Source organism: Pongo pygmaeus, chromosome X (assembly GCF_028885625.2).
Source record: "Pongo pygmaeus isolate AG05252 chromosome X, NHGRI_mPonPyg2-v2.0_pri, whole genome shotgun sequence".
Classification (NCBI taxonomy): Eukaryota; Metazoa; Chordata; class Mammalia; order Primates; family Hominidae; genus Pongo; species Pongo pygmaeus.
The window spans coordinates 55688714-55760802 of NC_072396.2; the positions used below are offsets into that span (position 1 = coordinate 55688714).

The 72089-nt window shown below is 40.0% G+C and overlaps 1 protein-coding gene across 4 annotated transcripts; it reads left to right on the forward strand.

Moving 5' to 3' along the window:
• The first annotated feature begins 17017 nt into the window (after positions 1-17017).
• Positions 17018-20869, forward strand: LOC129025039 (putative G antigen family E member 3). 4 transcript variants are annotated; one of them, XM_054472490.1, is made up of 5 exons: positions 17018-17126; positions 18046-18137; positions 18536-18644; positions 19378-19503; positions 20747-20869. In XM_054472490.1, exons 2-5 carry the CDS (start codon positions 18054-18056, stop codon positions 20761-20763), a joined length of 336 nt encoding a protein of 111 aa, XP_054328465.1. In that variant the 5' UTR covers positions 17018-17126; positions 18046-18053; the 3' UTR covers positions 20764-20869. The 4 variants fall into 4 exon arrangements, with proteins under 4 accessions (XP_054328465.1, XP_054328467.1, XP_054328466.1 ...); XM_054472492.1 differs by having other exon boundaries at positions 17022-17126; positions 18536-18593; XM_054472491.1 differs by lacking the exon at positions 17018-17126 and adding an exon at positions 17157-17331.
• Positions 20870-72089: the final 51220 nt, after the last annotated feature.

The window sequence follows — 72089 nt, forward strand, 5'->3', positions numbered from 1 at the left end:
CCTGTTTCTCTTTTCTTATTCTTTGCAACTTCTATTTCAGGTTCAAGGGATACATTTGTAGGTTTGTTACATGGGTAAGTTATGTGTCGTAGGGGTTGGCGTACAGATAATTTTGTCACCCAGGTAATCAGCATAGTACCTGATAGGTAGTTTTTCAGTCCTCACCCTCCTCCTGCTCTCCACTCTCAAATAGACCCCAGTGTCCATTGTTCTCTTCTTTTTAAATATTTTTTATTTTTAATTTTGTGAGTATATAGTAGGTATATGTATTTGTGGGTTACATGAGATATTTCGTTACAGGCATGCAATGTGTAATAATCACATCGGGGTAAATGGGGTATCCATCACTTCAATCATTTATCCTTTGTGTTACAAACTATCTAATTATACTCTTTTAGTTATTTTAAAATGTATGATTAAATTATTATTGACTATAGTCACCCTGTGGTGCTAGCAAATACTAGGTCTTATTCATTCTTTCTAACTATATTTTTGTGCCCATTAACCATCCCCAGTTCCCTGCCACTTCACCACTACACTTCTCAGCCTCTGGTTACCACCCTTCTACTCTGTCTCCATGAGTTCAATTATTTTAATTTTTAGCTGTCACAAATAAGTGACAACATGTGAAGTTTGTCTTTCTGTAACTGGCTTATTTCACTTAACATAATGACCTCCAGTTCCATCCATGTTGCTGCAAATGACTGGATCTCATTCGTTTTATGGCTGAATAGTACTCCATTGTGTATAAGTACCACGTTTTCCTTATCCATTCATATGTTTATGGACACTTAGGTTGCTTTCAAATCTTGGATATTGAGAATAGTGCTGCTGTAAACATGGGAATGCACATGTCTCTTAGTTATCCTGATTTTCTTTCTTTTGGGTATATGCCTGAGAATAGGATTGTTGGATCGTATGGTAGCTCTATTTTTAGTTTTCTTGAGGAACCTCCAAACTGTTCTCCATAATGGTTGTACTAATTTACATAGCCACCAACAGTGCAGGGGAGTTCCCTTTTCTCCACATCCTCACTAGCATTTATCATTGCCTGACTTTCAGATAAAAGCCATTTTAACTGGGTTGAGAAGATATCTCATTGTAGCTTTAATATGCATTTCTCTGATGATCAATTATATTGAGCATCTTTTCATATACCTGTTTGCTATTTGTGTGTCTTCTTTTGAGAAATGTCCATTCAGGTCTTTTGCCCATTTTTAAATGAGACGATTAGATTTTTTTCCTATAGAGTTCTTTGAGCTCCTTATGTATTCTGATTATTAATTCCTTGTCAGATGGGTAATTTGCAAATGTTTGTCCCATTATGTGGGTTGCCGCTTCACTTTGTTGATTGTTTCCTTTGCTGTGCAGAAGCTTTTAAACTTGATGTAATTCAATTTGTCCATTTTTGCTTTGGTTGCCTGTGCTTGTGGGGTATTGCTCATGAAATCTTTGTGCAGTCCAGTGTCCTAGAGAGTTTCCCCAATGTTTTCCTTTGGTGGTTTCATAGTCTGAGGTCTTATAATTTTTTTGATTTGATTTTTGTATATGGTGAGAGAGAGGGGTGTAGTTTCATTCTTTTGCATGTGGATATCCAGTTTTCACAGCACTATATATTAAAGAGGCTGTCCTGCATAAATGTCTTCTTTTGAGAAGTGTCTGTTCATATCCTTCGCCCACTTTTTGATGGGGTTGTTTGTTTTTTTCTTGTAAATTTGTTTGAGTTTATTGTAGATTCTGGATATTAGCCCTTTGTGAGTAGGTTGTGAAAATTTTCTCCCATTTTGTAGGTTGCCTGTTCACTCTGATGGTAGTTTCTTTTGCTGTGCAGAAGCTCTTTAGTTTAATTAGATCCCATTTGTCAATTTTGGCTTTTGTTGCCATTGCTTTTGGTGTTTTAGATATGAAGTCCTTGCCCATGCCTATGTCCTGAATGGTAATGCCTAGGTTTTCTTCTAGGGTTTTTATGGTTTTCAGTCTAATGTTTAAGTCTTTAATCCATCTTGAATTAATTTTTGTATAAGGTGTAAGGAAGGGATCCAGTTTCAGCTTTCTACATATGGCTAGCCAGTTTTCCCAGCACCATTTATTAAATAGGGAATCCTTTCCCCATTGCTTGTTTTTCTCAGGTTTGTCAAAGATCAGATAGTTGTAGATATGCCCCATTATTTCTGAGGGCTCTGTTCTGTTCCATTGATCTATATCTCTGTTTTGGTACCAGTACCACGCTGTTTTGGTTACTGTAGCCTTGTAATATAGTTTGAAGTCAGGTAGCGTGATGCCTCTGGCTTTGTTCTTTTGGCTTAGGATTGACTTGGCAATGCAGGCTCTTTTTTATTTCCATATGAACTTTAAAGTAGTTTTTTCCAATTCTGTGGAGAAAGTGATTGGTAGCTTGATGGGGATGGTATTGAATCTATAAATTTCCTTGGATAGTATGGCCATTTTCACAATATTGATTCTTCCTACCCATGAGCATGGAATGTTCTTCCATTTGTTTGTATCCTCTTTTATTTCATTGAGCAGTGGTTTATAGTTCTCCTTGAAGAGGTCTTTCACGTCCCTTGTAAGTTGGATTCCTGAGTATTTTATTCTCTTTGAAGCAATTGTGAATGGGAGTTCACTCATGATTTGGCTTTCTGTTTGTCTGTTATTGGTGTATAAAAATCCTTGTGATTTTTGCACATTGATTTTGTATCCTGAGACTTTGCTGAAGTTGCTTATCAGCTTAAGGAGATTTTGGGCTGAGACAATGGGGTTTTCTAGATATACAATCATGTCGTCTGCAAACAGGGACAATTTGATTTCCTCTTTTCCTAATTGAATACACTTTATTTCCTTCTCCTGCCTAATTGCCCTGGCCAGAACTTCCCACACTATGTTGAATAGGAGTGGTGAGAGAGGGCATTCCTGTCTTGTGCCAGTTTTCAAAGGGAATGCTTCCAGTTTTTGCCCATTCAGTATGATATTGGCTGTTGGTTTGTCATAGATAGCTCTTATTATTTTGAGATACGTCCCATCAATACCTAATTTATTGAGAGTTTTTAGCATGAAGTGCTGTTGAATTTTGTCAAAGGCCTTTTCTGCATCTATTGAGATAATTATGTGGTTTTTGTCTTTGGTTCTGTTTATATGCTGGATTACATTTATTGATTCATGTATGTTGAACAAGCCTTGCATCCCAGGGATGAAGCCCACTTGATCATGTTGGATAAGCTTTTTGATGTGCTGCTGGATTCGGTTTTCCAGTATTTTATTGAGGATTTTTGCATCAATGTTCATCAGGGATATTGGTTTCAAATTCTCTTTTTTTGTTGTGTCTCTGCCAGGCTTTGGTATCAGGATGATGCTGGCCTCATAGAATGAGTTAGGGAGGATTCCCTCTTTTTCTATTGATTGGAATGGTTTCAGAAGGAATGGTACCAGCTCCTCCTCGTACCTCTGGTAGAATTCAGCTGTGAATCCATCTGGTCCTGGACTTTTTTTGGTTGTTAAGCTATTAATTATTGCCTCAATTTCAGAGCCTGTTTTTGGTCTATTCAGATTCAACTTCTTCCTGGTTTAGTCTTGGGAGGGTGTATGTGTCAAGGAATTTATCCATTTCTTCTAGATTTTCTAGTTTATTTGCGTAGAGGTGTTTATAGTATTCTCTGATGGTAGTTTGTATTTCTGTGGGATCGGTGGTGATATCCCCTTTATCATTTTTTATTGCATCTATTTGATTCTTCTCTCTTTTCTTCTTTATTAGTCTTGCTAGTGGTCTATCAATATTGTTGATCTTTTCAAAAAACCAGCTCCTGGATTCATTGATTTTTATGAAGGGAGGATTCCCTCTTTTTCTATTGATTGGAATAGTTTCAGAAGGAATGGTACCAGTTCCTCCTTGTACCTCTGGTAGAATTTGGCTGTGAATCCACCTGGTCCTGGACTCTTTTTGGTTGGTAAGCTATTGATTATTGCCAGAATTTCAGATCCTGTTATTGGTCTATTCAGAAAAGACACATGAAAAAATGCTCATCATCACTGGCCATCAGAGAAATGCAAATTAAAACCACAATGAGATACCATCTCACACCAGTTAGAATGGCAATCATTAAAAAGTCAGGAAACAACAGGTGCTGGAGAGGATGTGGAGAAATAGGAACACTTTTACACTGTTGGTGGGACTGGAAACTAGTTCAACCATTGTGGAAGTCAGTGTGGCGATTCCTCAGGGATCTAGAACTAGAAATACCATTTGACCCAGCCATCCCATTACTGGGTATATACCCAAAGGATTATAAATCATGCTGCTATAAAGACAAATGCACACGTATGTTTATTGCGGCACTATTCACAATAGCAAAGATTTGGAACCAAGCCAAATGTCCAAGAATGATAGACTGGATTAAGAAAATGTGGCACATATACACCATGGAATATTATGCAGCCATAAAAAATGATGAGTTCATGTCCTTTGTAGGGACATAGATGAAATTGGTAATCATCATTCTCAGTAAACTATCGCAAGGACAAAAAAGCAAACACCGTGTGTTCTCACTCATAGGTGAGAATTGAACAATGAGAACACATGGACACAGGAAGGGGAACATCACACTCTGGGGACTGTTGTGGGGTGGGGGGAGGGTGTAGGTATAGCATTAGGAGATATACCTAATGCTAAATGGCAAGTTAATGGGTGCAGCACACCAGCATGGCACATGTATATATATGTAACTAACCTGCACGTTGTGCACATGTACCCTAAAACTTAAAGTATAATAATAAAAAAAAATAAAGAGACTGTCCTTTCCCTAGTGTATGTTCTTGAGAACTTAGTCAAAAGTGAGTTTGCTGTAGATGTGTGAATTTATCTCTGGGTTCTCTATACTGTTCCATTGGTCTGTGTGTCTGTTTTTATGCCAGTACTGTGCTGTTTTGGTTACTATAGATCTGTAGTATAATTTAAAGTCAGGTAATATGATTCTTCCATGGTTGTTCTTTTTGCTCATTATAGCTTTGGCTATTCTGTGTCTTTTGTGGTTCCATATAAATTTTAGAGTTTTTTTCTATTTATGTGAAGAATATCATTTGTATTTTGATAGGGATTGCATCAAATCTGTAGATTGGTTTGGGTAGTATGGACATTTAAAAATATTGATTTTCCCAGCCCATTAACATTTAATTTCTTGCATCAATGTTTTATAGTTTTTATTGTAGAGATCTTTTACTTCTTTGGTTAAGCAAATTCCTAGTATTGTATTTTATTTGTGTCTATTGTAAATGTGATTACTTTTTAAAATTTCTTTTTCTGATTGTTTGCTGTTAGCATATAGAAATGCTACTGATTTTTGTATGTTGATTTTGTATCCTGAAACTTTCCTGAATTTGTTTATCAGTTTATTAGTTTTCTTTTGGAGTCTTTAGGTTTTTCCAAACATAAAATCACATCTCTGCAAACAAGGATGATTCGACTCCTTCCTTCCCCTTTTAGATGTCCTTTATTTCTCTCTTGTCTGATTGCTCTAGCTAGGACTTCCAGTACTATGTTGAATAACAGTGGTGAAAATGAGAATCCTTGTTCCAGTTCTTAGAGGAAAGGATTTCAGTTTTTCCCCATTCAATATGATACTAGCTATGGACCTGTTGTATATAGTTTTATTATCTTGTGATATGTTCCTTCTATATCCAGTTTTTTGAGGGTTTTTATCATGAAGCGATGTTGAATTTTACCAAATGCTTTTTCAGCATCAATTGAAATGATCATATGGTTTTTGGCCTTCATTCTGTTGATATGATTTATCACATTAATTGATTTGTATATGTTGAACTATCCTTGCATCCCTGGATTAAATCCCACTTGGTCATGATGAATGACTTTTTTTTAATGTGTTGTTGAATTAGGTTTGCTAGTATTTTGTTGAGGATTTTTATATCAATATTCATCAGTGATACTGGCCTATAGTTTCCTTTTTGTGATGTGTCTTTGTCTGGTTTTGGTATCAGGGTAATATTTTCCTTGTAGAATGAGTTTAGAAGTATTCTCTCCTCCTCTATTTTTTGGAATAATTTGAGTAGGATTAGTGTTAGTTCTTCTTTAACGGCTTGGTAGAATTCAGCAGTGTAGCCATTGGATCCTGGGTTTCCTTTGCTGGGATACTTTTTATTATGGATCTCCTTCCTTGTTATTGGTTTGTTCAGGTTTTGGATTTCTTCATGGTTCAGTCTTGGCAGAATGAATGTGTCTAGGAATTTGTCTATTTCTTCTAGATTTTCCAAAATATTGGCATATAGTTGCTCATAGTATTCACTAATGATCCATTGAATTTCTGTAGTATCAGTTGTAATGTCTCCCTTTCCATCTCCGATTTTACTTATTTGGGTCTTGTCTCTTTTTTTGTTAGTCTGGCTAAAGGTTTGTCAATTTTGTTTATCTCTTCAAAAACCAACTTTTTGTTTCATTGATCTTTTGTATATTTTCTTCATTTTAAATTCATTTATTTCTACTCTGATCTTTATTATTTCTTTTCTTCTAATTTTTGGTTAGGTTTACTCTTGCTTTTCTAGTACTTTTGGATGCAATGTTGGTTTTTTTTTATTCGATGTATTTGTTGTTTTTTGATATAGGCACTTATAGTTATAAACTTCCCTCTTGGTACTTCTTTTGCTGTATGCCATAGGTTTTGGTGTGTTGTGTTTACATTATCATTTGTTTCAAGACATTTATCAATTTTCTTCTTAATTTCTTCATTGACCCACTGGTCATTCAGAAGCATATCGTTTGATTTCCATGTACTTCTATAGTTTCCAAAGTTTCTCTTGCTGTTGATTTCTAGTTTTATTCCGTTTTGATCAGAGAAGACGCTTGATATTATTTCAATTTTTTGCATGTTTGAAGACTTCTTTTGTGGCCTAACATATGGTCTATCCTTGAGAATGATCCATGCGCTAAGGAAAAAAAAAATGTGTATTCTGCAGCTGTTTGATAAAATGTTCTGTAAATATCTGTTAGGTCCACTTGGTCTGTAGTGCAGATTAAAGCTGATGTATCTTTGCTGATTTTCTGTCCAGGAGATCTGTCCAATGCTGAAAATAGGGTGTTGAAGTTTCCAGCTATTATTGTATTGTGGTCTATCTCTTTCTTTAGCTCCAACAATATTTGCTTTATATATCTGGGTGCTCCTATGTTGGGTGCATATATATTTGCAATTGCTATATCCCATTGCTTAATTGACTCCTTTAGCATTATATAGTGACCTTCTTTGTCTCTTCTCATAGTCTTTGTCTTGAAATGTATTTTGTATGATATTAGGATAGCTACTCCTGCTCTTTTTTGGTTTCCATTGGCATAGAATATCTTTTCCCATCCCATTATTTTCATTTTACATGTGTCTTTATAGGTGAAGTGGGCACCAGATCATTGGGTCTTGTTTTTTCATTCTTTCAACCACTCTGGGCCTTTTGATTAGAAAGTTTGGTTCATTTACATTCAATGTTATTATTGATAAGTAAGGTCTTACTCCTGCCATTTTGTTTTGGTTTTCTGGTTGTTTTGTGTGTCTTCTCTTTCTTCTTTTGTACCTTCTTATTTTCCTCTTACCGAAGGTGATTTTCTGTGGTGGTATGCTTTAATTTTTTGCTTTTTATTTTTTATGTATCCATTATATGTTTTTCAATTTGAGGCTATCATGAGGTTTGCAAATACTATCTTATAACAATTATTTTAAACTGTTGACAACTTACTACTGATTGCATAAAAAAACCCAACAAACAAACATGTACAAGGAAAACTAATAAATAATGTACACTTTAACTTCATCCCATCACTTTGTAACTCTTTGTAGTTTATGTTTTGTTTTACTGTTTCTGTCTTGAAAAGTTGGTACAGTTATTATTTTTGATTGGTTTCTCATTTAGTCTTTCTACTGAAGATAAGAGTAGTTTACACACCACAACTACAGTACTACAGTCTTACATTTTGTGTTTTTCTGTATGCTTATTACCAGTGAGTTTTGTACCTTCAGATGATTTCTTTTTTCTTTTCTTCTTTTTTTTTTTTTTTTTTTGAGACAGAGTTTCACTCTTGTTGTCCAGGCTGGAGTGCAATGGCATGATCTCGGCTCACTGCAACCTCCACCTCCCAGGTTCAAGCAATTGTCCTGCCTCAGCCTCCCAAGTGTCTGGGATTACTGGCATGTGCCACCACGTGCAGCTAATTTTTGTATTTTTAGTAGAGACAGAGTTCCACCTTGTTGGTCAGGCTGGTCTCAAACTCCTGACCTCAGGTGATCCACCCACCTCGGCCTCCCAAAGTGCTGGGATTACAGTTGTGAGCCACCATGCCCGGCCTCAGATGATTTCTTATTGCTCATTAACATCCTTTTCTTTCATATTGAAGAATGCCCTTTAGGATTTCTCGTAGGACATGTCTGGAGTTGATGAAATCCCTCAGAGTTTGTTTGTCTGGGAAGGTCTTTCTCATTCATGCTTGAATAATATTTTCACCAGATATACTCTTCTACGGTAAAAAAATTTTTTCCTTCAGCACTTTAAATATATCATGCCATTCTATCCTGGCCTGTAAGGTTTCCTCTGAAAAGTCTGCTGCCAGATGTATTGGAGCTCCATTGTGTGTTATTTGTTTCTTTTCTCTTGCTGCTTTTAAGACCTGTTATTTTTCCTTGACCTTTGGAAGTTTGATTATTAAATGCCTTGAGGTACTCTTCTTTGGGTTAAATCTGCTTGGTGTTCTATAACCTTCTTGTACTTGAATGTTGATATCTTTCTCTAGGTTTGGGAAGTTCTTTGATATTATCCCTTTTAATATGCTTTTTATATTTATCACTTTCTTTACCTCCTCTTTAAGGTCAATAACTCTTAGATTTGCTCTTTTGAGACTATTTTCTAAATCCTTTAGGCATGCTTAAAAATTTTTTTTGCCTCCTCTGATGGTGTATTTTCAAGTAACCTATTTTCGAGCTGACTAATTCTTTCTTTTTTTTTAGGTTCTATTATGCTTTATTTTTATTATACTTTAAGTTCTGGGGTATGTGTGCAGAATGTGTATGTTTGTTACATAGGTATACACATGCCATGGTGGTTTGCTGCACCCATCAACCTGTCATCTACATTAGGTATTTCTCCTAATGCTATCCCTCCCCTAGCCCCCCAACCCTGACAGGCCCCGGTGTGTGATGTTCCCCTCCCTGTGTCCATGTGTTCTCATTGTTCAACTCCCACTTATAAGTGAGAACATGCAGTGTTTGGTTTTCTGTCCTTGTGTTAGTTTGCTGAGAATGATGGTTTTCAGCATCATCAATGTCCCTGGAAAGGACATGAACTCATCCTTTTTTATGGCAGCATAGTATTCCATGGTGTATATGTGCCACATTTTCTTTATCCAGTCTATCACTGATGGGAATTTGGGCTAGTTCCAAGTCTTTGCTATCGTGAACAGTGCTGCAATAAACATATGTGTGCATGTGTCTTTATAGTAGAATGATTTATAATCCTTTGGGTATATACCCAGTAATGAGATTGCTGGGTCAAATGGTACTTCTAGTTCTAGAACCTTGAGGAATCGCCATACTGTCTTCCACAGTGGTTGAACTAATTTACATTCCCACCAACAGTGTAAAAGCATTCCTATTTCTCCACATCCTCTCCAGCATCTGTTGTTTCTTGACTTTTTAATGATCACCATTCTAACTGGCATGAAATGGTATCTCATTGTGGTTTTGATTTGCATTTCTCTAATGACCAGTGATGATGAGCTTTTTTTCATATGTTTGTTGGCTGCATAAATGTCTTCTTTTGAGAAGTGTCTGATCATATCCTTCGCTCGCTTTTGGATGGGTTTGTTTGTTTGTTTGTTTTCTTATAAATCTGTTTAAGTTCTCTGTAGATGCTGGATATTAGCCCTTTGTCAGATGGATAGATTGCAAAATTTTTCTCCCATTCTGTAGGTTGCCTGTTCACTCTGATGACAGTTTCTTTTGCTGTGCAGAAGCTCTTTAGTTTAATCAGATTCCATTTGTCTATTTTGGCTTTTGTTGCCATTGCTTTTGATGTTTTAGTCATGAAGTCTTTGCCCATGCCAATGTCCTGAATGGTATTGCCTAGGCTTTTTTCTAGGGTTTTTATGGTTTTAGGTCTTACGTTTAAGTCTTTAATACACCTTGAGTTGTATAAGGTGTAAGGAAGGGATCCGAGCGGCTAGCCAGTTTTCCAAACACCATTTATGAAATAGGGAATCCTTTCCCCATTGCTTGTTTTTGTCAGGTTTGTCAAAGATCAGATGGTTGTAGATATGTGGCATTATTTCTGAGGCCTCTGTTCTGTTCCATTGGTCTATATATCTGTTTTGGTACCAGTACCATGCTGTTTTTGTTACTGTACCTTGTAGTACAATTTGAAGTCATGTAGCATGATGTCTCCAGCTTTGTTCTTTCTGCTTAGGATTGTCTTGGCTGTGAGGGCTCTTTTTTGGTTCCATATGAAATTTAAAGTAGTTTTTTCCAATTCTGTGAAGAAAGTCAATGGTAGCTTGATCAGGATAGCATTAAATCTATAAATTACTTTGGGCAGTATGGCCATTTTGACAATATTGATTCTTCCTATCCATGAGCATGGAATGTTTTTCCATTTGTTTGTGTCCTCTCTTATTTCATTGAGCAGTGGTTTGTAGTTCTCCTTGAAGAGGTCCTTCACATCCCTGGTAAGTTGTATTCCTAGGTATTTTATTCTCTTAATAGCAATTGTGAGTGGGAGTTTACTCATGATTTGGCTCTGTGTTTGTCTGTTATTGGTGCATAAGAATGCTTGTGATTTTTACACATTGATTTTATATCTTGAGACTTTGCTGAAGTTGCTTATCATCTTAAGGAGATTTTGGACTGAGATGATGGGGTTTTCTAAATATCCAATCATGTCATCTGCAAAGAGAGATAATTTGACTTCCTCTTTTCCTACCTGAATACCCTTTATTTCTCTCTCTTACCTGATTGCCCTGGCCAGAACTTCCAATACTATGTTGAATAGGAGTAATGAGAGAGGGCATCCTTGTCTTGTGCCAGTTTTCAAAGGGAATGCTTCCAGTTTTTGCCCATTCAGTATGATATTGGCTGTGGGTTTGTCATGAACAGCTCTTATTATTTTGAGAAACCTTCCTTCTATGCCTAGTTTATTGAGAGTTTTTAGCATGCAGGGCTGTTGAATTTTGTCAAAGGCCTTTTCTGCATCTATTGAGGTAATCATGTGGTTTTTGTCATTGGTTCTGTTTATGTGATGGATTACGTTTATTGATTTGCATATGTTGAACTAGCCTTGCGTCACAGGGATGAAGCCGACTTGATTGTTCTGGGTAAACTTTTTGATGTGCTGCTGGATTCGGTTTGCCAGCAATTTATTGTGGATTTTTGGATCAATGTTCATCAGGGATATTGGTCTAAAATTCTCTCTCTTTTTTTTTTTTTTTTTTTGTTTCTCTGCCAGGCTTTGGTATCAGGATGATGCTGGCCTCATAAAATGAGTTAGGGAGGATTTCCTCTTTTACTATTTTTTGGAGTAGTTTCAGAAGGAATAGTACCAGCTCCTCTTTGTACCTCTGGTAGAATTTGGCTGTGAATTCATCTGATCCCGGACTTTTTTGGTTGGTAGGCTATTAATTGCTGCCTCAATTTCAGAGCCTGTTATTGGTCTATTCAGGGATTCTACCTCTTCCTGGTTTATTCTTGGGAGGGTGTATGTGTCCAGGAATTTATCCCTTTCTTCTAGATTTTCTAGTTTATTTGCATAGAGGTGTTTATAGTATTCACAGTATATAGAATCAATACCATCAGTATTCACTGATGGTAGTTTGTATTTCTGTGGGATCAGTGGTGATATCCCCTTTGTCATTTTTTATTGCATCTATTTGATTCTTCTCTCTTTTCTTCTTTATCAGTCTGGCTACTGGTCTATATATTTTATTGATTTTTTTCAAAAAGCCAGCTCCTGGATTCATTTTTTTAAGGGTTTTTCGTGTTTGTATCTCATTCAGTTCTGCTCTGATCTTAGTTATTTCTGTCTTCTGATAGCTTTTGAATGTGTTTGCTCTTGCTTCTCTAGTTCTTATAATTGTGATGTTAGGATATTGATTTTAGATCTTTCCTGCTTTCTATTGTGGGCAATTACTGCTATAAATTTCCCTCTACACACTGCTTTAAATGTGTCCCAGTAATCTGGTATGTTGTGTCTTTGTTCTCATTGGTTTCAAAGAACATTTTTGTTTCTGCCTTAATTTCATTATTTACCCAGTAGTCATTCAGGAGCAGGTTGTTCAGTTTCCATGTAGTTGTGGGGTTTTGAGTGAGTTTCTTAATCCTGAGTTCTAATTTGATTGCACTGTGGTCTGAGATACTGTTTGTTATATCCGTTCTTTTGCATTTGCTGAGGAGTGTTTTACTTCCAATTATGTGGTCAATTTTAGAATAAGTGTGATGTGGTGCTGAGACGAATGTATATTCTGTTGATTTTGGGTGGAGAGTTCTGTAGATGTCTATTAGGTCTGCTTGGTCCAGAGCTGAGTTAAAGTCCTGGATATCCTTGTTAATTTTCTGTCTCATTGATCTGTCTAATATTGACTGTGGGGTGTTAAAGTCTCCCACTATTATTGTGTGGGAGTCTAAGTCTCTTTGTAGGTCTCTAAGAACTTGCTCTATGGATCTGGGTGCTTCTGTATTGGGTGCATGTGTATTTAGGATAGTTAGTTCTTCTTGTTGCATTGATCCCTTTACCATTATGTAATGCCCTTCTTTGTCTCTTTTGATCTTTGTTGGTTTGAAGTCTTTTATCAGAGACTAGGATTGCAACCCCTGCCTTTTTTTTGCTTTCCATCTGCTTGGTAAATATTCCTCCATCCCTTTATTTTGAGCCTATGTGTGTCTTTGCACATGAGATGGGTCTCCTGAACACAGCACACTGACGGGTCTTGACTCTTTATCCAATTTGCCAGTCTGTGTCTTTTAATTGGGGCATTTAGCCCATTTACATTTAAGGTCAATATTGTTATATGTGCATTTGATCCTTCCATTATTATGCTAGCTAGTTATTTTGCCCATTAGTTTATGCAGTTTCTTCATAGCATTGTTCGTCTTTACAATTAGTTTTTTTTTTTTTTTTTTTTTTTTTTTTTTTTTTGCAGTAGCTGGTACCGGTTGTTCCTTTCCATGTTTAGTGTTTCCTTCAGGAGCTCTTTTAGGGCAGGCCTGGTGGTGACAAAATCTCTCAGCATTTGCTTGTCTGTAAGGGATTTTGTTTCTCCTTCTCTTATGAAGCTTCGTTTGGCTGGGTATGAAATTCTGGCTTGAAAATTCTTCTCTTTAAGAATGTTGAATATTGGCCCCCAATCTCTTCTGGCTTGTAGGGTTTCTGCTGAGAGATCCGCTGTTAGTCTGATGGGCTTCCCTTTGTGGGTAACCTGACCTTTCTCTCTGGCTGCCCTTAACATTTTTTCCTTCATTTCAACCTTGGTGAATCTGACAATTATGTGTCTTGGGGTTGCTCTTCTCGAGAAGTATCTTTGTGGTGTCCTCTGTATTTCCTGAATTTGAATGTTGGCCTGCCTTGCTAGGTTGGGGAAGTTCTCCTGAATATTATCCTGAAGAGTGTTTTCCAACATGGTTCCATTCTCCCTGTTACTTTCAGGTACACTGATCAAACATAGATTTGGTCTTTTCACATAGTCTAATACTTCTTGGAGGCTTTGTTCATTTCTTTTCTCTCTTTTTTCTCTAACCTTGTTTTTTCGCTCTATTTCATTGAGTTGATCTTCAATCTCTGATTCAATCACTTCAATCACTTCATTGATTCAGCTATTAATTCTTGTGTATGCTTCATGAAGATGTAGTCCTCTGTTTTTCCGCTCCCTCAGGTCATTTATGTTCTTCCCTAAAATGGGTTCTTCTAGTTAGCAGTTCCTGTAACCTTTTGTCAAGGTTCTTAGCTTCCTTGCATTGGGTTAGAAGATGCTCCTTAGCTCAGAAGAGTTTGCTATTACCCACATTCTGAAGCCTCCTTCTGTCAGTTTGTCAAACTCATTCTCTGTCCAGTTTTGTGCCCTTGCTGGAGAGGAGTTGCAATCATTTGGAGGAGAAGAGGCATCATTTGGAGGAGAAGTTGCGATCATTTGGAATTTTCAGGATTTTTGCACTGGTTTTTCCTCATCGTCATGGATTTATCTACCTTTGATCCTTGAGGCTGATGACCTTTGGATGTGGTTTCCATCTGGGGGTCCTTTTTGTTAATGTTGATGTTATTGCTTTCTGTTTGTTAGTTTTTCTTCTAACAGCCGGGTCCATCTTCTGCAGGTCTGCTGCAGTTTGCTGGAGGTCCACTCCATACCGTTTGCCTGGGCATCGCCAGTGGATGCTGCAGAACAGCAAAGATTGCTTCCTGCTTCTTCCTCTGGAAGCTTTGTCCCAGAGGGGCGCTGACCTGATGCCAGCCAGAGCTGTCCTGTATGAGGTGTCTGTGGACCCCTGCTGGGAGGTCTCTCCCAGTCAGGAGGCACGGGGGTCAGGGACCCACTTGAGGAGGCAGTCTGTCCCTTACCAGAGCTCAAGCACTGTGCTGGGAGAAACCTCCTTGTCAGGAACTATCCTCTCTTCAGAGACGGCGGGCAGGAACATTTAAGTCCACTGCAGCTGCACCCACAGCCACCTCTTCCCCCATTTGCTCTATCCCAGGGAGATGGCAGTTTTATCTATACGCCCCTGACTGGGCCTCTGCCTTTCCTTCAGAGATGCCCTGCCCAGTGAGGAGGAATCTAGAGAAGCAATCTGGCCACAGCCACTTTGCCACACTGTGATGAATTTCACCCATTCCGAGCTTCCACGCCTCCTTAACACTGTCAGGGGAAAACCACCTACTCAAGCCTCAGTAATAGTGGATGCCCCTCCTCCCACCAAGCTCAATAGTCCCAGGTAGACATCAGACTGCTGGGCGGGCAATGAGAATTTCAAGCCAGTGATTCTTAGCTTGCTGGGCTCCATAGGACTGGGACCTGTTGAGCAAGACCACCTGGTTCACTGGATTCAGCCCCCTTTCCAGGAGAGTGAACAGTTGTGTCACACTGGGTTCCAGGTGCTACTGGGGTACCGAAAAAACATAAAACCCCTGCAACTAGCTCAGTGTCTGCCTGAACAACTGCCCAGTTTTGTACTTGAAACTCAGGGCCCTGCTGGTGTTGGCACAAGAGGGAATCTCTTGGTCTGCAGATTGCAAAAACTGTGGGAGAAGCATAGTATCTGGGCCAGATAGCACAGTACCTGACAGCTTTCCTTGGCTGGGGGAGGGAGATTCCTGACTCCTTGCACTTCATGGGTAGGGGATGCCCCACCCTGCTTTTGCTCACCCTCCATGGGCTGCACCCACTGCCTAACCAGTCCCAATAAGATGAACTGGGTACCTCAGTTGGAAATGCAGAAAGCCCTTGCTTTCTGCATTGGTCTCACTGGGAGTTGCAGACCAAAGCTTTTCCTATGAGGCCATCTTGCCAGATCCCCGCAACCATCCCATATGAATTTTAAAATAGTTTTCTTCTAATTCCGTGAAGAATGTCATTGGTAGTTTAATAGCAACATCACTGAATCTATAAATTGCCCTGGTCTGTTTGCCCATTTTGAAAATATTGCTTCTTCCTGTTCACGAGCATGGAATGTTTTTCCGTTTGTGTCATCTCTGATTTCTTTGAGCAGTGTTTTGTAGTTCTCATAGCAGAGATTGTTCTCCTCCCTAGTTAGCTGTATTCCTAGATATTTTATTCTTTTTGTGGCAGTTGTGAATGGGATTGTGTTTCTGATTTGCCTCTGAGCTTGAAGGCAGTTGGTGTACAGAAACGCTCCTGGATTTTGTACATTAATTTTGTATCCTGAAAATTCCCTGAAGTTGTTTATAAGATCAAGGAGCTTTCAGGCAGAGAGTCTGGGATTTTCTAGGTATAGAATCATATGGTTTGCAAACAGAGGTTGTTTGACTTGTGTGAAACACATAGTGGAGTAAAAGCAAACATGTGTCAGCAATGGAATAGAAAAATAAAAATGCCCATGAATAAATTTAATTTGAATGTGAAGAACTAATATGAAGCAAATAACACAGTCATTGTGTGGGATATGTTAAAAGACTTGAGGAATTGAGGAGTGGCTTTGTTTTTTGGATGGAGAGATTCTAAAATAGAAACATGGCTATTTTCCCAGAGTTAACATGTAATATAAAAATAATAACTAGTATTTCAACAGGAATATTTTAGCACCTGATCAAATGATTCTGAAGTTCATCTGAAAGACCAACGTGTCAGAATTGATAGAAAAGGAGAAATCAATGAGGGAGGGCAAGCATTATTTCACATTTCAAATATAATTAAGCTACAGCAATTAAAATAGTGTAGTAGTGGTACAGGTATAAACAACTCAATGGAAGAAAATTAAAAGAAGAGAGTTACATACAAAATTGAGTGGGGATGTAGGTGATGATAAAAGAGCCATTTCAAAACAGTGGGTGAAACAGGGATTCAACAAATAATGTTGAGTTCCTACCACTTTAATTTTGTCCAGATGGATCAAAGATTTTGAACGTACAATAATGCAACCAAAAACTATGAATGTCTTAAATTGGAATGGGTAAGACCATTGCAAGCATGACAGCAAACTCGTGAAGGAGGCAAGAAAATGATTTATGGAAGCATATATAAAACAGATATTAAAATATTTAAGATTTATTTCTATGATGGTGAAGTTTTCTGAAACACATTATTAGAGTAACCTGGGGCTCATATTCTCCAAAGCCACTGGAAGTGAAAGAAAGGTTGGGCGGGGGAAAAAGAAAAGTGCTTTGCAAGTTCATTTTCGTTGTCAGGAGCGCTGGTGGTTTACGTCCTCCAAAGAGGCAGGAAAAACATCAGTCACGAGGCGAATGCCCCACTCAGTGCGCATGCTGTACAGACCTGTTACTGCGCTTGTCTGTTGTTACGCATGTCTGTTGCTACACGTGTTGTTGTTGCGCATGCGCCTCGCTGCCCGCCTTCTGTCCACACACAGCTCTGCAAGGAGAGGGAGTGTCTTCATTCTTTCCGCCATCTTGATTCTTTCTCACTGACCGAGACTCAGCCGGTAGGTCCGCAGAGCGGTCTTCCTGGGAATTTAGCTGTGGGTGAATGTGTGGAGGAGCCAGCTGGCTTTGGACAGGTCCTGCGGCACAGTCCGTGGCTTCTGAGGGAAAAGGGCCTCGCGGTCGTCGTCCGGCTCCTCCCAGGTCGCGACGCCACCGTGGGACTTGTCGTCGTGGCTGGGCTGGGACGAGGGACAAGGGAGGAAGGTGGGTCGCAGAGGGGAGGGATCGCGTGAAGATGGGGCGAGTGCTGGGGGTGCTGTTAGAGGTGTCTGAGTCTCGAAAATTCCTGGAACCCTCTGAGAGAGGACAGTTTCCAGATTCCTCGGTAGGAATGCGGGAAGGGACCGTGTGGTCAGTAAGGAAGGGGCCTGGGAACTGGGAACGCGGTGGGCTGGTGACTGTGGCCCCGAGGTCTGTAGAGTGCCTGGCAGAGGTGTCCCGTGAGGAGCATAACGTTCACTCTGTTTCACAATTTCTCACCTCCGCCATGGACGCCATGGAAGGAATGGGCGAGGCTGTGCTTTCCAACAAGACTTGATTTTGAGAGGGGTGTGGGGGTGAAGTGGGCCTAGCAAATCAGAGTGGGACGAAAGCAGTGATCATTTCAGTTTCAATTCTCTGCCCTTTTTTCCCCAAATGTCTTCATGATGGAGAGTCTAATTGTGAAACCAAAACGCAGAAATGTCCTCTGTCTTTTGCCTATGGCGTTAAGGTGATTTCTATGCCTCTTCGACTATGATACAAACAAATCTGTCCTTAGTTTGATTGGAAAGCGTGGGTACTTATCAATGCTGTGTGAACTACGTTGAAAATGTTTTCAAAATTAAAAAAGTACAAATCACCATTTTGCCATGGAATGTTCATATATATAGCTAAGTTGTTACACACTTTTTCCAAATAACAATATTCTATTTTCAGTGGGAAATATGAGTGAGCATGTGAGAACAAGATCCCAATCCTCAGAAAGAGGAAATGACCAAGAGTCTTCCCAGCCAGTTGGATCTGTGATTGTGAGTCCTTTAACATTTGATGTTTTCTGTTAACACAATTTATTTTAAAACTATTTTTGAGCTGGTATACATGCACTGATACAGGTGTTCCATGCTGATAAAAAATGATGATGGCATCTCATGAAGGAAACGTTGGTTCAGGAATATTATATTCTGGTGTTACCTGTGTGGATATGGATATTTCTCTCTCTCTCTCTCTCTCTCTCTCTCTCTATGTATCTATCTGTCTGTCTATCTATCTATCTATCTATCTATCTATCTGTCTGTCTCTCTATATATATGTGTATGTATATATATATATGTTGGAAAAATGTCTTTAGATGTATGATTCGATGCACATATGCATTTGTGTATTTATATTATTGACTTTTTATTCGCACACACACTTACATCCTTAGGTCCAGCAGCCCACCGAGGAAAAACGTCAAGAAGAGGAACCACCAACTGATAATCAGGGTATTGCACCTAGTGGGGTGATTGAAAATGAAGCAGCGCCTGCTGTTGAAGGTGAAGGGAGAGTGGAGAATAATGCTTATGGGTGGTGGAGGTATATTTATGCATTATATTTTATGACATACCAGTAACAGGAGGACAGAAAACATTAGGAAGGAATCTTAAACATTTCTGACTGCTGCTGTGGAGAGGGGTGGGACAAGGACACATAAAAAACCACTAAGCTTTCCTACCATTTTGACAGAGGCTTTTTGTTGATTGGGTATTTGCATGGTTGCCGTAAACCTTTTTCCAGAGCTCCTGTATGGTTTGTTCAGCCATTTTCTGTTTTTTGTTTTGTTTTTTGTTGCTGTGGAAGAATGGCACCTTGCAGCTTCCTAGTCTGCCATCTGCGGACACCTCATGTATTTTTTAAGAAACTTTTTAACACACATTTATTAATGCTTCCTCATGCCGCCTAATATACTAAGTGCTGGAGATGTCAGTGCCAAATTTTTGCCTAAAGCTCATAGTCTAGTCAGACTGACTCAAACAAATCACTGATTTAATGTGATAAGAATAAGAACAAATGAGTACAAAAGGGACAAGTAAGTTGTCTAGGGCCAGCCTTGGGAAAGGAAAGGGCAATGTTTGAACATCTCTGCTTTCCTGTTTTCCTGGCAGCAGACTCCTGAAATAATTAGCCTACAGGTTTTTATTTCATAATGATGAGGGAATAAATACTATCATTTCCTCATTCATAGTTCATGTTTTAATTTGTAAATTGATGACCTTTTTATCTTTTAAGGGTCTGACGTGGAAGCTTTTCAACAGGAACTGGCTCTGCTTAAGATAGAGGATGAGCTTGGAGATGGTCCTGATGTCAGGGAGGGGATTCTGCCCACTTTTGATCTCGCTAAAGTGCTGGAAGCAGGTTTGTTATTCAGTTAAAATGCAAACTATTGTATTTCTATTTTCACAGTATTTTGTGTGACACAGAGGTAAAATTACTGCTACTTTAATATCATACTTCACGTCTAAAGGTTCTTTGAAGGTAGTTCAGACCCCAAATGGCTGCCTTACACACTATCAGAGATAGAGGGCCAGGTGTGGTGGCTCATGCTTTTAATTCCAGCACTTTGGGAGGCCGAGGCAGAAGGATCACTTGAGGCCAAGACTTCAAGAGACAGAGAAAAATTGGGTCAAAACTATTGGATTACGATATGAAAGAAATGAAACATGCTAAAACAGATTTCGAGTATCTTCACAGCTATATGAAGTAATGCATATATTAAAGCTTGATGTAGCCATTTTACAATGTATATATGTATATATTTAAAACGTCATGTTTTACATGATAAATATATACAATTTTACGTGTCATTTTTAAAGAAAGTTGAAAACGTGTTCTTTTAAATGTAAGTCATTTTACCAACAGGCAATAATTTTCAGATATTTTTATAGAGGCCTGTTTTTAACAAATACATAACATGTTTACAATAAGCATCAGTTTATATTGTGATGTTAACTGTGATGGTAATGGCTTAAAGGTAGCGTGGATATTCAGTTTACTGTATAAACTGAACTGCTTTTAGGTATGTAAAGAGGCAGGAGTACCTGTGAAATTAGTGACAAATGTTAGCCCTACTTAAAGCAGCTACATAATGGCTAAACTAGACCAAAGTAACATTTTTACACTTTTTCACAAGAGACACAAAACAAATGTAATACTGACTTTTCTGTGTTTTTCATTTAGGGAATTCTAAACGTATTCTATATTCAGAGTGTTATTTCATATCAAAATATTTAAATGATACTTTAAAATATCTTTTTCCCTTAGGATTTTGTTTCGTTGAATTTTCATTGAAAGTATATGCATTTTTTTTTTGCTTTCCACTTATACATACAAAATAGATTCACTTGATTTAATTCATTCTGAACTTGAACAGTCTCTTTGTTTCCTTATTCTACTAGAAAAAGTGGCATGAATTAAAAATATTGTTAATATGCCTGGAAGTCTACCTTCAGAGTTTATTCAGAGGCTAACTGGATGTAAGCTAAAGGGTCACCCTTAAGGTTCTGATACTAGTTCATCAACATGGTAGTCACATACCTCTAGTGTCATATGAATAAAAATCTGCTGAGTAACAGACCCTAATTTTATATTTATGTTATAGGTGATGCACAACCGTAGGTTTCAACCAAGACAAATGAAGATTGAAACCAAGAATGTTATTCTTAATCTGGAAATTTGACTGATAACATTCTCTTAATAAAGTCTTACAGTTTTCTGCAAAGAATCCTTTCACATTTTTGTTAAATTTATTTCTGGATCTTTAATACTCTTGGGAATTGTATCTTTTATGAAAGTTTAAATCCTGTGTTTGAGATGGTACATAGAGATAAAATGTTGGTACATTGATTTTCTATTATAGATAGATAGGAAGCTGGAAGCTTTCATAGGGGGATGCCAACAGCTGCACAGATAGAAAAGGCCACCTGGGGCCAGGCATGTCCACCATGGGCTTTCCACCTCCCTTTTTAGCACATGCACAGTAAGAATGAAATGAGCAACATGGAGTAGCTCAGGCTGAGGACCTGCCTGCATAATAAAAGATTAGGGTGGGGGCTGCCAGAGATTCACACCCTATGCAGATGGTACACCTGGTCCTAACCGGTTGTTTGTACCCTATGTAGGTGATCAGGTACTGTCTCCCCACTAGCTCATCTATAAAAACCCTTGCATTTCACTGCCGGATGGCAACCGTTTTTTTCTGGGACCCCTCTCTGTAGCAGAAAGCTGTTCTCTTTGTTTCTCCTATTAACTTTCTGCTGTAAACCTCTTGGTGTGCCCATGTCCTTGATTTCCTTGGCTGTGAGACCAAGAACTCTGGATGTTACCCCGGACAACGAGGCCACTTCAATACTAGCTGTGGGTCTGTGGTATATGGCTGTTATTATATTGAAGTATGTTCCTTCTTTCCCTGGTGTTTTGAGGGTTTGTATCATGATGACATATTGAGTTTTATTAAATGCTTGTCAGCATCAATTGAAATGATTATATGGTTTGTATTCTTCATTCTGTTGATATGATTTATCACGTACGTGAATTTGCATATGTTGAACCATCCTTCCATCTCGGGGATAAATCTCTCTTGGTCATGATGATTATTCTTTCTAATATATTGTTGAATTTGATTTGCTAGTATTCTGTTGAGGATTTCTGCATCAATATTCATCAGCAGTTGCGCCCTGTAGTTTTCTTTTTTTGATGTATCTTTGTCTGCTTTTGGTATCAGGGTAATACTGGTCTCATAAAATGAGTTTGGAAGTATTCCCTCCTCCTCTATTTTTCAAAATAGTTTGAGTAGGATTGGTATTAGTCCTTCTTTAAATGTTGGGTATAATTCAGTAGTGAAGCCATCAGGTCCAGCGTTTCTTTACTGGAACACTTTTATTATGGCTTTGATCTTTTTACTTGTTATTGGTCTGTTCAGGTTATGTACTGGTTTTTCCTTTTCATATTTAGTGCTTCTTTCAGGAGCTCTTGTAAGGCAGGCCTGATGGTGACAAAATCCCTCAGCATTTGCTGTTCTGGAAAGGATTTTATTTCTCCTTCCCTTATGAAGCTTATTTTGGCTGGATATGAAATTCTGGGCTGAAAATTCTTTTCTTTAGGAATGTTGAATATTGGCCCCCACTCTCTTCTGGATTGTAGGGTTTCTGTAGAGAGATCCGCTGTTAGTCTGATGTGCTTCCCTTTGTAGGTAACCTGATCTTTCTCTTGGGCTGCCCTTAACATTTTTTCCTTTGTTTCAACCTTGGAGAATCTGACGATTATTTGTCTTGAGGTTGCTCTTCCCAAGGAGTAATAAGAGTGGTGGTTTCTGTATTTCATGAATTTGAATGTTGGCCTGTCTTGGTAGGTTTGGGAAGTTCTCCTGGATAATATCCTAAGTGTGTTTTCCAACTTGATTCCATTCTCCTCGTCACTTTCAGGGACCCCAATCAATCATAGGTTTGGTCTTTTCACATAGTCCTATATCTCTTGGAGGCTTTGTTCATTTCTTGTCGTTTTTCTTTCTCTAATCTTGTCTTCATGCGTTATTTTAGTAAGTTGATCTTCAATCTCTGATATCCTTTCTTCTGCTTGATCATTTCAGCTATTGATACTTGTATATGCTTCATGAAGTTCTCGTCCTGTGTTGTTAAGCTCCATCAGGTCATTTATGTTCTTCTCTAAACTGGTTATTCTAGTTATCAGTTCATGTAGCCTTTTATCAAGGTTCTTAGCTTCCTTGCATTGGATTAGAACATGCTCCTTTAACTCTGAGGAGTTTGTTGTTACCCATCTTCTGAAGCCTACTTCTGACAGTTTGTCAAACTCATTCTTCATCCAGTTTTGTGCCCTTGCTGGAGAAGAGTTGCAATCATTTGGAGGAGTAGAGGCATTCTGGTTTTTGGAATTTTCAGGATTTTTGCGCTGGTTTTTCCTCATCTTCGTGGATTTATTTACCTTTGATCTTTTAGGCTGATGACCTTTGGATGAGGTTTTTGTGTGGGGGTCCTTTTGTTGATGTTACTGCTTTCTGTTTTTTAGTTTTTCTTCTAATAGTCAGGCCCGTCTTCTGCAGGTCTGCTGCAGTTTGCTGGAAGTCCTCTCCAGACCGTTTTCCTGGGTATCACCAGTGGAGGCTACAGAACAGCAAAGATTGCTTCCTGCTCCTTGCTCTGGAAGCTTTTTCCCAGAGGGGTACCACCCTGATGCCAGTCAGAGCTGTCCTGTATGAGGTATCTGTCGACCCCTGCTGGGAGGTCTCTCCCATTCAGGAGGCACAGGGGTCAGGGACCCACTTGAGGAGGCAGTCTGTCCCTTAGCAGAGCTCGAGCGCTGTGCTGGGAGAAACCTCCTTGTCAGAATCTGCTACTCCCTTCAGAGCCAGCAGGCAGTAACATTTAAGTCTGCTGCAGCCACGCCCACAGCTGCCCCTTCCCACAGGTGCTCTGTCCCAGGTAGATGGGAGTATTATCTATAAAGGGCTGCTGCTTTTCTTTCAGAGATGCTCTGCCCAGTGAGGAGGAATCTAGAAGAGGCAGTCTGGCCACACCTGCCTTGCCAAGCTGTGGTGAGTTCTGCTCAGTACGAACTTCCTGGCCTCCTTAACACTGTCAGGGGAAAACTGCCTACTCAAGCCTTAGTAATGGCAGACGCCCCTCCTCCCACCAAGTTCAATCGTCCCAGGTTGACTTCAGCTTGCTGTGCTGGCAGTGAGAATTTCAAGCCAGTGGTTCTTATCTTGCTGGGCTCCATGGGAGTGGGATCCACTGAGCGAGACCACTGGTTCCCTGGCTTCAGCCCACTTTCCAGTGGAGTGAAGGGTTCTGTCATGCTGTGGTTCCAAGCTCATGGCTTCCCTTGCCTGGGAAAGGGAGGCCGTCCAGCTCCTTGCACTTCCTGGGTGAGGCAGTGCCCCACCCTGCTTCTGCTTGCCCTCCGTGGGCCGCACCCACTGCCTAACCAGTCCCAATGAAATGAACAGAGTACCTCAGTTGGAAATGCAGAAATCACCTGCCTTCTGGATTGGTCTCCCTGGGAGCTGCAGACTGGAGCTCTTCCTATTCGGCCATCTTGCCAGATCCCTCGTCGCTAATTTTTATTTATTTATTTTTGAGACAGAGTCTCCCTCTGTTGCCCAGGCTGAAGTGCAGTGGCATGATCTCAGTTCCCTGCAACATCCGCCTCCCGGGTTCAAGTGATCCTCTGGCCTCAGCCTCCCAAGTAGCTGGGACTACGGGCATGCACCACCATGCCCTGCTAATTTTTTTTTTTTTTTTTTTTTTTTTTTTTTTTAGTTTTAATAGAGACAGGGTTTTGCCATGTTGGCCAGGGTAGTGTCAAACTCTTCTCTTACCTTGGCTTCCCACAGTGCTGGGATTACAGGTGTGAGTCACCATGCCTGGCCTGAAAAATCTGTTTCTTTTTTTTATTTTCTTGAGGTTTTATTTTAAGTTCCAGGGTACATGTGCAGGATGTGCAGGTTTGTGTGCCATGGTGGTTTGCTGCACAGATGAACCATCACCTAGGTATTAAGCCCAGCATCCATTAGCTATTCTTCTGGATGCTCTCCCTGCCCCTGCCCCTGCCGACAGGCCCCAGTGTGTGTTGTTCCTCCCATGTGTCCATGTGTTCTCATCGTTCAACTCCCACTTATAAGTGAGAACATGTAGTGTTTGGTTTTCTGTTCCTGCATAAGTTTTCTAGGGATAACGGCTTCCAGCTCCATCCATTTCCTTGCAAAGTACATGATCTCATTCCTTTTTATAGCTGCATAGTATTCCATGGTGTATATGTACCATATTTTCTTTATCCAGTCTATCATCGGTGGGCATTTGGGTTTATTCCATGTCTTTGCTGTTGTGACTGGTTCTGCAGTGAACATATGCCTGCATGTATCTTTACAATAGAATGATTTATATTCCTTTGGGGACATACCCAGTAATGGGTTTGCTGGGTCAAATGGTATTTCTGGTTCTAGATCTTTGAGGAATTGCCACGCTGTCTTCCACAATGGTTGAATTAATTTACATTCCCACCAACAGTGTAAAAGCGGTCCATTCTCTCCTCATCCTTGCCAGCATTTGTTATTTCTTGATTTTTTAATAATCGCCATTCTGACTGGCATGAGATGATATCTGGTTGTGGTTTTGATTTGCATTTCTGTAATGATCAGTGATGTTGAGCTGTTTTCATATATTTGTTGGCTACATGAATACCGTCTTTTGAGAAGTGTCTGTTCATGTCCTCTGCCCACTTTTTAATGGGGTTTTGTTTTTTTCTTGTAAATTTGTTAAAGTTCCTGTAGCCTATGGATATTAGACCTTTGTCAGATGGGTAGATTGCAAAAATTTTCTCCTAATCTGTAGGTTTTCTGTTTGCTCTGTTGATAGTTTCTTTTGCTGTGCAGAAGCTCTTTAGTGTAATTAGATCCCATTTGTAAATTTTTGCTTTTGTTGCAATTGCTTTTGGCATTTTCATCATGAAATACTTTCCCGTGCCTGTGTCCTGAATGTATTTTCTTCTAGGGTGTTTAGAGTTTGGGGTTTTACATTTAAGTCTTTAATCCACTTTGAGTTAATTTTTGTATAAGGTGTAAGGAAGGAGTCCAGTTTTAATTTTCCGCATGACTAGCCAGTTCTCCCAGCACCATTTATTCAATAGAGAGTCCTTTCCCGATTGCTTGTTTTTGTCAGGTTTGTTGAAGATCAGATGGTTGTAGGTGTGTAGTCTTATTTCTGAGTTCCCTATTCTGTTTCATTGGTCTATGTGTCTCTTTTTGTAACCAGTACCATGCCGTTTTGGTTACTCTAGCCTTGTAGTAAGTTTGAAGTCTGGTAACGTGATGCCTCCAGCTTTGTTCTTTTTGCTTAGGATTGTCTTGGCTATATGGGCTCTTTTTTTTTTTTTTTTTTGGTTCCATATGAATTTTAAAGTAGCTTTTTTTCTAATTCTGTGAAGAATGTCAGTGGTAGTTTAATGGGAATAGCACTGAGTATATGAATTATTTTGGGCAGTATGGCCATTTTCACAATATTGATTCTTCCTATCCACACACATGGAATATTTTTCCATTTGTTCGTGTCATCTCTGATTCCCTTGAGCAGTGGTTTGTAGTTCTCCTTGCAGAGGTTATTCACTTCCCTCGTTAGCTGCGTTCCTAGGTATTTTATACTCTTTGTAGTAATTGCGAATGGGAGTTCATTCATGATTTTGCTCTCTGCTTGCCTGTTGTTGGTGTTTAGGAATGCTAGCAGTTTTTGTGCATTGATTTTGTATCCTGAGACTTTGCTGAAGTTGCTTATTAGCTAAAGAAGCTTTTGGGCTGAGACAATGGGGTTTTCTAGATACAGGATCATGTCATCTGCAAACAAAGGTAATTTGACTTCTTCTCTTCCTATTTGAATACCCTTTATTTCTTCCTCTTACTGATTGCCCTAATCAGAACTTCCAATAGTATGTTGAATAGGAGTGGTAAGAGAGGGCATCCTTGTGCCAGTTTTGAAGGAGAATGCTTCCGGCTTTTGCCCATTCAGTATGATATTGGCTGTGGGTTTGTCATGTATCACTATTATTATTTTGAGGTATGTTCCTTCAATACCTAGATTATCAAGAGTTGTTAACATGAAGGGATGTTGAATTTTATCCGAAAAATCTGTTTCTTAAGATTTCACCCCACTCCCCTACTCCTTTCCAAGATGGGGAAGGGGTATGGTTTATGACTTTTTTATAGTGATGTGAGAAGGGGATGCCTTCTGGATGATAAGGGAAAATTCTTATATTTTGGCCCCAAAAATAAATTTAGGTTGAGGCAATAATTTACATAATTCTTGTTAATTCTGAGAGTACATAAAAGCCAAGATAAATTGTTACTTGGCTAATAGCTTCTTTTTGTTTCTTACTCTCATTTATTATGGTTAATTCTTGAGCCAGGAGAACAAAAGGAAATGACCACAAAATAATTTCAAGGCTTAGATAGGTGGCAAGACAAGAAAAACTACTCCTTTTATTTTAGTGGGGAAAGGCAGAACATTAAAAAAATGAATGAACAGGAAAATGGGTGATTGTGACAAATGCTACAAGGGAAATATATTGTTTCATTACAAATTACTACACATTTAATGGCTTTAAACAACACCCATTTATTAACTGACAGTTGTGTAGGTTAGAAGTCTGGTCCACCGTCATTGAAATCAAGATGTCCACTTTTTGTGTTCTTATGTGGAGGTTGCAGTCTTCTTCCAAGTTCATTCCTGTTATTGGAAAAACTCAGTTCGTTATGATTGTAGGTTTGAAACTCAGTTCATTGTGATTGTAGGACTAAGTCTTCAGTTCCTTGGCCGTCATCTGGGTGCTGATTTTAGCTTCTAGAAGCTATCCACATTCCTCATTAGGTGGCCTCTTCCATATTCAAGCCTGCAATGGTTCCTCAAGTTTTTATGCTTCAAATCTCTCTAATTTCCCCCACTGCCACCAGCCAGAGAAAACTCAGCTTTTAAAGGACTCACCTAAAGAGGTCAGGCCCACCCCGAAAAAATATACGTTTCAAGGTCAACTCACTGGGGACTTCAGTTACATCTGTAAAATCCCTTTAAAGCAACATCTAGATAGGCATTTGATTGAGTAAACCAGGAGACATGAATCTTGAAAGGCCATCTTTAGAATTCTGCCAACACAGGAAATAATTGAGTGAAAGGACAGAAAATAACTATCGAGGGGACAGTGTATCATTCTGGACAGACTTGCTAATGCTACAGAAACAAACCCGCAAAGCTCAGTGGTAAATAGATAGGATTTTTCTTAACCACACTACATATACATCATGAGACAAGAGTGGTAATGTGGTATTTGTAGTTGTTTAGGTACTATGATTAACAAAACAGCCACCATCTTGAATATTACTGATCGCTGTGCCAGAAGAAAAAAGAATGCTCTGGAGTGTCTTGCCCTAGAAATTAAATACTTGGTGTCAGATATGATATGAATTACTTCTGTTTATGTAGGCCACAACTAGTTACATGACACTACCCAGGAAGCGCAATTATATATCTTCTTAGAAAATATACTAGAAATATTTTATGATAATTATAAATGACTACCACCTGCTGAAAATATTTTAGAGGCATGTCAGAGAAGTGTTCTCTAAGTAGATGACAATTAACCTACCTCACAGAATGCCTAGAGTTCATTTATTGCTAGTGTGATAGTACTTGATACTCAACAAAGTGTAACTACTATACCTGTTATTAATAATTAAAAATAATATATTAGTAATGAGTGACCATAGCAAATCCCTCTGCATGAATTCACTAGGGTTTGTGACTGTTGTTCTACACTTTGACCAGAAGCATCTAGTGGTTGTGCATTCTCCACATGATTTTCATTCATAACAAAGGTTTGATAGACTCTTACTCCCTCAACCTCAAATCTGCCATCAGAATGGGCCTGCATTCCATAATTCACTGAAGAGATACCTTGTTACAGTCCTGAATAGAGATCATGGCTGAGGCTGGGACCAGGGAGCTGGGGAGGTGAGATCTGATGGCCAGAGACTGAATGAAGATGTTGCTGAAGAAAATGTTATGGAGGAGGAGGCTGATGCCCACACAGCATCCTTAGGGAAATGGTAGAAGTTTTCACAGGAGATTCTGTGACTTTTTGCTGTGGGTTCTGCAGCATCAGTGCTCTTTCCTGTCCTGACAATGTCCCCTCCCCGAGATGATCCTACCTCCAGCACTCAGTAATTGTTTGCTCATTTAGGTGACTGTCTGTGTGTCATCCAAGTGGTGGGTGTTGTAGAATAGATTCAGTGATGGGAAGAGCTACCGTTTGCTTAATCTACTGGGTTCCCAAGTGTTTTACATGTATTGTCTCACTTAAATCTCACAATGTCCATGTAGAGTAAGTATTTCCCTTATCTCTTTTATACAGATGAGGAATCTGAGGCTCAGCATGGTTAAGGGAGACAACATTCTCACAGCCTGTAGAACTTGTAGAGCTTGGAGATTAGGAAAGTGGACTCCTGGGTGGAATACCTGGCTCTTCTTCTTAGAAGAGCTATGTGATCTGGAGCTAATCACTTAATATCTAAGCTTCAATTTCTTCACCTATAAAGTGGGAATAAGCAGCACATCAAAACATTCAGTCTGTTTTTGCACAATGTTGCGCTTTGAAATCTATCCTGCTGCAGGTTCTCTTTATCTCACTCTCCCTGCCTTCCCCCTACATACACAAGCCTCTCACAACAGTGTGTATGCTGGTGTAGGGAATACTGTGCTTGACTCCGCAACATCCATTGTATTCCAAAATCTTTCAATCTCAGACTTCAATGGTCATCCTTTCTATCTTCAGAAATGGGTTTGTGACCCAGTGTTGGCCTAGGTGAAAGAAGAAAATATATCCTGGGGACTCCTGTGAAATAATTTTTTGCTCCTAGGAAATATCAGACACACAAATTCCTCTTTTGCTTAGGGATATAAACATTTTAATCCATGAGGCCTGGAAAAATTATAGCTGTCTTGAGACCACCTTGAGGTTTAACCCAGCATGTAAAAGGGTAGAGCACATAGGAAAGAACTTGGGTACATGACGACATCTTTAGTCCCTTGAAATGTCAAAGGAGGATTAGAGTACTTAGCTTGAAGGTCTGTTGGGAGGCTCAGGTGAAATAATGAGCGTAAGACCTGCAACTCTTCTTGGAAAAAGGAACAGCCAGCTTCTTTGCCACTCACAGACTTCATGACTGGCTTCATCCTCTATCCTTGTCTCTCCATCCTCTTTCATATTTACATATTCATTCATTCATTTAATGAAATAAGCAGGCAGTGAGGGCCTGTGCTGCACCATGGCCTGCTCTAGGAATAGGGGATAAAGCAGTGGCCACAACAGATAGCACATCTGCTTTACTGGACCCCATGTTCCTTCATAGAAGAGAGAGTGTATACTAATAGACAAATATAAACATGATAGAAGCCTAATGGGCTTGTTTTCTGTAACTTTTTCCCTTCAAGGACCATGAATAGTTTTGTGTATAAGGACCGAGAATCTCAAGGTGCATGTAGAATTGGGGCTACTCAGTTACATGTCTCATGCATTGATTGGTTCTTTGGCTAAACACAGCAGGCTTTTCTTGGGGCTTTCTTTTTTCTGCAACCATTGGGTTCTCTGGATTGCCTGCTTCTCCAGTTTCCATTGTGGAATATATAAGGCAGTAAGAACACTCAGGGCATAAAGCAGAAGGAAGCAGATTCCTCCACCCACAGCATGAATTTCTGCATGTTGGTGCTAGTGCCTCAGCTTAATAGATACAGGAGCTTTCCATTTGGTCTGGTATCTCTTGTGTGGGAGTGCTAATAGCATGCTCATGCCTGCTGCATGGTTCTCATGGAATCATTGGGTTAATTAAAAATTGTTGAGGGTGTAGGTATTTAACTTTGTTTTTCATGACAAATAATTGATAATCACTCATTAGTCGTTTACCTTTTTCTGAAAGATACTCAGCATTATGTGTGTTCATATGTGTGTATGTGTGTGTATATAGATCTTTTATATATGTATGTGTATATATGTATATATATACATATATAAGGGATATGTATATATATACATATATAAGGGATAATCTGCATGTCACATATATGTGTATAGCTATAAGACATGCAGATTTTATGTATATATATATACACACACTATATATCTTTTATGTGTGTGTATATATGTATTATATGTATTGGATTTTGACAAGGAACTGGGTGAGCTGCAGGTTAAATTATGTGTGTGTATATGTATATTATATATATACATATAAACACACACACATATATAAAAGACATGCAGATTATCCCTATGTCCTTTTCTCTGACTGTTCTTCCCATGGCCCTCCTTTGCCTGAACTCGACTACCCCACACAGACTTGCCTTCAATATTTATGCCCCTTGGTTGTTCTTTTCAGACTAGCTTACTGAGTAGAAGCTTATCAGGTCCAACAGGATCCTGTCGTTGTCACCCTGTCATCTTCTGCCTTCTGTTCAGCCCTCATTCGTGCTCCCAGCCGCACTGGTGTCCTTGCAGCGTCTGTGCTATATCAGGCAGGCTCCGCCTCTGACACTTTTTCCAAACTGTTTCATCTGTCTGGAAAGTTCTGACCCCATGTATCTGCTTGGCTGACTCCTCTACCCTTTCACATCTTCGTCAAAATGTCACTTTCTCAATGCAGCCTACCCTGGTCACTCTGTATAATAATTTAATCTGCAGCTCACCCAGTTCCTTGTCAAACTCCAAATTTCCCTTGTCTTGCTTGACTCCCCCCTTTTCTACAGCACTTAACACTTTCTAAAATACCATGCAATTTGTGAATTTAGCACACTGATTGGTTACAGTCTTTCTCAGTATCACCACCTTCAGAATCTAAGACATTGCTTGAAAGCTGGCAGGTGTCAATGAATGTTTGTCGAACTAATTGATCTTTTGGAAGTAGCATAAATAGGAACATCATTTCCATTCCTGTCAGGAGATAAGATGGAATTTACCTTCGTAGGCACAATATGTGTGACTTTAAAAAAAATTACATACATTGCAAATCTGTCTAGTCAGCTATGAGGTGTTCGATGGCTGGAACATGAGAAATATTTCTATGAAATTCCACATAGTAGCTGGCACAGTTCTCAATATAGTGTGAAATTTAAGGTACCATTTCCCAAGTCTCAAACAGTAAATGACATCTTTAGAGTTTATGCTTCTGATGCATAAAAGTATTTTTCATTTAATATATATTTTTGATTCAAAAAGTATCATTTGATAAATGCAATGATAAACTATTGTGAAAGCCATACTATGGGATATCTTAAATATCACAGTAGGTGTAATAGTACATCTAATAGCTTGTACTATTCTAAGAACTTTTTTCTATTTTGTTTCATTTGATCATCATGTCAGACCTTTAAAAAATGCCATCTGTGCCTCCATGATATCTTTTTTTTTTTTGAGACGGAGTCTCGCTCTGTCATCCAGGCTGGAGTGCAGTGGCGTGATCTCGGCTCACTGCAAGCCCCGCCTCCTGGGTTCACACCATTCTCCTGCCTCAGCCTCCCGAGTAGCTGGGACTACAGGTGCCCGCCACCACGCCCAGCGAATTTTTTTTTTTTTTTTTTTTTGTATTTTTACTAGAGACTGGGTTTCACCGTGTTAGCCAGGATGGTCTCGATCTCCTGACCTCGTGATCCGCCCGCCTCGGCCTTCCAAAGTGCTGGGATTACAGGCGTGAGCCACCGTGCCTCCATGATATCTTTAGTAAGAGGATTAAGAGATATATAACTAATTTAACTAACGTACCAGGAAGCATTTCTTACACTTTATTGACATAATTGCATTTAGTTTATATAGCTGAAGTCGTCTGTGTTTGGTAATATTACAATTCCTTTTTCTCAGATCAGAACACTGAGACACAAAGAACTTGTGTAATTTTCAAATGATTGCAGAGTTTTAAAATAGCATACAAGGGATTAGAATTCATGGAGGTTATTTTGGAGTATAATAAAATGCATCCTTAAAAAAGATCTACCTTGCTCATTGTGTTAGTAGGGATGATTCTGAATGAAAGTAACAGAATATTCCTACCTAAACTGTTTCAAGCCACGAAGCAATTCCTATTCATTAACAAAAAATGAGTAGAGTTGAAAAAGAGTGGGTTTTGATGGTACAGGTATTGGAGGGGTCTACAAAGAGTTCCAATGAGATATCAGTAGATATCTATTAGAGCAGCTGAATTGGCTATTATAAATGAGAGCAAATGTCCACAAAAAGACTTGTTCATAGAAGCTTTGTTTGTAATAGCCCAAATCTTAGAGCCAACATGTCCACCAAGAGGTGAATGGATAAAGAAACCATGGCATATCTATACCATGGAATGCTAATCAGCAACTTTTGGTACACACAACAAACTGTATGGACCTTGAGGGCATTATGCTGAATGGAAAAGGCCAACCCCAAAAGGACACATATTGCATGATTCTTTTTTTAAGTAACAGTCTTAAAATGAAATGATTAGAGAGATGGAGAACAGTTGAGTTGTTACTTGAGCTTAGAGATGGTGCTGGGTTGGTGGTGAGTGTGACTACAAAGGGATAGCATGAGAAAGATCTTTATGGTGATGAAACAGTTTTGTAATTCGATTGGATTGGTGATTACACATATCTCCACATATGATAAAATGACACAGAACTACATACACATTGTTCCAATGTCAATTTCCTGATTTTGATACTATGCTATAGTTATGTAAGCTATAAACTGTCTTGGGGGAAACAAGGTGAAGGGTGTATTATTTTTGCAACTTCTTGTGCATCTATAATTTCAAAATAAAAAGTGAACACACACACACACACGTATATTTCAACAGACCTGGTACTTCTGGGATCCAATCAATAAAGTGGAATGAAACCATTTAAAAAACAGGAAGTCAGAAACACTGGATAGATGCTTTGTACCTTATTGTCAACATGGTAAGGGAGGAAAGACTGAAACCTAAGGAGGGAAAATGACAGCTTGCACCATGAAAACAATATTACCAAGAGTATAGAATCATTGCTACCCGGTTGCCATTGCCAAAGAGCAACTGCTTCCAGCATATGCCAGGGTGATGCTAAAATACTGGAGGACAGATGCTGATGCCACAGTTGGATTGAATTGCCAGCTGATGTGATTCTTTGTCATAAGACGGGATGCTGTTATTCCTCCTGACCATGTTTTCAAAAGGATTCCACTCAAGCAGTTGGTAATGTTGACGTTCATGACCCCATTTGTTTTGATCTTCCTTTACCTGAGGATGGTAGTCTCAAGAGTTATTCTGCTTATGTTTATAGGAGCCTCTGAAATGATGCTTCTGTTTTGGGCTTCTGTTTTGGGTGTTCTTCTTTCTTTCCTGTGCCCTTTCTTGTAGGAGATTAGGCTGGATAGTTCCAGGATTGAGCATCAAGTTATTGAGTTCTTGTGTTAGGTTATCCCAGGAAGAATGGGAGGTTACTTTCTTCCTGGTTCAGATCCCAGAAGTGTTTCCCATATACCCCTGGCAGCAGTGGCATTCACATTTGAATCTCTTCTGATCTGTATCACGTGAGAAGGAGGCTTTTGCTTTTCTGTCAACCTGATAAGGTGCCATGGGCTTGATATATCTCTGTCTCATGCATTTTTCTAACTTTTTTTCTTCTGGGGTAACCTTGAACTTTCCCACTGCTGATCTTCTTCCAGCCGCTGAAAGAAAAAAACATATATTAGAAACACAGAGATTGTGTTTTAAAACATGTTATGTTGCATATTATTCCTGGAATGCCTATAAAAACACCTACACACATTTCAGGAAGAGTCCCTGATGATTTCAGCAACTGAAATCTAATAAATTTATTTAGTAATTTCTTTTGGTAAGCACCAATATAAGCAAATAATGTAGTCCAAAAATGGGAAATATTGGCTTTAACCCTATTTTATCCCCACTGGATTACACATGCCACAAGAAACCTCAGGATCACATATCTTCAAGTGGAGAGTACATATCACAATTTCTAAAGGTACAAATACTGAGATCTTTTGCAGCACTCCTCCTCAAAAAGCTTACTCTTTGGCTTAAAAAAAAATCTCAGGCCAGGCACGGTGGCTCACGCCTGTAATCCCAGCACTTTGGGCGGCCAAGGTGGGCAGATCACGAGGTCAGGAGATCGAGACCATCCTGGCCAACATGGTGAAACCCCGTCTCTACTAAAATACAAAAAATTATCCTGGCATAGTGTCATGCACCTGTAATCCCAGCTAATCGGGAGGCTGAGGTAGGGGAATTGCTTGAACCTGGGAGGCGGAGGTTGCAGTGAGCTGAGATCGCATCACTGTACTCCAGCCTGGTGACAGAGCAAGACTCCGAAAAAAAAAAAAAAAAAGAAAAGAAAAACACCTCAGACTCCCTCCATTAGTTGCATGTAATACGAGGCAGTCCTATCTCAGTGGGCACCTTGAGATTCTTAGGCCCCACAAATAAATGTATTCCTGATCCTAGGAGGTAAGATACTAGGGACAGTGATACATTTACATTGCCATTTATTTGGACTGGAAGAATGAAAGCAATAAAAGCAAGCCCCAGCTAATTCAGCTCTTTATGACTCCTCTCTTCCTCAGCTACAGTTACTCATTCTAGAGGGTTGAGTATTCAATATTCCTTGGAACAAATATGTGCTTAAATTGCTCATTACCTAGAGTTTCCTTCACCAGCCCACATCCTTTCTTAAGACAAGCAAAAGACTTGAAAAAAGGAAAATGAACCGAAAGAGAAAGTCATTGGCCACAGATTCCATTTGGTGGGTGATTTCCTACATTTTGCTCTTCCAGTCTTTTGCAAGATTTCCCTCTTAATTCAGTCTTACACACACTTACTGAGTGCCTGTCTCATGACCTCCCCTGTGTCAGTGATACAGAGATATGTGACAGATAATAAAAACCACTTATTTAGTGTAGCCTGTGGGCCAGGTACTGAGAGTTAGGAGTTTTAGATCCATTAACTTACTAATCCTCCCTGCAACTTACAAAGTAGGTAAGATTATTGTTATTTTGCAGATGAAGAAACTGAGGCTTAATGGCAGAATGACTTAAGTGTCAGGGCCAGGATTGGAATTCATATGTGTTGTATATTACACCAAAACCAATGTCAATAATAATTGTGAATCCAAGAGTAAAGGGGGCTGGGAATGAAAATGTAGTCAGGATTAGGTCATGGAAAGCACCGAATGCTGTGGTAAGAGTAGCAAAAAAGGCACAGACCATATGACAGCCTGGAACAAACTCCATCCAGCATGAAGCTGCAATATCTATGGGGACAGAATTGGGCATGAACTCAACTGATCCAGACAATATATGGGTTATATATTTATAACTGCTAGACATGGACACATGCATTGGGAGTGGGTGGTTCGTGTTCAGGATCCCAATGAAGTGGGTGATGAATGGAAGAAAAGCTGAGAACACTGCATTAGAGGAAGAAGTGGCTCTTGGCAAGACCCTCTAACTCTCTGAACCTGCTTTCTCCCTGTAACTAAAGAATAATAACTTCTGGTCTTAACATGGTGGTATAGAAGCAAGCTGAATTCACTTCCCCCAACCTCAGCAAAATGGGGAGGAGGTGGAGTTAAAGTGTAGAAATTTTGTGTGTTTTTGCCTTCATTGGTTTCTATTATTTTTATTTGTTATATAAGTTGTATCGTTAAAATAACTTGTTATATCTGTACAATTTCGTGTAAGCCTCATGACAACAATGGCACAAAAATCTATAATAGATTCACTAAAAATTAAAAGCAACAAATTAAAACGTACTACCAGAGAAATCACTTAACCACAAAGGTAGACAGTAATAAGGGAAGAAAGGAAGAGAGGAGTCTCAAAACAACCAGAAAACAGGCAACAAAATGCCAGTAGTAAGTCCTTACTGAACAATAATAACACTGAATGTAAATGGTCTTAATTCTCCAATTAAAAGGCACAGAGTGGCTGAATGGATAAAGAAGTAACACCCAACTATATGCTGCCTTCAGGAGACTTAGTTCACCTATAAAAACACACATAGCCTGAAAGTGAAGGGGTGGAAAAAGATATTCCATGCAACTGGAAGCCAAAAAAGGTCAGGATAAGCTATACTTTTATCAGATAAAATAGACTACAAATGTAAGATTTTAAAAAGAGACAAAAAAGATCACAATATAATGATAGAGGGGTCAACTCAGCAAGAGGATATAACAATTTTAAGTTTCTATGCACCCAACACGTGAGCTCCCAAGTCTACAAAGCACACATTAATAAATCTAAAGGGAGAGATATACTGCAATACAATATTAGTAGAGGACTTTAACACTCCACCATCAGTAATGGACAAATGATCCAGATGGAAAATCAACAATAACAACAAAATCAGAGTTAAACTACACACTAGATTTAATAGGCCTAACTGACATTTATAGAACAGTAATTTCATCCAATTACTGAAGAAGACACATTCTTTTCATCAGCACATGAAATATTCTCCAGAATACATCATATCTTAGGCCACAAAACAAGTCTAAATGAATTTTTAAAAATAGAAATTATATCAAGGATCTTTTCTGACCATAATGGAATAAAACTAGCAATCAATAACAAGAGGAACCTTGGAAAATACACAAACACATGGAAATTAAACAACATGCTCCTAATTGTTTTTTTTAAACTTTATGGTTTTTTTTTACATACTTTAAGTTCCAGGGTACATGTGCACAATGTGCAGGTTTGTTACATGTGTATCCTTGTGCCATGTTGGTGTGCTGCACCCATTAACTCGTCATTTACATTAGGTTTATCTCCTAATGCTATCCCTCCCCGCTCTCCCCCACCCCACGACAGGCCTGAGTGTGTGATGTTCCCCTTCCTGTGTCCAAGTGTTCTCATTGTTCAATTCCCACCTATGAGTGAGAACATTGTGGTGTTTGGTTTTCTGTCCTTGCAATGGTTTTCTGAGAATGATGGTTTCCAGCTTCATCCGTGTCCCTACAAAGGACATGAACTCATCATGTTTTATGGCTGCATAGTATTCCATGGTGTATATGTGCCACATTTTCTTAATCCAGTCTATCATTGATGGGCATTTGGATTGGTTCCAAGTCTTTGCTATTGTGAATAGTGCTGCAATAAACATACGTGTGCATGTGTCTTTATAGCAGCATGATTTATAATCCTTTGGGTATATACCCAGTAATGAGATGGCTAGGTCGAATGGTATTTCTAGTTCCAGATCCTTGAGGAATCGCCACAGTCTTCCACAATGGTTGAACTAGTTTTCAGTCCCACCAACAGTGTAAAAGTGTTCCTATTTCTCCACATCTTCTCCAGCACCTGTTGTTTCCTGACTTTTTAATGATCGCCATTCTAACTGGTGTGAGATGGTATCTCATTGTGGTTTTGATTTGCATTTTTCTGATGGCCAGTGATGATGAACGTTTTTTCATGTGTCTGTTGGCTGCATAAATGTCTTCTTTTGAGAAGTGTCTGTTCATATCCTTTGCCCACTTTTTGATGGGGTTGTTTGATTTTTTCTTGTAAATTTGTTTAAGTTCTTTGTAGATTCTGGATATTAGCCCTTTGTCAGATGGGTAGATAGTAAAAATTTTCTCCCATTCTGTAGGTTGCCTGTTCACTCTGATGGTAGTTTCTTTTGCTGTGCAGAAGCTCTTTAGTTTAATTAGATCCCATTTGTTAATTGGAAAAAACTACTTCAAAATTCATATGGAACCAAAAAAGAGCCCACATTGCCAAGACAATCCTAAGCAAAAAGAACAAAGCTGGAGGCATCACGCTACCTGACTTCAAACTATATTACAAGGCTACAGTAACCAAAACAGCATGGTACTGGTACCAAAACAGAGATATAGACCAATGGAACAGAACAGAGCCCTCAGAAATAATACCACACATCTACAACCATCTGATCTTTGACAAACCTGACAAAAACAAGAAATGGGGAAAGGATTCCCTATTTAATAAATGGTGCTGGGAAAACTGGCTAGCCATATGTAGAAAGCTGAAACTGGATCCCTTCCTTACATCTTATACAAACATGCTCCTAATTGTTTACAATTTCTTGAAGCAAATACCAAAATCTATGGGATATGGCAAAAGCACTAAGAGGGAAGTTTATACCAATAAATGCTCCTGTCAAAAAGGTAGAAAGACTTCAAATAAACAACCTAATGATGCATCTCCAGGAACTGGAAAAGAAAGAACAAACCAAACCACAAATTAGTAGAAGAAAATAAGCAATAAAGATCAGAACATACATAAATGTAATTGAGACTTAAACATGGAAATATATTCTGTGCTCATGAATTGAAAGAATTAATATTGTTAAAATGACCACATTACTCAAAGTAATTGACAATTCAGTGCAATTCCTATCAAAATACCAATGACATTATTCACATAAATCAATTTATAAAAATGACATTTGCAGTCCCATGTTTATTGCAGCACTATTCACAATAGCAAAGACATGGAATCAACCCAAGTTTTTATCAACAGATGAATGGATAAAGAAAATGTGGTACATATATACAATGGAATATCATTTCATTATAAAAAGGAATGAAATTCTGTCATTTGCAGCAACATGGAACTGTTTATGTTGAGTGAAATAAAACACAGACAATATTGCACGTTGTCATGTGAAAGCTAAAAAAGTGCATGTGAAAGCTAAAAAAGTGGGTGGTGGCATGAAGGTAGGGAGGAGAATGGTGATTACGAGAGGCCAGGAAGGTTAAAGGGAGAGAGGGATGAAGGGAAAAAAAAATAAATGTATTCATTACCACTGAATTGTACGGGTAAAAATGATAAAGATGATAAATTTTATATGTATATTTTTACTTCAATTAAAAAAGAATAAAATCCACTATTTCTTGTTGCATTGTGTATGAGTGATTAGCATAGGGCCTGTCCGTTTTAGGCTTTTTAGAAATAGCCACCTTTTCCCTTCTAAAATTGATTCTAAGAAGTAACTGACTGAATGTAAAAAGACTTATGATCGAAGATGTTTACACTAGCCTTTTTTTTTTGTTATAATGGACAATGTATGGCTCTAGAGCCTGTGAACTTTCCATCACATGTTTCAAGTGAAGATATTGACATTGCTGGGAACAACTGTGGAAGGTCACAGTGAAAGATCAGTTACTGGGGTGGAGTTAGTAGACAGATTTAGATGCTGGGCCAGTTTCCTGTTACTTGCAAATTATAAGCAGAAACACTTAAATTTTACTAGAAAGAATATGAAGAAGGTGGATTTAAAATTTTCTGAATGGACCAAGATTTAATTCTGGCTCAGAAAAGGGTACTTAAAAGTAGAATCTATTTATTATACTTGATATGTCTGTCTGCTTGAAAATATTTGTAAAATATTTTATTTTAATTTTTAAACAGTATGGAAGTGCCTCAAAAAACTAAAAAAAAATAGAACTATCATATGATACAGCAATTCCACTACTCTGTATACACCGAACAGAAAGGCCCTCACTTAATGTTTATATCTGGAATGAATGAAGTGCTTGGCACAGAGAGGGTGCTGAGTGAATTACAGCCTTTATTATTGCTGCTTTCCTGGTTGATTGAAGCTAAGAGGAGAGGAGATAGTCGATGAGAGAACAGTACAAGTTGCCGAGACACTGAGGAAGGAAATTGCTTGGATGTGGTCACCAACATCCACCTAGTTGCCTAGACCAGCACCCAGCAGTCGTTCTTGATTGAGCAGGTGCCACCCTTATTAGTCAAATGGTCCACACCCAGCATGGAGAGGAGCCCTGAGGCAGGAAGTGGGAGCCGGATTCCTTCGTAGTTTTCTTTATGCCACCTCATCAAGCCTCAAGTTTATAAGTGCTTCAAATTCCCAGTCACTCCCTGTTCTGTTGTCAGTATTTATAACAGATATTAATATTAATATTACCCCTCTAAATATGAATGCAATTCCAGTGCAATCTGATCATTCCCTCCTATTAAATGACTATCAAGAGTAATGACAATGATTATTGTTTCCAATCACTATGTGTTGAACACATCAACACTGTAATATAAACTATGAACCCTAATGTATACAGGGGGAAAATGAAGCTCAGCAAGAAATAGTGGCAAGGCTAAAGAGCCAGTTAGTTGGAGAACATTGTGGTGGCATATGTACACAGTGGAATAGTATTCAGCCTTTAAAAAGAAGGAAAGACAGAAATCTTGTTATATGCAACAACATGGATTAACCTGGTGGGCATTATGTTAAGTTAAATAAGCTAGGCACAGAAAGAAAAATATTGCATGATCTCACTTACATGTGAATCTAGAAAGTTGAACCTAGAAGCAAAGAGTAGAATGGGGTTACCAGGGCTGGGGAGTGAGTGGGGAGATATTGGTTAAAGAATGCAAAGTTTCAGATAGGAGGAATAAATTCAAGAGATTTATTGTATGCTGCTCTGTCTATGGAGTAGCCATTCTTTTATTCTTTTACTTTCTTAATAAACTTGCTTTCACTTTGCACTGTGGACTCGCCCTAAATTCTTTCTTGCATGAGATCCAAGAACCCTCTCTTGGGGTCTGGATCCAGACCCCTGTCCTGTAACATATTTCTGGCAACCACAGAAGGGACTATAGTGCAGAAACCCTGACTCAACGGCTACCTTTGGGTAAGTGTTGGGGTCCTGTAACATCTTTCTGGTGAATCCTGAAGGGACAATACTGAAGAAACCACTCCCACCAACCCAAAGGAAATAGAGTGCAGCACTGATTGGATGACTTTGGGTAAGTGGTGGGGTACTTGAGTAAAGAATGGGATTGGGTTAGAGGCCCAACTTAGGGGAGTTAGAGTCTCTCCTAAGACAGAGTGGGTTAGAGGCCCCTCTTAATAAAAGGCAATGATGCTTTACTGACCTTGGGTTAGAGGCCCGACTTAGGAGGGTTAGAGTCCCTTCTAAGATTCAGGGGGTTAGAGGCTCCTCTCGGTAAAGTCCCTCTCAGCTAAGAACGGGTTCGGCACTATGGAATGTGAACTGCTATTCTCTTTGGATTAATCTGCCTTGCACTCTTTGCTGATGGCTATGGGTGATAGGATTAGGCATGTACAGGATCATGGGACATGGGAAGCTTTTTCCTCCCTAAAAGGGGAAACTTGAGAGCTGATAGGATTGCTGGAAAAGATCCCTGCTCAACTGACAGCAGCCGCCTGAACTTTCCAGTGTCACTGCAATGGGTGGGTCTTTCTCTGGCTTCCCTGATCATTTCACCTTCCCCACCCTGCCACAGGCAATGCTTTTCTTTCTCTCCTTTCTTTCTTTTCTATTACTCAGGGTAACAATCCTGCCCAGAAACCACATGTTGAAACTCCTGGTTGGAGGTTGGATTAACAATGACAGGGCCCAACCAGGGAGAAGTTTAAACCTTGCGAGTTTAATTGTGGGTGCTAACCAGAGTGGGTAATGTCTATATTTTTTCACATGTATTTTGCTCTGGCCAGAACAGTAAAAGATAATTTTCCTTTGTGTTGTTGCTTGGTGCCTAGGCCTATGGTGTAGCCAGCCGGGTCACTAGGCCTGCCCAGGGAAAGGGAACTCAGAAGCCTGGCATGCCAGCAAAAGGATAAGAATTTCTTACCAGTCAGATTTCTGGCGCTCTCTCTCTCTCCATGTGTGTGTGTGTGTGTGTTTGTGTGTGTGTGTGTGTGTGTGTGTAAACTGGATGTTTCCCTCTGGTCAGTTATGCCCTTGGGAGCTTGACCTTGTAACGATGTGGCCATGCTTTCTCTTTTCACAATGGCGGCCTGGGTTCAGGGTTCAATTCCCAGCTTAGGGGATGATCCTTTATCTTCTGTCTGTCTATGTACTTATATGTATTATGTGTGTGATGTTTATATATGAAAGAGCTTTAGTTAGTTTGAAAATAAGAGCTTAAATCAGATATTTTATCAGGAAAGTAAAAAGTGTACTGCCTTTTAGTTACGTTTCAAGAACTTTGACACACTTGTTATTAAATTCTAGTCTCATCAGTTGTTTTTAAGTTTGTTTCTGCAATTTAGGCTAACCCTGCTTATGCCTGTAAACCAACCAGTGATCTCTGACTGCTGCTCAGAAGAAACGAGGGATGATGGGTAATGTAAAAATCTGGATCAGTATTCTAATTCTGGGCACATTACAATCAGCTAACAAACCCATATCAGCTTAATTCCAATAGTTTCTCAGTTCATGAAAAACTTTCTAATTTAGTTTACTTGGAATAACTTTACCTATTTTGCTTTACTCTTTTGGAATATATTGCTGTTATACTCTTTGTGTAGGAATACAGGACAAGCTTACTGAATGTTTTCTTAAACTAAACACGTATTAATCTTCCAGATATCACCTCTTGTCAAAACTCAAGAGTCATAAATGGCCCTCAGTATACTGATGCTTTCTAACTGAGCTCCTCTCTACCCTGAACACAAGAGACCCTGATAGTTAGGCAGGAATATCATCGCCCCTGCTCAACCTGAAGAAGTTACAGAAGATGGATCTTCATCCCTCTACAACCCTTAGGATTAAGGGTTCTCTTGTAAAAGGGAGGGGGGAAATGTCAGAGGCATGTGAACCAGAACTACCCCATGTTGAATTGGAGCTGGGTAAAATGAGGCTGAAATCTACTGGGCTCCATTCCCAGATGGTTAAGGCATTCGAAGTCACAGGGTGAGACAGGAGATTGGCACAAAATACACGTCATAAAGACCTTGCTGATAAAACAGGTTGCAGTAAAGGAGCTGGCTTAAACCCACCAAAACCAAAATGGCAACGAGAGTGACCTCTGGTTGTCCTCACTGCTACACTCCCACCAGTGCCATGACAGTTTACAAATGCCATGGCAACGTCAGGAAGTTACCCTATATGGCCTAAAAAGGGGAAGCGTAAATAATCCACCCCTTGTTTGGCATATCATCAAGAAATAACCATAAAAATGGGCAACCAGCAGCCCTTGGGGCTGCTCTGTTTATGGAGTAGCCGTTTTCATTTTCTTTTACTTTCTTAATAAACTTGCTTTCACTTTGAAAGAAAAAGAAAACTATTGTACATCATGTTGACTATAATAATGACAATGTATTATATTCTTGAAAATTGCTAGAAGATTTTGCATTCCCTCCACACACAAAAAATGCTAAGTATGTGAAGTAATGCCTATGTTAATTAGCTTGATTGAGCCATTCAACAATGAAGATGTATCTCAAAACATCATGTAAACCAGGCATGGTAGTGTTCCCCTGTAATCCTAGCTACTCAGGTTTGGAATTTGCTCAGGATGGTGGCAGAAATATTAGGGAAAGTTACAGGGAATAGTCACAAACCTTTTTGGAAGGCCGAAAGGTTACATAGCTTGTAATAATTGAACAGGCTGAAGGCGGCTTGTTCTTACCTTAGGGCATTAGGTCATAGGGTAAGTACTAGGGACAACAGAGGCTTCCCCAGTTAAGTCTGTTTATCCTAGTGCCCCTGCGAAAGGAGCACTGCCACACTCAGGAGGCTGAGGTGGGAGAATTGCTTGAGCCCAAGAGTTTGAGACCAGCCTGGACAACACAGTGATACTCCATCTCAAAAAAAAAATCATGTTTTACTTGATAAATATATACAATTTTTATGTGTGCATTAAAATATATAAATAATTTTTGAAAAACAGCAAAACAAGATGTTCTGATGATACCAATACTGGAGATTTAAGTTTAAATAATTTCTTGGGTGGAGTGATAGTGGCGGAGTGATGTGAGGAGAATGATGCCAAGGAAAATTATTTATAATTTATAAGCAACAGTTGGCATCAAACACCACTGCAGAAGTAGTAACACATCTAATGGTTTGAACTATTCTAAGCACTTCATATATCTTCTCTGACCTACTGGAATTTGACTCATAAAGAATCAATTAAGTGTTTATTAATTATTTTGTGCATTGATTTTCTGACCCTGAATAGAATGTCTATGCTTCAAAGACAGGGATTGTGTTGTCTTCTGGTTCTGGCTTTGCCCCAACAAATATCTGGCAGAATAGGTACAAAAGCATTTGAGCTTGTCGAAGAGAAGGGATAAAAGAAGGTTGACTGGCTAACACAATGTAGCTTCTAGAACGATGCAGTAGATCCCTTCAGAGCCGCCTGATGTTAGGGAAAACACCCATACAATCCAGAGCCTCAGTCTCAGTTCCCCCACAATTCTATCTTGAGATGTCTCTAAAAAGTAAGCATATTTATACACTCACACCTCTTGTGTTGAGGATTATATGATATAAGGAATATAAATGTTGGTGCTTGCAAGTGTAACCCTGACTCATGGGACTGTCTCTTAGGCCTTAACATCCATTCCTTAGAGGCAGTGGGGAAAGCCATCTGGAATGCAAGCTCTGGAGCCACAGCCTGGGTTTATATCCCAGATCACACATTCACAAGCTGTGTCTTTGAGCAGGTTGTGTGACCTCTCTGGGCCTTGGAAGCTCATTTGTCAACTGGGGATAATGATTGTACCTTCCTTATAGAATTATTGGAGATGATTAAATGAGGTAAACCATGTGAAACACTCTGCAAAGTGCCTGGCACACAGGACACAATTGCTACACTTCAGTTAAGGGCAACATATCATGATTAATAACATCTCCCCACAACATACCTGCAGCCTGAGTCCTCTGTTCAAGTTTAGGCCTTTGAATTAGGAGTAAATATATTATTATCCTTCCCCATCTCTCCCTGAGACAGGGGAAGAACCATTCAGGGTCACTTTAATTCTCAAACTCTCTGTTGAGATCCCACCAGAGGAACTGAGTTCACATGAACTTACCTGTTCAGAAGTCTTTTCTGGGTGCACAAGAAGTTAATATTTTTTGCTGCAACAGACCCCTGGATATATGTCATCGAAAAAAGATTTTCCTAGAGTAGTACTTATTTTCTCATGAGGAGACTGTCCTTGTGACTGGCTGGGTACTTTCCAGAAGGCTGTATGAGGAAAACAGATTTAATCCTTTACATGTCATAAAAAGCAGGACACCCATCTTAACCTTCATACCATTTTGAAATGGCGTAGTGGTGCTCTGGGCCCCATACTAGAGTCATAACAGTACTATTCATAGTCATCCCATAGTAGACACTGGAGAACAAAGAAAGAAACATGGAACATCTAAGCAAAGGACACCAGCACTAATGTGAAAGTGGAAGGTACTCGCACCTGCAGGCAGGAGCCTATGCTTCCAACTGCTTTCCATAGTGGGGAGTGGGGCTCCACTGCCTGCCCCCAATACTATCCCTTCTTCAGTATCCCAACTTCTGACCTGTGAACTCAGTTCACATTTGGAATTCCCCCTTGAGTTACTGTGTACTTTTACAGCTCTCTTTTCCTATGCCTCTTTAGTGTTTGCTTGGGGTTTTCTCAGTCAATCTGATTCAGGAATTGCCCATAACTTCTCAGGTCTAAGGTTCCTCTTCCTTATTTTGCAGTATAATTATGATTCAAAGGTAAATCTCTATTCTGGCATGTTCTAAGACTTATGCCTGGAGCCAAAGGCTAGAGCCTCTTCTCAGGCCACCATCTGGATTTCACATCCAGGTGGCATGGGAACAGGACATTTCTGAAAACCATTGCTAGAATGATTATGTTATGTGGCACTTTTGTATTTTTAGCATCACTGATGATCATCAGGAGCATGACCCAATTGATACACTGTAAGGTAAGACCCCTAGAGAATACTGTAACATATAGTCAAATATATATATATGTAATGGCAAGGGGAGGGGTTCAAGGAAACAGACTGAGAAGGAGTGACCAAAAGAGGCAGGAGGAAAGTAAGCAGAGTGGTCTTTCTGTAGAAGTGAAAAAGGTTACCTGGACTTTCCAAGTCCCACAATCACTGGGTTCACATTCTTGAACCTGCTGAGATAAGCCTAAATGGCATATATGCCTCCCATCTACAAAGTAAAAATAACAGACAGGAATGTTGCATTCTTCCAATAAGTATTTATAGCAGTCCTACTCTGCTATATCAATTCATTGTATACAGGAAGGCTCCAAAGAAGTACTCATAGCAGCTCCAAACTGCATTGTCCAAGATGCACTATGAAAGGGAAAGTGTGTGTTTTATAGTGGTATGATAAGGTTCTGAACAAGGTGTGGGGATAAAAACCACATAAACCCTCTATATTAATAGAAAATTGAGCTGGAAGATTTGCTGTATTCAGTCATTTACAGTATATTGTTTCCAACACACTAACTGATGTTTATTAGTTGTATAAAAATAGCTACATTGGGCCAGGCGCAGTGGCTCACGCCTGTAATCCCAGCGCTTTGGGAGGCCGAGGCAGGTGGATCACGAAGTCAGGGGTTCGAGACCATCCTGGCCAACATGGTGAAACCCCATCTCTACTAAAGATTAAAAAAAAACCAAAAAAACAAAATAGCCTGGCGTGGTGGCACACACCTGTAATCCCAGCTACTCAGGAGGCTGAGGCAGGAAAATAGCTTGAACCCAGGAGGCGGAGGTTGCAGTGAGCTGAGATAGCACCATTGCACTCCAGCCTGGGTGACAGGGCAAGACTCCATCCCCCTACCCTCCCCCCCAGAAAAAAATAGCTACACTCTACTGAGTGGCATGGGTCATCATCACTCATACATAAATGTGTCAGAGCATCTGTGAGCACCAGACTCCAGGATCTGTGCTTTGGTGGACTTTTCTCACACATCCATGTTTTCTGCGGGTTAATAGACCTCAAAGAGCTCACAGTTGGTGGGGACGGGGAGCCATATTGAAGATAATGACAAAACAACGGATGAAAACCATGGTGGGCATGAGAAAGAGGAGGCTCGAAACACAGAGGGCGCCCCTTAGCCCAAGTGGTTGGGAACAGCTTCTCTCAGGACATGCTATAATGTATAATATTATAATCCCCACTTGCAGATGAGGTAACTGAGGATCAGAGAGGTTAAGCAACTTAAGTGGTGGAACACATTTTCAACCTATGTCTCTTGAAATGCAAAGTCCTTTGCATTGTGAATGTTACTAATCTTGTGAATGTTACCCATCATGATATGGTCATCTGTTTTGATTCACATTCGTCACCCATACTTCCTCCTTATCTTGGTTCACTCCTTTACATTCTTCAAATCTGCTAAGTATAATAAATACATGAGGCCTTTCTTCTGTTATAGGCTGGATTGCTACTAAAACGTTAAGCTTTAATCCATTCTCCATCCACAGAGTGGATTAATGAGAAATGAATGGATCACTGCTGCCAAAGTGTTAACCAGCCTGTTACACTGAGTATCAAACACAAATTAAAAATGCTATCCATATGCAGTGATCAATTGGAAACCCACTGTTCCCCTTTAAAGCTATTCACAACATCCTGCAATAGTGGATTTTATCAAATGTCAGGAGTTTCCTTGCAGGAGATAACACCTCTTTGATTTTCCATATTCACGCACACCAGTTATTGAGCATTGTTAATAAATACTGCTCATTGCCATATGGAAATCCTTTCTTATTTTTCTTGGAACAATGGAGCCAAACAAAGCCATGGAGCCAAGCAAAGCCATGAACACTTGATTGTTTGACATATTATCATATGACCAAATTTCCAAAAACAGTGCAACTCTGATGCCCAATATCTGCTCCACACAGGCAAACTGGTTATCCAAGGAGTCATTCACTCACTAGATATTCCTGACAAACTTGTTTAAAGAAGTATAAGCTAATGGAGGAGACCAAAAATATTAAAACATGTCTAATGATACCTCATGTGTTCCAGAATGAGATTCTCTGATTACTTCAATATGAGAAATGTGTTTCCATATTGAATTAACCTTCCATTGCTGCCATAACAATTTATCACAGACTCCATGGCTTTAAATTGAGGAAGGAATTAATGAAATCAACTATAACCTAATAGTAGTAATAGACATTTTAAAATCCTCTTAAAGTTGCTGCAAAATGTGACCACCCCCCCCCACCTTACAGTCAAGTTAAAAGAGAATATTAACAGTCTGTCTTCTCTCTGTGAACAGTGGACCTTATCTATGCTCCCCAACTCCACATTCCTCAAAGTTTATTACAGGCCCAGTGAGTTCCTGCACGGCTACAGGGTCACAAGACCGATAAGTTTAGGTTGCAAGACATGTTTCTCTCAAGATGTAAGAAATGTTGTAATGCTGCCTTTGTTTCTTGCTTCTGTAACTTGCTTCCTGCCTCACGTAGTTCCCGCCCTAAGATGTTTAAAAGTAGGAAAAGCCCTTTGTTCAGGGCTCAGACTTTCTGTACGTTTGTCCGACAGGAATCTCAGATCCCATTCAGAGACTTTAAAGAGGTCTCACCCATCCCATTGGCACTTACAAAAGGTCCCACAAACCCAGGGAGGAAATGGTGCCATTTTTTCCAGACACATCTGTGAAATCTGTCTGTGAGGTCTTCACTCATTTACAGTTTGTCATTTTAATTCCTCTTAGCACAGAACAACTAAGAGTAGTACGGTCTGCAGAAAAAAAGGAGATGAAAAAATGACATAAATCTTGCCCCTACACTCAATGCCCTTTTTCTGGACCAAGGATAGACTAGAAGCCCAGGTGTCCTGGCATAGTCCTCCATGCTGATGTGTGGCTTACCCAGGCACAGTGTGCATGACTTTTCCCAGGCCATGGCTGGGCTGTTCGGGTCTCCATGTTTCCCACCTCAAGGAGAGCAGGAGAAATGGAATTAGGTATCAGGGCCTCACCCAGACAAGACTCATGGAGGCTATAACCAGGGCTGGCCTCCTACAAGTTATCTAGCAGAGAAAAGCTATATCTTCCCTGATCAAGGAAGAGTAGAAGAGGGTGATATGGATCTAGAATTGATGCCATGTTCCAGGCAGACAAGAGGAGATTCAAACTGCTTTTGACTAAAAAACCCTTATATAATGATAACAATACCTAGAATATATTGGGCATTTAATAAATCACAATACTGTTGCTGCTACTGCTATTGTTACTGCTGCTGTTGCTACTACTAGTAATAATAATACTAATAACAATAACAGTTCTCATTTACTTACTCCTTCTAATGTACCAGACCCAGCATCAAAAGATGTGCCTTCACTTATCTTTTAACTGTTCCCATCATCCCAGTTAGCCAATCAGGAAATGGAGGCTCACAGAATCATAGTAACTGCCTAAGTAAGTGTTGGAGCTCAGATTCTAACTCAGATCTGCTTCATTCCAAAGCCAGTTTTATTAACCCCTGTCCTATAATGTCTTACCTCAAGGAATAGTAAAATATGTTAGAAGGTTCTACTGTTTGGTCCTGGGGTCCTGGGCGATGACAACTTCTGACTCATCATTATACCAGTCACCTAATATCTAATCAGTAGGATTGCCTGGATCTCATTTCTTTAATTAAACAAGGGCATAAGAGATATTCTGTATATGGGCTAAAATCTGATCATCCTCCTTATACCTACTCACAGGGTAAGATAATTAAATAAAAGAGAAAAAGTGATGGTGAATGATCCAGTTATCTGTTGCTACATTTTAAAAAATGCTCCACCACTTGGCAGCTTAAAGCAAAAAATGTATCTGTGTCCCACATAGTTCTATGGGTTGGCGGGTATCAGCTTACTTGGGGTCTCTCGTGCAGTTGTAGTCAGTTATGAATGGCAACTGTGGTGTTCCAAAGGCTCTACTGGCCTGGACTTCCAAGTAGACTCACTCACATGACTGGATTTTCATGCTGACTGTTGGCTTATTTGAGGTTTACAACTTTGTATCCTCCACCTGGCCTTTCCCTATCTCTTGGTGTTCTCTTAGCATGATGTTTGTGTTCTCAGAGGGAACACTCCAAGAGTGAGAGTTTTAGGAGACATGGGTGGAATTAAGTCTTCTTATGACCTAGACTTGGAAGGAACATGCATCACTTCTGCCATGTTCTATTGCTCCAACACAGCGCATATTCAAGGGGAAGGGAGTTAGACTCCATCTCATAGCATGACAATCAATGAGTGCAGAGAGGGAAGGAAGTTCTTGATGGTGGCCATATTTAGTGAATACCTACCACAGTGAGGATGTGGTGAACCAGCATTAGCACCCTTGCAGGTAGGACTGTACAGCCTGGGAATAAGCACCAATGGTATAAGCACCAAAACCCTCAGATACAGTAACTTCCCTTCAAATTATTTATTCCAACCAGGGGCAGTGGGTCATCCCATAATCCCAGTACTTTGGGAGGCTGAGGCGGGTGGATTGCCTGGGCCCAGGAATTTGAGACCAGCCTGGGCAACATGGCGAAACCCCATCTCTACAAAAAATATAAAAATTAACTTGGTATGGTGGCATGTGCCTGTAGTCCCAGCTACTCAGGAGGCTGAGGTGAAAGGATCATTTAAACCTGGGAGGTGGAGGTTGCAGTGAGCAGAGATAGTGCCACTGCACTCCAGCCTAGGCGACAGAGGAAGACCCTGTCTCAAAAAAAAAAAAAATTGTTTATTCCTAGGAAATAACACAGGCATACAAAGATTTTTGAACAATGTTATCACCCTAGTTTTCTTGGCAGGGGCAGAAAACTTCAAATGATCTAAATGCCCATCAGAAGGAAGTTGCTTGAAAACATTGATACACATCCATACACTGGAATGTATTGAAAACTCTAGGTGGGCCGTGAGATCTTCAGGTCAAATCCAGGAAATAAAATGTGGCCCCTGTAGAGAAGGGGTTGAGACAATCAAGTTATCTGTATTGTCTTTGGCTCACAGAACCTTAGCCATGTTTTTCCATCTTTCTTTAATATTCCCCCCAAACACACACTCTGCCTTCCTGTGGGGATCTCCTGGTTATTTCAGCTTGCAGAGCACTTCCTCAGGCAAGCTTTCTCTGTCACCCCTCCATTAGGCTAGTTTTCCCTGCCAAATCCTCTTTTAGCCTACCTTCATTCTCCGAAAGTGTTAGGTAGAGCACATCATTTTGTTGTAATTGCTTGCATAATTATCTGTTTCTGCACTCTTACTAATTGGAAGCTCACCCTTTTGCTATTTTATCTGGGGCTAGAGTAGTGTTTGAAGAGTCTGGAACTTACATATTAGGAACATGTTATCCCCACAGAGTCTGCAGCAGTAGACTCTGTTACTTAGAGAATTACTCCACAGATATCCTCCCAAATAAAGTATTTCCTATCTTTCAGCAAAATCTATCCTCTGAGTCATGAGATACTTAGTGTTTTAAAAAAATTTCAGCTATGTGGGTTTTGTGGTTATTATTATATGATTATTGTAGGTTTCCTGTTTACAGCTTTAACGCAGTTAGAGAAGAATAAAACATTCCTGGGAGTTTTCAAAGAAAATGAGAATGAATAGAGAGACAAGCTAGTATAGCTTAAGTATAGTCGTGGGGGTTTGCTGTCCACTGGAGGAAGCTACCACAAGGGCTCCCCTAGGTAACAAATTCTCCACAACCTAGCCTCTTCATGTAACAGGTACAGAGCTGTTGTATTTTCTTGGCCCATCAGGGGTGTTTTTTGGTGGATATGTAATCACAATCACATCATGGTGTGCCCTACTCAGCTCAGGGACTCTGGTGTGGGCATGTAAGAATAGGGAATAATGGAAATATAGCATGTGATACAGAATTTGTAGCATATGGGACTTTTCAAAGCTACTTACAGAGACAGAATCAAGTTTGGATTAGTACAGCCATTGCTTATTAATGTCTTTCAGTGCTTGTAAATTGTCAGTCACTCCCCTAAAGTCACTCCTCAGAGAATGTAGACTCCTCCAGGGTGGATTCCTCTGCCTCTTTTGATCACTGTTGTATGCACAGCAGCTAGCACAGTGCCCAGCACACCATAGGCCATCACAGGTAACTCTGGATTGAATTAATGGATCTCCTCTCCCAGGAGACTGTGAGACCCTTTGAAGCAGCCTCGTTGTCTGGGGTAAATACCAAGGTTCTTGGTCTCATGGCCAAGGAGATCGAGATCGCAGACACACACACAGACAGGGTGAGTTTGGAGAGGGAGTTTAATAGGCAAAAGGAAAGAACAGCTCTCCATCACGGAGAGGGGTCCTGAGCCGGTTGCCAAGTTGTAGTAAAAATGTCAGGGTTTTTATAAATGGGCTAGTGAGGAGGGGGCTTGTGAGGAGGGGGTGTCTTATCCTCCTAGGGCCTGACAGTTTAGTTAGGACCAGGTGTGCTATCTGTACAGAGGAGAGTTTTTTGTTTTTTTTTTTTATCAGCTCTTATCCCATTCCCTGACCACATAGGTTGACTCTTAGTCTCTTTGTCCTGCTTATCTGGGAGGGAGAGTTTCTGTGTCTGTTTCAGTACATCTTCTTGCAGCTGCAGGCATCCCCCAGAGTGTGTTTTTAGCTTCTCTATCTTAGTGTGCCTAAAGGGAAAGGAAAGTCCTTATTAAGGCCCATTGTTTTACTGGGGCCTATTGTATAAGTGTGAAGTTTGGTAATTACCCAGGAGACTTCCCCCACCTCCTTCTGTGTCTGAGCTGTCTTATCTGTGTTTTACTGTCTGCTCTTTCAGGTTGCTTGTTGTTAGAAGAGAAGTGATTTCTTTGAATTGCATGAGGTTAGAAAGGGAGCTATTTTTGAGCTGCTTTTTGTTAAAAGGAGTTTTCTGCCAAGGACTGGCTTTATCATGTCTACCTAAATAATTTCTTTCTGCCTTCTATAACACCTTGAGGGCAAGAACTATGTTTAATTTGTCTTTGCAGATCCAGCATCAGTTGGCTGGATGAAACCTGCTAAATGTCACTGAGTTCCTGCTTATTGAATTAACTAACTTCATTTGGAAGTAAGACTGACAGAAACCTCCCCTCAATCTTCCCATTCCAATCCAGAGTTTGTATATTTATGTTATCCTGCAAACACTTCTACTCAGCTGTAAGATTCAAAGATGAAGATGAGAACCTGATTAACTTTTCCATGAACTCCACACAAAAGCTGACATAATTCTTAGCAGAGTATGACTTAGGATAGCATTTCCTAGAACCCTGCAATTCAAGAGTCCCTTTTACAGTTGCTGCTTTCCCTGCGCTTCAGTTCTACTGTTTTATGATGATGCCATACTTAATTTTAGAAAAATCTCTTGGCATAAAACAAAATGATACTCTAAAATATTTTAAAATAAAGTGCCAAATAGGCATAAGTTATGAGACTTTAATCATTTGTGCTATGTAAACCCATCATGTATCTTCTGCTGGTACCCTCCAGACAAAGAACATGAGGAACACCTTGAACAAAGTCTCACGGAGGAAGAAAACATACACCGCGGAGCACATTGGGGCATCTCATTAATATGGTGCTAGAATGTACTTCTTAGAGTCTTTTCTATAGGACTTGGGCTTATGTTAGGTGATTTGCAGGAGGACTCAAAAAATGGGGCTTTTCTCTAATTGAACACTGTCAGGAAGTGGGGGATAATTCTATGATTAAGTATTGTTAATGTAAAAAAATCACAGGATTATAAATTTGGAAAAAGGAGACTATTTCTTATAAGGGGTTACAGCCTGCAAGGTGGCCTTCTCACAGGCTGGGAAGCATAGCCTCTGGCAAAGATCAGAGAGGTGCACTTCAAAGGAGGAGGGGTTGGGGTAAGGTGCTTTATTCTGAGCAGGTTGGCTAAATATACATATTCATCAGGTTACAGGAGAAGCTAGGAATATTCATGAAGGTGGTCCTGATGCATGCTTACTGAACAAATGTATGTAACATATGACCCATGTTCACCTTGTGGTGGAGACATTAACATTTAAACATATTACAATTAGGCCCTATATGTCAAAAGGTCTTTTCAGGATGCAAAAGCACTCAAGTGTGAAGCCTGTGTAAACTGACCAGAACCAGTCCATGATTGGTGGTCTTCTTATCTGGAGAAAGTTCCTGAAATCAGTCTCTTGTCCAATCAAAGTTGTCATTATGGCTTCTGAAACAGGAGGTCAGTTAGTATCTGGTGATAAGCTACGATTATTTTGATATTGCTTATCTCTAGGCCAGTGCTCCTTTGGCTGCTAGAGAAAAAGAAACACCTTGTGGCAGTTAGAACAGAGTTTGTTACTCTTGTCTGGCATGGCTTTAGGTCTTGTTTGTAGTTTGGTATCTTGTTGCCACAAAGAGTCCATTATGTCAGTCTTATGATCTCTGTTTTAACATTAATGCTGGGAAGCTGCTGTGTCTTAACCATAAAAGGGAGAGGGGTTTAACGGGGCATGTCTGACTACCCTTCCCTTCATGGCCAGGAGCTCAGCTTTGTTACTGAGTACCTTCATTTTTTTAGAGGTTGTTTAATTATTTTTTCCTCTCTCTCTCTTTTTTCATTTCCCCAGCTCTCCATTTCCTACTTAGTCCATAGAAATACAAATATAACCTTTCACCTCCCTCTTAGCAGACATTCTCTACAGGACAAGTTTTTCAAACTATGTGCTGCTCCAAGACAGATCTCTTCTCCAGAGCTGACAGTTGATTTGCAGACCAAAGCACCATGGAACTTTTACCTCCAGGGGGCTGCCTTGGAACTTCCATCTTCCAGGGGTTGCCTTGGAACTTTCATCCACCAGGGGGGCTTATTGAAAGCATGCAAGCTTAGCCACTTTATGACTTCTGCCCGGAAAGGCACCAACTCACCTGTTCCATAGATAAGACACCAAGCTAGCAGGGGGACCCCTGCCCTTGTTCACTTCTCCCTCACCTTATAAAAATGCCCACTTTCTGCTCCAAAGGTGAAGTGGCACATTTAAAGGCAGGATGCTTTGTGCCCCTTCCCCCAAGCTAGCTTTGGAATAAATTCACTTTTTTGTGGCCTTGCTCTTGTTAATTAAAACTCTACATGCAGCAAGCAACTAACCTACTTTTCAGTTACAGTTTTAAAGTTTTTCTAGGGTCCCTTTGGTCAAGAAGGGATCCATTCAGGCAGTGGGGGTTGGGATTTTATTTTTAGTTTACCTCATCTTTTAAATTTTTATCTTGAAGGTGCAAAGATAAAACCATGGTCAAAGGTTTAGTTGGAAAAAAAGCTGCAGTCACTCATTTTTACCAGTGCTGCTAGCGGCGAATCTGTATGGATCTTCAGCAACTTGATCCTTGCCTCCTCAGAGGAAAGAATTCAGGCAAGGGGTAGAAGTAGGTATGAGGCAGAGGGAGAGACAAGGCAAGCTTTAGAGCAGGAGTGAGCAGGAATGAAAGGAAGCAAAGTACATTTGGAAGAGGGCCAAGTGGATGACTTGAGAGATCCAAGTGCCCCATTTGGCCCTTGACTTGGGGCTTTATATATTGGCATGGTTCTGGGTTTGCATTTCTTCTCCCTTGATTTTTCCCTTGAGGAGGACTGTCCGCATGCACAGTGACCTACCAGCACTAGGGAGGGGCCGTATGCACAGCGTGTTTACTGAAATTGTGCGCATGCTCACTTGAGGCATTATTCCCTAACCAGTCACGCGTTCACAGAGGAAGGTCATATACTGGTTAAATTTTGCCATTTTGCTTCTTAGTGCACATGCTTCAGCCCACTCGCCCAACTCCTGAGATCTTATCAGGAAGCTGCTGATCACCAGTTCCAAGTGTTTTCTATTAGAAGACCGTCTTTCCCTGGCATCAGGTGTGCCAATTATTATTTTATAGAAACAGTTTAACTGCCTGACCATCACCTGATGGTCACCTGACATTCCTTGGGCGGGGGGTGGAGGGGGGCTCCCCTGCCCTGCTGACGTCTGCCTATCTAACACCAGGATAAGCAATTTTAATTGTTAAACCAAAAAAATAGGTGCCAATGAATTGGAAAACTAATGGTGTCTTGAACAGAAGTTGTCTTCCTTTGTAGTTTGGATGAAATGATGTTGTTAACAGTACCTGATAAGGTGTTTTTCCACTGCTGCCTAAGGACAGTGTTTCCTCAATGACTTTTTTCCAGAAGACCAGATCGCCAGGTATTAGGTCATGCAGAGGCTGCTTAGGTGTGTGTTCTGGAAATGTAGCTTGTAGATGGTGGTAGCAAAACTAGAGGCATCATCTGAGTATGTGGCAATAATTGTAAAATTATCCCATCAATGTTGATTCTATATAATTGCCAATTTGTCTTTGCTATTGTAATACATAAAATAATTTTTCTAATCCCCACTTTTATGATGGTAATCTCTTTAAGTTAATTAGCAAACATTTCTAGTTTCTTTATCTCTCTAACAGAGTCCTGAAAACTCTGTTTCTATAACATTTCAAAGTTATGGACTAACCCTAAACCACACCTGTGACCAGTATAAATATTTGCTCATTCATATTTTGTCAGATGGCAGGACTAGACAAGGGCAAGTAACTTAACCGAATGAACAGATTTAATTTCTGAGAGAAAGTTACATTTCAAGGGTAAATTCCAGTCTGGGGTAGCAGAACTCACTTGCCAGTTATTAGCTTTTCTTTTTCTGTATGAACAACAAACAGAATTAAAGCAAGGATATCCAAGGATGTCTTTAGAAGGTCTGTGCAGGATATGGATAATTGCCTAACACAGTTAAGATATCATATACTTTTCTACATCAGGCAAAGGAGGAAGGTGCAGCAATCTGCACAGGGATGTGTTAAGGGGAAAGTGATGATGTTTCATAGGAGGGTAGGTGACTAGCCAAGAAGTGCTGAGGATTTTCTGTCTATAGAATATTATACATAGTTTGGGGAACTGGTAAGTTTAGTGGAGACCCAAGAACTAAATTAGCTAAAGTTTTTGCACCTTTGGTTCTTGCTGCTATTGGTGTTAGACAAGGTAGATAGATATGCCTTGGCATCCAGATCTAATAAAAGACTGAAATAAGTAATTGGCCTCTTACAATTCCTATGTATTCTTAAAAGGACCTTTAGTGCTTTTGCAAACTTTTAATTTTAATGGATAAAATATAAAAAGGATTTGTGAAACTAGCCTTCTAAAAAGAATTCTCTTCATAGCTACTACACCAGTCTTTGTGCTTAAACTTGCATATACTTCTTATAACCTAAAACATATACAGTCTTTGAAATATATTTTGTTAGGATATTTTACTTATGGAAAATTAACATAGGAAGAGAAATTTTCATTTTCGGTGTTTTTCTGTGATTTTTGTAAACAAAAGATTATCATTGTTTTGGAATTAATTATCATTTGTAGAATTTTAGATATGCCTAATTAATGTCATTGTCTTTCCTTTTCTAGGGCAAAGGAGCGAATCACTGTGTTCCTTTAAGGCCATTTTAAGAAAGCACAGAATGGGTTAGGCCTAAAAGTCAAGGAAAGACAAAATCAAGAATATTTGGTAGAGTAGGCAATATAGAAGTACTAAGCATCTAAGGATAAGAAATATGTATAGGCAACATTGTAAATCACATGGTAATCAACAATGGTATGTATGAGAACTTAAATTTTTTCAACAGTAAAGAATCACTTAAGAAATGATTGAGGAGTATCTCAAGATGCACTAAGAACTAATGGAAAAATTTGGCAACAAATAGGAACCTCTACCAGTCTGGCATAAAATAGCATATTTATATTTTATGTTAAAAAAGAAAAAGAGGCCTATTATGTAATTTTACTGTTTTTTGTGCTTTATTCATGTGACATAATATGTACATAACGGCATATGCATCACACGTATGTATAACAACACATACATTTTGAGAATACGTATAGACATATATACACATATGTACATATAGTCTTAAATATTACATATAAGATATATGTGATATATCCTATATATAGGTTTTCTAGATATCATATATGTTATATATATATATAAAATTTCATTGGGAATGAGTATCTTAATGAGATGGATGGAGTAGGCTTAAGCCAGGGGTCTTTGAATCAAAGGATGTTTGCTAACATCAATATTCAGATATTCAAATTCTCCCTTTGATGCCTGTAGATTTTAAAGTCTGAGTCTAATCCACCATTATAACATTAGGGATGTACTAGAAGTAGAGTTATCTTTTGTAAAGTGGGAAGAGGAGGATTATGAAAAAGGAAGGCAAAAAAGTGTAACCCATAAGCCATTCTCCAGCAGATGAGTCTAGCACTTATGGAAGTCTGAAGACTTGGAAATGGAGTTTCTGAAGCCACCTGGTCTCACAACATCTTGGAAAGACTTTGTGCATTCCCAAGTTCCCATGAATGTAAGGAACACGTTTGAAGACTGCTGCTTGCCATACGAGATCTCACACCCTAGGCAAGCATGGAAGTGTCGAAGGTTCAGTGACCACTAATGATATCAAACACTGACATAGAAATCTCAAATGGCCTCTTGGCGACTCACCTCTGGCAGTGAATGAGGTCTTCATCCTGAAATTTGGGGTTCCCTCTTGCATTTTATCTAGTCAAGTAAACAACTTATTGGGCTGTTTCTCCATAAGAGAGAACACACATGTAAGAACCAAAAAGGAGAAGAGTGAGGCTGGAGGATCCGTTCTCCAAAGTTTACTTTTGTCTTCCAAAATTTTGGACAAAAAGGCAGCTATGAATTGAATGGACACAGGGGAGAACACCTGCCTCCAGGATGGTTGTGCTAGTCACACTGCTTAGAGGAGGAGCCCTTCACTGGGTGTTAGGAAAAGAACCCAATCAGATAAATACCACTAACATGGAAAAAGTGCTTTTTTTTGGAGCTCAGAATGTCATTAATATTAATGGGGTTGCTTGAGTGTTGGGATTCTCTGTGAGGCCTGGAGTCTCTCCCAGGCTAGAAGGATAGGGACTTTGAGGGATTTGCACCTAAGAAGTAAGCAGAGTTCTCTTCTCCCTCCTTTCCCCTGGTATCCTTGCAATAAGCTCTTGTTACCTAGGTTGCTTCAAAACCTTAAAGAAACTGACCATTGCCTTCACAAAAGAGATACTTTTCTTCCCCTACAATTTCTTCTGGGTGTTATACCCTGAAACTTTATGGATGAAAGAAATCTACCTTCTGTGTGGGCAACTCTAGCATCCCTCACCTGACCACAACCCTCATAGAAGTCAGAGTCATGGGCTTTATGTTGAGAAAATTGTATCACCCCTCTTTAATTCTGTCTCAGGATGCCAGCAGTGAACAGAAAGTTTGAGGTCCACCATCAAGGAGACAAGGAAGGCTGTTCTCCCAAGGGCATAGTTTTTCCCACCACATCACAACCTATCCATCATCTACATATTACGCAACTTCCCATCTGCCCAGAGCTTGCATCTTTATTGCACAATGGGACTCTCTGTGAGACCTCTCTGCAAATGGGCATAGTTATATGCTCACACCCATAACTTTACAGTGGTGATTTTATGAGTTAAAAATGTAAATATTGATGTTTTCAGGTGTAACATTGACATATTGAACTTAATCTTAACCCTTGACATTCATCAGGGCTTATGGTCATTAAAAATGGAGACTGAAGTCAGACTCCCTGGATTCCTATCCCATCTCGGCAACATCCAAGTTCTTTAAACTTGTGCAAAGTTCTAAATGCTCTGAGCTTGATTTTCCCCTTCAATAAATTGCAGATACTGATAGCAGCAAAATTATAGTACTTTTGTGACTGATTGACTGAGGTCAAGCAGGTCAAATAGGTGAAATAATGCACACACTGCTGGGTACACAGGATGCAATGAGTACACTTCAGCTATTAGGATCAGATCCTCCACTACTTTCCCCACACATGCACCACCTAACTCCCAGCCTCTCGTTCAATGTTAGGTCTGTAAACTACACATATAGCAATCCTTTTCTTTCTTCTCTTCCTTTTGATTTTGGGAACAAATCTTGCGAAGTCATTTTAACTCCCAAACTGTCTGGTGTAGAATCTTTTGCTCATATGTTTGAAGTCAAATCTGAGGGAAAAACAGTTGATGACTTTATTTTTTAATTTTTTTTGGAGCTCAGCTCCACAAACTGCATCAAAATGCATGCAGCCACAGGAAAGAACTTATTTGCCCATCGTGGAAACATTATAGCTTTGTTTAGATTCTATGTATAAATGAGATCATGCAGTGCTTTTCTTTCTGTGTCTGGTTTATTTCACTTAGTATAGTGTCTTCCAAGTGCATACATGTTGTCCCAAATGACGAGATCGCCTTCATTTTTAAGGCTGAATAATATTCACATTTATACACATATACCACAATTATCACAATTTCCCTATCATTCATTCATCAATGGACACTTAGTTTGGTTCCATATATTGGCTATTTTGAATAATCCTGAAATGAACATGGTAAGGCAGATATCTCTTCAAGGTACTGATTTCATTTCCTAGAATAGTGGTTCCCAGAGGTCTGGGGTGGGGAAAATGAAAAGATGTTGGTCAAAGTATACAAGCCTTCAGTTATAAGATGAATAATTTATGGAGACCTAATGCATAGCACAGTGATTATAATTAATAATAAGTATTATATACTTGAAATATGCCGAGAGAGTAGATCTTCAGTGTTTGCACCACACACACACACCCAGCGTAACTATGTGAGGTGATAGGTGCATTGATGAGGTTGATTATGGTAATCATTTCAGAATGTGTATCAGAACATCACGTTGTAGATCTTGAATATATACAATATTTATTTGTCAATTATACCTCAATAAGTTGAAAAATGCTATCACCAAACACAGGATACCTATCATTTAACTCTGCAAAGGAAAAAATAATATTTTTAATCAACTATGCCATGAAAATGTAAAATACGAAATACACGCCAACACACTGATATGATTTGTCTCCTGCAGAAGGCATGAGAGTGACATTCACATGCACCACATGAGGGGTAGCAGACAACAAGGAAGCCTGACGCCTCTAAGCCTGGGACACCAGCACCAACTTGCAGGAACTTACACTGTGGGCAGATGACTCTGCATCTCTTTGCTTCTTGCACTGGAGAATGGGAATTCCCTGCCTAGCTAGTTTGACTGCTGGCCCTACCACAGCGTCTCAACCAGGGAGGTGACTGTATTCTCACTCCCTGTTTATAATGCCCTGTCCTGCAACTTAAACCTCAGAGCACTTTGAGCAAACGTTAACTCTGGAAGACATCCTCTCCTTTTCAGGATTGGGTGGTGATTGCTTTCATTTAATCTCATTTCTGAAGCATTCTGATGTCCAGAAATTACTCCTAATTAATAAGCCATTTTATTTTCAGTCCCAATTATGACATATCTATACATATCTATATCTAACACACACAGACACACATATGCACAAGCCCAGTTCATCATCTCCATCCAATTTCCTGATTAATCTTCCCTTATACACAGTGCAGACTGCTGGGGTTTCTGAAATGAGCACCTGGGAATACACGGGACAAGAGCTGCTAATGGGAGCTGAAAGGGTAGGAAGCTCTAATAATCAGAACTGAGGGAGCAACACATGGATTTCCAATCAAGGAGGTAGAGATTGGAATCAATCATGTCTCCTTTGGCTGTATTCTATCTTCCACAGTATTAGGCTCTTTCGTACCTGTGGCAACAGCCTCCCTTCTCCAGCACTTCATGTAACACCTGCATTCCCTTCAGTCTTAAATAATCACTTCATATTTTTCTAGTTATGAGACCCTGACTTGGGAGGACTGGGGCAGAGGGGCTTTATCAAATATCATTTCTATGAATGTCCCCTTCCCCACTGAGGTTCTAACTTATAAATTCATGGAGTCCTGTTCATACACCCACCAGAAGAAGTGTATTGGCGGGCCACTGTTTTTTATGTGGAAGCTCATCCTTCAAATGCGTTGGGGGCAGAAAACATAAGAAGAAGCATTAGTCTCATAAACATTAAACAATTATTTAATTGTCTACTCCCTAATACTAGTTACAGGGAAGGGCAAGAACAATATATTTGGTGGCGAGACATGTAGAAAGGGTATATGCAGGTACAACTGAAGAAGTTTTTTTTCCCATTGGGTTGGTGGATGTATGTTACAAAAACGCTTACATCATCAAAGAGGCAATAAGGCCTATGATGACAAGGGGCAAATATGTGCCAGTTGGTGGTGAGAGTTTGAACAAAATAACATGTTTACCTCCTGCCATCTCCCTTTTCACAAGACAGGGCCACAGCAATGTGTGGGATGTGGGTTTTAAGTGTTCAGTCATAGAAAGCACTCATAAGTAATTTTTTGGGTGGGTGGATGAGCTGATTGATGACTGTGTTATTTGGAAAGAAGGCCAGCCATTCTACCTAGAAGCCCCAGGAGGGAATGGCCCATGTACAGACCTATGGCAGTTGTGATGCTAGCGAATCTTGGAATAAATGGATAAAGAAAATGTGATGTATATATACACAATGGTATGCTATTAATCCTTCAGAAACGAGGACGTTCTGTCAACTTCAGACAACGTGGATAAAATAGGAGGACATTATGCTATGTGACATAAGCTAAACACAGAAAGACAAATACTCCATGTTCTCACTTATATGTATAATCTAAAACAGTTGAACTCATAGAAGCAGAAAGTAGAATGGTAGTTACCAAAGGCTGGTGGGTTGGAGAAATAGGGCCACAATAGTCAAAGGGTATAAAGCCTCAATTAGACAGGAGGAATAAGCTTGATTTTTAGATCAATTGCACAGTATGTCGAATATAACTCATGATTATGTCGAATATAACTAATGATTGAGTTCTGTACTTTTTAATATCACTAAGAGTAAATTTCTAATTTTGTTTGAACAACAAAAATGTTAAATATTTGAGGTGATGGTTATATTAACTAGCTTAATGTAATGCAGAAAGGTAGAACCTGAAATCCAGAGAAGTAAGTTATTTCAGTAGGTTGTTTTTTATTTAGGACACCTGGAGAAGAAAAAGGCATGGCCAGCTCCTTTATTCAGATAGACCAGTCTGTGAAACTTCTTGCAATTTTCCAATCATAGTTGAGTTCAATTCAACTTGCACTAACACTCCACCAGAAGTCTCAGCCCTGCTTCGTGGCCCTGCTGTCATCTTCCCTCCTGGCCCTGAGTATTTCTTTGGTTTTTGTTCGGGATATGACATTCTGGACATTGGTAAGTGCCATTTGATTTGAGCTCTTATCTATTACTTATCAATATACACTCTCAGAAATGGCCCCTAGATTCCTGCATAATGATCAGAACTGTCTCTCTCTCTCTCTCTCTCGTTAATGCTCTCTCTCTCACACACACACACGCGCACACACACATGCACTCACACACACACGCACACTCACACACACATACACAATGTAGTAATGGTCTTGTCAGGCCCTTTCTCTGGTTGGTTTCCCCAACATTTTTGTCCCTTCAGTCCCTGAGATTGGTTCCATTATTCAGCACAGGTGTTCAGGAGACAGACAGAGACGTATGGTAGCCATGTTTTCAGACATGTCCAACATAGGTGAATGAATATACTTTAGGCTTCCAATATGGTATGTTCTCATATGCCAAGGATAGATGGAAATGAGACCACTCTCCAGGGTACAGCACAAGTCTAGTGAGAGCTTTCTGCATAAGGACCTTGCAGCCGTTCTGGGACACTGTTAAGCATAGAGATGGCCAACAGGATAATCTTCTCACAACACCCCAGCTTGGTGTTTCCAGCTCTTTTGACACAGACTTTCAGATGGAAACCAAATAACTTGATTGGAAAAATCTATTTCAAGAAAGAAGAGACACCTCATATGGGCATTTTCTTCCATGTAGGAAGAGCTGCCTTGGGACAAGGATGAAGAACTAGAAATTATCCCAGCAACCAAACATCTTGCTAGTGACCCTATGGGTCAGAGCATCTTGCAAGAACCTACATGGAGGACTCCAGTGGGAGATTCTAATGGTCTTACTTGGCTCCCACATAAAGAAGTATCTTGGTTGGGACTCCTATGCCTATCACAGATGGAGACAGTCCAAGGCATGGGATGTATTTTCATATATTTAGAATATTAGCCACATGCCCAAGACTTCCACAGAGTGGAAATTGACCATCAGTCTTTTCAGAAGGGAAACACAGACCAAGACAGTTTTGTGCCCAGTAATACTGCAACCTCAGGCTCCTTTGTATCAGACCCATAGGCTCTGCTTGTGAGCAACAGCTTTATTACAGGTCTTCTTGATCCTCATGCCCCAGTGGGCACCCAGCACAATCTTTATGAGAGAGAAATGGAGAGCTTCATTTTTACCACGGCATACATGACCTCGCAAATTAAGTATACTTGGTTTTGTTTTTAGCAAAATGAAGTCCCATGGGTCTCTAACATGGTCCAGACAAATCAGAAGGCAGGTAATTGGGTGTTGAATAAATACTTACAGACAAATCATATGAAGGAATGGATGGAGATACGGTTTTACACAGAGAGGGAGGTTTAACCAAGATATGAAGATTTGACATACAAAAAAACTGTACAACTTCAAACAAGGGTTTAGATGTTGTACTTCCTGTTTCAGGATGCATGTGAGTTGAGAAGCATCATTTAAGTGGATATATAGTACTTAAATCATTTGGGGATTTTGTAGTGTTTGGTATTGGCAGTGGGGAGAACTCTATGCTCCAGCATCCAGAAAGATGCATAAAAACATGGTTGTATATGACAGCTTTTCTTGATGAGGTAGGTCATGGTGAAAATATGTCACAGAATCTCTAAAGTAAGTGACTGGGCTCAGAAGAGACAACAGAGGACCAGTTTTGAAATTAGGAGGAAGGTCCCTTCAGGGGATCCCTTGCCCTGCCTCACAGGATGATATTGGAGCTTTTAATAGGGTGTGCACTTTGGTTTAGTTCATGGCCTATAGAGACTCTCCAAACATTTCTTGGATAGGTATGTGGATGGAATCATAGTTTCATGCATCCATAGACAGAGAGATGGACAGACAAATGAATGGATGGATTGAGGCAAGATTATGCAGTGTCAGTGGTGTCACATTTATGGTATAAAAGTCTTTGTGCAATTTGCAAAATAAAGGGAAGCCTGATATCTTTCAGTTCATATTTTGATGTAAGTGTTTCTGGAAGAAAGAGGGTAATGGGAAATATAGCTGAAGGGGTTCACTGGGGCCAGGAAAGCCTTGACCACCAAGTAAGATATAAAGTAGTGGGGCTCTTTTAGAACTGACAAAAAATATGACCCAAATGACATCTGCATCAGGTTAATCTGGCAGCAAAGAAAGGAACGACAAGAGGAAACAGAGAAAGGAAACCACCCCTAGAATATTATTGGATTAATCTAAACGTGAGATGATTGCGATCTAAATTTGAGACCTGGAAGTAGTAGCTGAAAAATTATAGGGAAGAGACATCCAAGGAACAAATGGAAGGTCAAGGAGGGCCTAGAATATCTAGGGGTATGGTGGTGGGATGCATTGAGATATGAAGGAATGTAGGCTACATTTTGGGTAGTCGATGAATTTTGATTTAGCTGTACTGATAATGAGTTGACAGAGAAACTTACTGGAGCAAATGTTCAGCACGGAGAAGGGAATGCATATCTGGAATTTAAGGCAGTGGTGAGGACAACAATAGACATCTGGTAGTAGTCATGTGCTTAGAAGTAATGTTTGAGGAAAGAGAATCCTGAGGCAGAGAGAATAGACTAAAATGAGTAGAGGCTTAAGTACTGAATTCAAGAAATATTTGATAGGGTGTGTGTCTTAGTTTGGCTGCCTGCTGTAACAAAGTACCATAGACTGGTGGCTTATAAACAATAGAAATATATTTATTACAGTTCTGGAGGCTGGAAGTCTGAGATCAGGGTTCTATGAGCACCCCCCCCCGCCCCCAGAGTTGCAGACTGCTGGCTTCTTGCTGTACTCCCAGGTGGTGGATAGCTCTCTGACTTCTTATAAGGGCTTAATTTTGTTCATGAGGGCTCCACTCTCATGACCTAAGCACTTCCTAAAGGCCCCACCTCCTAATACCATCACATTGGGATCAGAGTTTCAATACATGAATTTTGAGGGGACACAAACATTCAGTCCATTGCAGTGGGGGTGTGGCAAAGAGGAACAGCTTGGAAAGAATTCCATGGTGCACTCAAAGAGACAAGAAAAAAAGTAGTAAGGCAGAAGATCAGAGAAGGGAAGGGAAGGAGAAAGCTTCCAGGAGTGGTGGTGAATGGGGCTCCATGCTGTTGAGAACTGAAAGAAAAAAAACTGAGAAAAGGCATCTACCATATTTGTTAACTAGCATGTGAGATGATAAAATTAAGCTTGCTTCTCCATGGGAGTGAAGGAAGGTGCTATCAAGCTGTAGAAAATAAACAGTGGAATTTTATAGCACTGCTGGTCAGCTCTCATTCAATCATACTTACCTTCCACACTGAGAATTAGGAAACTTAATGCAAAGTCATCACACAAAAATAGCTCCAAATTGCTCGCCAAAGATGCAGAGAAATGGCATTGCTTTTCTTTCTTCTGACATCATTCTTTGCCCTTCCATACAGCCATGAAACAAGTTCCATAGCATAGGTGGGCCACCAGATCAAGTTACAATCAGAAATTCTTGAAAACAATCTGGAGCTGGATGGTTTCTTCTCATTATCTCCATACCTGCTGTGCCGCCAACTTTCACAGCCTGCTCTTTCTATGTTCTAGTTCATTACGATCTTTTCCTTTCCACTCGCATTCCATATGCTCATCCAGCAGGTGGCAGGAGCCATCCACTTCCAGGAGTGGGTGTAGCTTAAAGATTTCTGATGACAGTCACTCTTTAGCACAATAGTTCTGTGGTATGTGTCTTTTCTGACATACCAAGGTCCTTCTCCCATGACCTTCATCATACCCTACCCTACCATTGTCATCCAGCACATCCTTTTATTGGTCCTCTATAGGGGAGCAATTTTGAATGAAAGCAAGTTACTTCTCAAATGCTGAGCCATGTCTCTGACCAAGTTGCAGTTCAGGCCCTATATTCTATCATGCTGGTAGAAGAGAGTCCTCCTTGCTAAGTCATATCAGACTTACTGTTGGCCAGAAAAGCAGTCATTCAATTAATTCCCAATCAGCCCCATAATGAGTCTGGCTTGCCTTCAGACTTAGCTCCTTAAACATGGGACAGGAAAGGGTAAGCTGAAGGGGAATGAAGGATCCAGAGCACTTTCTGTTTTTAGCTTACCTAGGGAAATTGTTAGATGAAGATAATTTCCTCCTATAGGCTTAGGTACCAAGACTCAGCTTTGTTCACTAGATTAATTGGTGGCCACCACTTTGAATCAACCTCTTTTCAACACTTTGCCAAAAGGCCTGCTTCCAGATCCATCCCTGTTGTGAGTTGCTCTGATCTGTTCTGGAGGCCATCCTATGGGTGGGAGCCCTAACTCACCTTTCTTTTCTGGTTCATTCAACCAGTATTTATTGTGTGTTCTGGAGATATAGCAATGAACCAGACACATATGGATCCTTTTTCATAGAGGTTTTAGTCTGGATGGGAGGCAGATGTTTCACTCATAAATATCTATATCAGTATTGATGATTGCCATAAAACAAAATTATAATCTGCCTTAGAAACATATAGCAGAGAGACATCACCAAGCCTAGATGGTCCGAGAAGGCTTTCCTGTGGAAGTGACATTTAAACTTCAACCTGAAGGATGAATAGGAGTTATACAGGTGAATAAGATAAGGGAGGAAGTTCCAGGCAAAAGGAAGGGCATGTTTAAAGGCCTGAGTCAAGAAGGATGTTGGTGTATTTGAGGATGTGAAAGAGTCAATGAGGTTGAGAGTTGTGCACTGAGAGAAATAGTGACATGAGATGAGCCTGGAGAAATAGAGATTGAACCTGGCTATATCAAGCAAAGCTTTGTGGGCTAGAGTAAGGGTCTTGCACACTGTCCTAAAAGGAATGGGTAGCCTTCCTTAGTCATCCAGGCCCTTAGAGATCCCTCACTATATATGCCCAGACATCTTATTCTTGTATTTTGCAGCATCTATCACAATTAAACAAATATTTTCACAGTTGTCCTTAACTACACAGTCCATTGTAGGGTTTGGAGAAGGAGAGTAACATAATCAAAACTACAATTTTAACTCAAATTTTAATTTAAAAGTCAAAGTTTAATTTTACATTCATGTGATAGTGGATCACAGTGGGGCTGCAGTAGATGTTGGGAGGTCACAACAAAGCTCTTACCTTAATCCACATGAGAAATGATCATGGATTGTATTATTGTTAGCAGTGAAGACGAAGCCAGCTGAACCATTTGTAGGTTTAGTTCTGAGGAGAAGATTTAGTGATGGCTGTGGAGGGTGTGGGAAAGAGGTGTCAGAGTTAATGAGGAAACTGTATAGTCAGAAGGATAAGATGATAAGATTACATGTGAAAATGTCAAGTTTGAGAGGACTGAGACCCTCAAATAGGAGGAACAGGCTAGGGGATTTTATGGGTCTGGAAGAGAGAAGTGAGAGCTCAGGTTTGGCAATACACATTTGGATTCTCTCAGCATAGGAATATTACTTTACTTGGGGCCGTGAAACTGAATGACATCCCTGATGAGAAGAAAAGAGGACCAAGGACTGTGCCCTGGAGAACTCCAAAATTCAAAGATCAGATGGAGGATTTGGCTATATTGACTGAAAAGAAAAAGGAATTGGCAAGAGGAAAACAAATAGAATGGAATGACAAAGCCATGTAATCATTTAGTGAGAGAGATGCAGTGAGCATAGTCTAATTCTAGGCTTCTTTTGCCCTTAAACTCGGATGCCACATTCTGATATCTGTTTCCTCAATACCCTTACTTATAACAATATGCCCCTCTCTCAAAAGCTGAGTATTGACAAAGTTGTCATTGTCTTAGATAATAGAAGTGCCAGGAATCTTAAAAGAGTCTCTGTGTTACACAACTCCAGAAGGCACCGTTCACATAGAATGCAATGTGAATGGGGCTTCCTAGGGCCTTAAGGCCCAGTGCAGCGCCATTCTTGAGGTGTCGTTTGTCCTCAGCAAATTTGTTTACTCCAAGAGCTGTGTTCTGGAAAAATCAGTCTTAGAAATTAACATGAATCGATACTCTTGAGCTGAAAGAGAATAGGGCTCACTTAGTTGTTTGGGAATAAGCCCACTTCCATTACTATTGGCCTCTTTTTTCTCTACCAAAACCATTCTATCCTTCTCAGTGTGGAATGGGAGAATTCTGGCTGCTAGGAAAAAGACTGACTTGAGATATCCTTGAAAGAATTATCTGAGAATATTCCTCTCATACTCTTTCAGGTTCTGACAAAACGATGCCAAGACTCATTCTCCAGTAGCTCTATTCAAAGAGCTCCAGGTTTTATCTTTGCAGGTTCTTGATATCAGGGCCAGCAATTCTACTTCAAATAAACAGATCCAAATAAGCAGCTGAAGCATATCTTTCTTCCTCCAGTTTGATAATCCTCAAGACCTGCCTTCTAATGCTACCTGGGCCAATATGACAAGGCAGGGTCTATTTGCCAATAGTGGCATCTCCACTAATGCTCAGCTGTTAGTCCTTGTGAGCAGAGCTTCCCTTCAACCCTAGATTTTAAGTTGAAGGTTAAACTGGATAACTTTCTGGTTTACTTTCCCTCTGATGACTCCTCCCAACCCAAGAAGGTCCTCACTATGCAGGTTAAAAACTCTGCCATTGACAGATTTATAGAGACTGAGACTGTGCAGGAAATGCTGCTCCAGAATCACTCCCTAGCATTCATCAAGCACATCTTGTACTGCATGTGGGCAGAGCTGCAAAGCATTGAAGAGATTATGCAAGGATGACAAGATGTCCACAACCATATTGAAGTACACACAGTTCTATCCATGGTCAGATGCTGCCAATCACTGGGGAAACAGTGTTCCCATCTGATATGGTTTGGCTGTGTCCCCACCCAAATCTCATCTTGAATTGTAATCCTCATAATCCCCATGTTAAGGGAGGGACCCGGTGGGAGGTGATTTGATCATGGAAGTGGTCCTCCCATGATGTTCTCATAATAGTGAGTGGGTTCGCATGAGATCTGATGGTTTTTTAAGTGTTTGACATTTCCTCCTTCACACGCTCACACTCTCTCCTGTTGCCTTATGAAGAAGATGCCTGCTTCCCCTTCTGTCACGACTGTAAGTTCCATGAGGCCTACTCAGCCATGTGGAACTGTGAGTCAATTAAACCTCTTTCCTTTATAAATTACCCAGTCTCAGGTACTTCTTTATAGCAGTGTGAGAATTGACTAAAAGAGGAATTGGTACTGAGGAGAGTGGGGCCCTGTTATCAAGATACCTGAAAATGTGGAAGCAACTTTGGAACTGCATAACAGGCAGAGGCTGGAACAGTTTGGAGGGCTCAGAGAGAAGACAGAAAGATGTGGGAAAGTTTGGAACTTCCTAGAGACTTGTTGAATGCTTTTGACCAAAATTCTCATAATGATATGGACAATGAAGTCCAGGCTGAAGTAGTCTCAGATGGAGATGAGGAACTCAATGGGAGCTGGAGCAAAGGTCACTCTTGCTATGCTTTAGCAAAGAGGCTGGTGGCATGTTGCTCCTGCCCTAGAGATCTGTGGAACTTTGAACTTGAGAGAGTTGATATGAAATTGGAACTTATGTTTAAAAGGGAAGCAGAGACTAAATGTTTGGAAAACTTGCAGCCTGATGATGTGATAGAAAATTAAAAACCATTTTCTGGGGAGAAATTCAAGCCAGCTGCAGAAGTTTGCATAAGTAATGAGGAACCAAATGTTAATTGCCAAGACAATGGGGAAAATGTCTCCAGGGCATTTCAGACATCTTGGCAGCAGCCCCTCCCATCACAGGCCTGAAGGCCTAGGAGGGAAAAATGGTTTCATGGGCCAGTCCCAGGGTACCCCTGCTCTGTGCAGCCTCAGAACTGGGTGCCCTGTGTCCCAGCTACTCCAGCTCCAGTCGTGGCTAAAAGGGGCCAAGGTACATCTCAGGCTGTTGCTTCAGAGGGTGCAAGCCCCAAGCCTTGGTGGCGTCCACATGGTGTTGGGCCTGCAGGTGCACGGAAGTCTAGAATTATGGTTTGGGAACCTCCACCTACATTTCAGAGGATGTATGGCAATGCCTGGATGTCCAGGGAGAAGTTTGCTGCAGGGGTGAAGCCCTCATGGAGGACCTCTGCTGGGGCAGTGCGAAGGCTAAACGAGCGGCTGGAGCCCCCACACAGAGTCCCCACTGGGGCACTGCCTAGTGGAGCTATGAGAAGAGGGCCACCATCTTCCAGACCCCACAATGGTAGATGTACTGACAGCTTGCATAGTACACCTGGAAAAGCCACAGACACTCAATGCCAGCTGTGAAAGCAGCCGGGGCAGGGGGCTGTATCCTGCAAAGCCACAGGTGCAGAGCTACCCAAGGCCATGGGAGCCCACCCTTTGCATCGGTGTGCCCTGGACGTGAGACATGGATGGAGTCAAGGGAGATTATTTTGGGGCTTTAAGATTTAATGACTGCCTCACTGGATTTTAGACTTGCATGGGGCCTGTAGCCCCTTTGTTTTGGCCAATTTCTCCCATTCGGAATGGAAGTATTTATTCAATGCCTGTGC

Excerpts from the sequence above, each read along its gene's own strand:
- LOC129025039 (XM_054472490.1), top strand. The coding sequence starts at position 18,054 with ATGAGTGAGCATGTGAGAACAAGATCCCAATCCTCAGAAAGAGGAAAT. Across the intron at positions 18,138-18,535 it reads AGCCAGTTGGATCTGTGATT|GTCCAGCAGCCCACCGAGGA; the intron begins GTGAGTCCTTTA and ends TTACATCCTTAG. Across the intron at positions 18,645-19,377 it reads AGCAGCGCCTGCTGTTGAAG|GGTCTGACGTGGAAGCTTTT; the intron begins GTGAAGGGAGAG and ends TTATCTTTTAAG.